Below are 72,089 nucleotides of genomic sequence, written 5' to 3'. Positions count from 1 at the left end.
GGCTGGTCAAATAATTAAAAGACAGGTTAGCAGGAGAAAATAATACCAAGTTTAATAACATGTATACATGGGAGAAACCAGGGAAGCTGAGTTTCTCAACAAAATGGCAGAGATTCTCATCTAAATACTATGGTTCAGCTAAAGACAAAGGAGGATGTTGGAGGTGGGGGGAGTCAGTTATGGGAGATTACCAGAAAAGCACAGTAAACAAGAGTAAGGTTATTATGCAGATTTAATGCCTCACCTTCCACATTGATAAGTTTCTAGAGATGAGGTCATCCCCCCTCTTCCCAGCACAGAGAGGGAGATAGCTTTACAAATGGAGATTTCCCTTACAAATGTAAATGTTTGTCTGGCAACTCTTTGCAGGGCCACCTAGAGAATGTGACCTGGGAGAGACAGAATTTTTGATAAGATGGGCTTGTTGGTGCCTTTCCTATGGTAACATCTATTTTACATTATATTACAGCCATCATATGGTAGTAACTCCTTCCTGAAACAGATATTTTGTGTTAAATTCTTTAGGCATTTTGGTGGAGGTCAAATGTCTGTCAGAGAAAATAATCAAGGTAAAGAGACATATTTCAGGGTGGCAGAGTTTGATCTCCCACAGGAGCCTACTGGAATAGACTCCAGAGAATGATGCTGGTTCCTGGACCAGAGCCGTGGCGGTAGAAGGACTATAAGTCAGAAGATTCCTGATAAATATAAGGAAAACCGGCAGGATATTTTGTGGCAGTGAGTGTGGCCTGTGAGCAAAAGGGCAGAGCGAAGGACAATCAAGATTTCCCTTTGGCTGAATATCTGGAGGAGTTGAGATGGGGAAACTGGTAAGGAGAGCAGGTTTCAAGGAGAGATTAGGAGCTGGAGTTTGGACGTGCTGTTTCTGAGATCCCAGAGTAGAGGTGATCTATAGGCAGCTGGCATGGCCAGTCTTGAGTTGGGTAGATGGGAGCTGTCTCAGTGATGTCCACATGGTGGCAGCCTAAGTCCTGGATGAGGGCCAAGCCTGGATCTCAAGTTTAGGAGGGAAAATCTTAACACTTTTCTTTGAGGTAGGCCCTGAGATGAAGGAGAAGTGGACTGGGGCTGGAGGACAGGGCAGAGTGGCTGCGATTTTCTGAGGCTGCTGCAGAAAGGAGGGTCCTGTGGTTCCAGGACTTTCTGGGGGGTCAGAGAGGAGGGAGTAAAGAATGAGCCCTGCCTGGGATGGGGATGGAGATGGAGGTGTGAGGTGGTGCAGATTCTCTGCTCTGAGGACTAGGCAGACTGTCCACTCCCTGTGGAGCCAGAGAAAGGTCAGCCAGGCTGGTGGAGCAGCCCAGGCCCAGTCAAGGTCATAGATGCCTCAGCTCTCCCAGGAAAGTACAAGTTTAAAACTTACAGCTTTAACAGGTTAAATACATGCAAGCAAGTACAGTTATGAATCCCTTAAGATTGGACTACACTCTGAGAAGTGGGAGGTTGGTGAATTTGTTCTGTACACAACATAGAATGTACATACACAAACCTAGATTCTATAGCCTACTACACAGCTAGGATCTATGGTACTAATCTTTGGGACCACCACACTATGTGATCCTTCATCGATCAAAATTTTGTTATGTGGGGCATCAATCCAGTAAACTGGGATCTTTACATAGACCTCCTAAAACCCTTGGAATTTCTTGGGTATTAATAGTGGTTGTTTGTTATTCATAACTAGCTCATTCTATCACACAGGAGTTTATTATAGTGAGATGACTTAGGGTGGCTCCCCTAGGTAGCCTCAGGATGGGTCTGGTCACCAGAAAGACAAAGTGCTTAGAAGTTTGAACTTTCAGCCCCACCTTGAGCCTCCCAAAGATGGGAGGGGAGCTGGAGCTTAGGGATATAAACTTGAGCAGTGAGATTCAGGGAGCTTTCAGGTTAGTGAACACATTGAAATGGTGGAAGTGCTGGGAGGGTGGATCATACTGAAAGGGCATGGAAACTCTGCTGCCCTCACCCCACACCTTGCCCTAGACAGCTCCCCATTTGGCTATTCTCAAGTTGTATCTTTTATAAGAAACCAGTACATGTAAGTGAAGTGTTTTCCTGAGATCTGTGAGTTATTCTACCAAATTACTGAAAGTGAGGAGGCGTCAATAGGAAACCTTGAATTTTTAGTCAAGGTGGACAGAAATACTGGTAACCTGGGGGATTGGGGACTTGCAACTGGCTTCTGCAGGGAAGACAGTTTTGTGGGACTGAGCCTTTAAACCTGTGGATTCTGGTGAGAATAGGATTGAATTGTAGGACACCCACTTATTGTTAGAGAGTTATCCAATTATCTGTAATTGGAGTTGGGAAAGACACCACAAACTTGGTGTCAGAAAGACAGTCACAGAAACCTCAGAGTATTGATTAAATTTGACATTCACGTAAATACTTCAAAGACATGTAAGAAACACCTAATTTTCAAAACCACCTACAGAAATGTTAATCCGCTGGTCACATGCCAAAGGGATATGTGAAGTCCACATCGATGCTCTGAGGTTTTACAGATGAAGACACTGAGGTTGAGGGAGGTTGAGTCTTTGTCCAAGGCCATTCAGCCGTTAGGAACTAGCTCTGAGGACTGAGGATCTGAGGTTAGGTGTCAGCCTGAGACCACCCTTCTCCAGGGCAAGGAAGGAAGGGAACAGCTCAGCCTTTACCACCATGCATGATCACCTTTATCTCACATCCTCCCTCTTCCACAGGTTCCCATGGTAGCAGCAGCATTTATGGAGCCTTTACAGGTAAGTACAAGAGGTCCCAGTACCTCACTGGCCCTGGTCCCTACCCCTGTGGTCCTTGCACACAGATATAGGAAATAGTGTTTTCTTGGGACTCTCTGCCCTTAGTTCTGGACCCTTGGGTCAAATCATGCACAGGGTCCTTAATCAAGGTCAGAAGTTGTACAGAAGCATTCCCATTTTTCCAATTAATAAGGTTAAATGATGAAAGTTTTCCTGGGCAAAGGAACCAGTGTGTCCACATGCGTGGAGATGAGAATGAATTGGGAGTGTTCAGGGAACTGCAGGACTCCATTCCATCTGCTGGCTACATAGATTTAGGGGTAAGAGCTACTCCTGGAATGGCAGCATGAGTAGCTGTGTACCTCTGCTGAAGTGCGGGGTCCACAGACTGTTTGGAGCAGAGAATGGAATTGATCTGACTCAGGTCTAAACAGGCTACTCTGTCTGCAGAGTGGAGGACAGATTGTGGGGGTGAGCATAGAGGCAGGGAGACCCTGGGGAGGCTACAGTCCTGGTGAGTGTTGATGGTGGCTGTATCACAGCCATGGCTCTGTAGTTGGAGAAGAGGTTGGTTTGTCAATTTGTTTTGTAAGTAGGGATGATTTTTTGCTGTACAGGGTGAGAGGGAATCTAGCATGACCCCAAGATGTTGGTTTTAGGTGAAAGTGTAGACGTGTCATTGCTGAGATGGAAAGTGGATACTAGGAGTAATTAACAGAAATACTCTCAGGAGTTAGGTTTTTTCCTTGTTGAGTCTGAGATACTGTAGGGACCTCTGAGTGGAACACATCTGGAGTTCAGGGAAAAGCATCAATTTAAAGATACCAATCAGAGGGTGGCTGTCATGTGGACTGTGTCATATTGAAGGGAGGCACTCCCTAGGTTATGGTGGAAATGACATAACGGGAAGGATCAGAGAGTAGTCTCCAAGGACTGGCTCACTTGCTTGGGCAACTGGCTAGGAGTGGCTGTCATCACTAAGATGGATGAGGAAGTACAGTGGCCATGAGTGTGTGTGTGTGTGGTGTGGGAACATGTTTTAGGTGGAGGTCTGGGTGGCGGCACAGGATTCCTAGTGGGTGGGTAAGAGATTTCTTGAGAGACATAAGCAATAATGGAGGTCACATGACACTGAGCTGAGGCCCAGTGGGTTTTTCCTCTTCCACAGGTTCAGAGTTGTGTGATAACTCCTGGTGGAGCCTGAAGAGTGTCAGACTGGGTAACAGATTAGCTTCAGGAAGGATGAAGTCAGCTGGGAGATTCTTGGGCTGTGGTGGGAGAGGTGGGGCTGGGCTTTGAGTGAGAGGGGGTGTAGAGAGGAAGGATGTGACTGGTGTAGGGACAACACACGCAACACTAAAGAAGATGAGAGCTTAGGCTGTCTGACTTCCACACAAGGTCTGGGTGGCTGACGTTGGAACAAGGCCAGGACCAGGTGGGAGGTCTTCACAGAAGTGCTGGACCTCCACTGGCAGTGGGGTCCATCAGAGGCCTGGGGCAGCCCTGGATCCTGGTTGCATTTCGTAAGCACTGCCTGAGTGCTACATGCCGAGTGGCATGTGGGGAAGCCAGTGAGATGCCTAAGGCATGGACAGAGGTGGCAGTGGTGTTGTAGGTGTAGTGGTCATGGTCTGGCATGTGAGAGATGAGTGATCCCATAGTGCTGAGCAGATGGAGAGGGAGTGTGATGGGGTACTCAGGGTCCTTGTACTCAGGGTTTAAGCCAGGAGACTAGGCCTAAGTGTTGTTGTATGTGGCATGATCTGTGCAATCCCAGGACAATTTACTGTGAGGACAGTGGTTGGGACTCTCTTTGTCAGTTCCAGAACATAGATGAGACTGCCTCTCCCCCTGTCTGTTCTTCCTGATGGTTGGAGGGGGTCAGTGGGACATGAAGAGAGAGCAAGTACCAGTGGCATGAGGACTTGGCATCTTCTCTGAGGTAGGGAGCTGGGGAGGAGGGCCATGACCTGCTTAGGTCCTGGTTAGAAAGGCTCATGAACTCTTCTGCCCCCATCGTGACAGGGCCATGTGACCTTTGAGGATGTGGCTGTGCGCTTCTCCCAAGAGGAGTGGGGTCTCCTTGATGATGCCCAGAGATGCCTGTACCAAGATGTGATGTTGGAGAACTGGTCACTTACAGCCTCCCTGGGTAAGGACTATTGCTCCCACACCATGGCCCTATACTGGGCTCTGCTTTTCTCCTTTTTCCAGGCTGTCTTCAATTTTCTAAGACATGGACCATAGACATTGCTTCCTTCCTTGGTGCCCTGGCATAGGCACTGTGTGTGTTCAGCTCTAGCACCTTGTGTGCTGAAGCCTTTCACTCAAGGGATTCATCTCAGAGTCCTGTCACTTGCTCAACAGATCGCAGTTTGCTTTGCCATTCTTCCTATATGGACTGTTCTGATCCGTGGAAGATCTCTCTCACAGGATCTGGCCACTTCTTTTTTGTCTGCTGCCTGTCATAGGAATTACAGATACTTACTGGTCAGTAGTTTGTGGGCAACACTAGATTGCTTTTGTAAGACTTTCCTTCAGGTTCTTCTAGTAATAGATTTCTCTCCTGTGGTCTGTCATGGGTAGGGTCACTATGGGCCAGTGTTGTCTACTTAAGTGCCATATTTTCTCCTTAGCACTTTGATCTGCTAGGTCTCACTTAGTCAACCAACTTGAGCTGAGGGGTGGAGGCCAGCCATGGGTGCCTGATGGGTTAGACACATCTATGGCCATAGGAAGGGGGGTTAATGGGACCCTGAGTCTGGTGAGTAGCAGGAGAAAGGCATGCTGTCATGGATGAGTTCTAATCATACCAGGCAACTGTCCTTTGCTCACTACTATTTTAGTGCAAGGCTGATGGCTGTACCTCATTTCTGTCTTTCTTCCTCATCCTTCACATCTTGCCCACATATTTGTGCTGTGACCACTGACTTCTGGTTGTCCCCTACCTCTGTGCCCTTCACATCTCTCCTGTTCTTCCCCCTCTGTAGTGTTCTCCAACATTTGTCCACAATGAATTGTGTCAGGATAGATGCACATATACTTAAGTAATTCTTATCTTCAGCTACCTCTTAGCTATTATGTTTTCCAGGGGTGGGACACACATTCTACACAGCACTCACCTGTCCCCAGCAGAGAAGTTCCTCCTGAGAACCAGGGGCAGAGGAGTGAATTGTAAAAGGCCTCTCGTCCTAGCACAGCACTGTACCCTGTTTTCTTGCTGCTTGTGAGAGCTCCTCCTTTCTGTGACCATCAGAAGCCTAGTACAGCAGATTATCCTTTCCTCCACCTGGATCCCTGACCCTAAAAACAAACCCATAGACTCATTCATGGTTGTGTTATACACACATTGTAATAGATTATCCTGTTCCACCAAAGTCTACATCCACTTCTTCAGCATTTTTGTGCTTTCAGGTTGTTGGTATGGAGTGAAACCTGAGGAGGCCTCTTCTGAGCAATGTGCTTCTGTGGAAAGAGTGTCGCAGACCAGGACTCCAAAGGCAGTCCCATCTATCTCAAAGACTCATTCCTGCAATATGTGTGTCTTGGTGGAGAAAGACATTTTGTACCTGGCTGAGCACCAAGGAGTGCAACCTGGGCCAAAACCATACACTACTGGGGCTCGGAGGAAATTGTTCTCATTCAGTTCATACCTACACCAGCAGCAGAAGCAGCACAGTGGAGAGAAATGCATCAGAAGGGAGGAGGAGAACAAGTCCCCCTATGTGGACAGCTGCAAAATCCTTGTGTCAGACAGTAGCTTCACATGTGGAGAGGTTGAAAAGAATTTCTTGGGTAACCTGGCCTTTCTCCAGCATAAGGCCACCCAGAGTGGAAAGCAACCACATAGAAGCAGGGAGAACAGGGAGGCCTCTCACACTCAGCAAGGGCATTACAAATGCAGTGAATGTGGGCAGGACTTCAAGGAAAATGTTAAATTCATGGAGCACCAGAGAGTTCACACTGTAGAAAAACCTTATGAATGCAGTGAATGTGGGAAAGCCTTCACACGCAAACATAGTCTTGTTGAGCACCAGAGAATCCACACTGGAGAAAAGCCTTATGCGTGTAGCAAATGTGGAAGGTTATTTTCACGCTGGTCCACCCTAATTATACATCAGAAAGTTCACACTGGAGAAAGGCCTTATGTGTGCAGTGAATGTAGGAAAGCCTTCACCCGCAAACACCATCTTGTTGTACACCAGAGAGTACACACTGGAGAAAAGCCTTATGAGTGTAATGCATGTGGGACATCATTTACAGTCAGTTCTGACCTCATTAAGCACCAGAAACTTCACACTAGAGAAAGGCCTTGTGAGTGCAGTCAATGTGGAAAGTCCTTCACCTGCAAAAAAATGCTTCTTGAGCACCAGAGAATCCACACGGAAGAAAAGCCTTATGAGTGTAACAAATGTGGGAGGTTGTTTACACGCAGCTGGCAACTCTTTAAACACCAGAAAGTTCACACTGGAGAAAGGCCTCATCAGTGCAGTGAATGTGGGAAAGCCTTCATCCACAAAGATCATCTTCTTGAGCACCAGAGAATCCACACTGGAGAAAAGCCTTATGAGTGTAATGAATGTGGGAAATCCTTTAGACACAGTTCTAGTCTTGTTTATCACTGGAAAGTTCACACTGGAGAAAGACCTTATGAGTGCAGTGGATGTTGGAAATCCTTCATCAAGAAAAGTCAACTTTTCAAGCATCAGAGAATCCACACTGGAGAAAAGGATTATGCACGTAACAAATATGGAAGGTTGTTTTCATGCCACTCCAGCTTCATTAAAAACCAGAAAGTTCATACTGGAGAAAGACCTTATGTGTGCAGTGGATGTGGGAAGGCCTTCACCCGCAAACAAAATCTTATTCGGCACCAGACAATCCACGCTGGAGAAAGGCCTTATGAGTGCAGTGAATGTGGGAAGACCTTCATCCTGAAAGGGAAATTTCTTGAGCACCAGAGAATACACACTGGACAAAAACCCTGTGAATGTGATGAGTGTGGGAAAACCTTGAGCTGCAAGGATAAACTTGTTCAGCACCAAAAACTCCACACTTAGGAAAGGCATTATAAGTGCAGTGAATTTAAAAGGACTTCATCTACAAAAGAAATCTTTTAGAGCACCAGAGAATGCACAATGGAGAAAAGCCTTATTTGTGCAACAAATGTGGGGAAACTTTCAGTGAAAAATTTTACCTCGTCACTCACCAGAAAGTTCATACTAGAGAAAGTCCTTAGCCATTTTCTGGGTGTGCTAGCACCTTGTTTAACATAACAACACACCAGAGGGTAGACTTTTTATGGAATTGAAAAGCCAGCAGTTGAACATTGTACTTCTGAGGATTCTCAGTTCATTATTAGTACCAGATACTTGTGATTCTTTCTTCAACTAAGTTGACTTTCTAAACTGCTGAGCACCTGTGGCACAAGGCATCTCATCACTACCATGTGGCATTTCCCCACAATGTCCATCAGTCACCCCAGTGTGCTCAGGGAATGTAGACCTCTATGCTGTCCAAACCCTGAAGGGAATTGTGGGTAATGTGAATCTCTTGGGAGTCCTTATTCCATCTTAGTGAACTGCTTAAGGCATAGACAACACCCAGCTTTGCTCATAGGAGCAGTCTGAGTTCTAGTGGTGGATTGTAGAATTTTCCCTTCTCTGTGGATATTGTTTCCTGTGATTCTCATGATGGATTTACACCTACTCCATGTGACCCGACAAGGAAACTGCCTACCTCACTGTGGACTGATGTGTGCACTCATAAACACATGATCGTTTAAGCCACTTTTGATTTTGGAATTATGTGCACTTTGTGGAACGTTCAGGACAGAATTATGGTTGGAAGTTTGAAAGGGTGAACAGCTTTAGTGAGGCCCAGTGTCATGTTGAGGGCACATTATGAGTCAGAAAATAGTTTTTTGTGCCATTTTGGGAGGTGTGGGGAGTAAGGAACCCCACCTGGGGTGGAGATGGAGGTGTGAGGTGGTGTAGATTCTCTGCTCTGAGGACTGGGAAGACTGTCCATTCCCTGTGGAGCCAGAGAAAGGTCAGCCAGGCTGGTGGAGCAGCCCAGGCCCAGTTAGGTCACAGATGTCTTAGTGCTCCCGAGAAAGTACAAGTTTAAATGTTCTCATTTTAACATTTTAAATTCATGCAAGCAAGTACAGTCATTCACCCCTTATCCAGGATCACATAGTAAGAGTGAAAATTAAAAGAATGAAAGTACAAAGAGCTTTTAAAGCAGTACCTGGAAATTCCTTAAAATTGTCATTGCTGTTAGTGTGATAATATAAAGCTATGTGGGTGGTTATAAGTAGGAAAGCATTTTGTGGATTATTAGCTTGCAGTCTATGTTTCCTGGAAGGCTCTTTACAAGTCCAAGAGAAAACACAGCATAGAGAACAAAATCTCCATCCCAAGTAAAAGATGGAAGAAAATCTTACTTTGGGAAGCAACAAGATCATATCCTACACAGGCCTCCTGGAAATATGGAGGTTCTTTTATAAGGTGAAGTCACAGACAAGCAGGATGAACTCATATCAGGTCAACTGCTTCTATACAGGCTGATTCCATTTCCTGTTGGATACTTGAGTTCCTAGCATTAGGAATAACACTGAGTGGGAGAGAAATGAATTTGCCAGGCTTGGTAAGGACCTTCAGGACCACAGAGAAGTGGTTTTCATTGAGCTGAGCCAGGGATACGTTGCCAGATGTCTCATTGTCAAGAAGACCCCAAATTACAGTCATTAGTTGTGAAGTGTTGCTATACAAGAGTGTTAGAAAGGATCCTGTAGTCTAAAGCACAGTAGAGTGTCAGACATGCTGAGTTTTGCCCTCCTCCCCCAGACATCCCCCCTCTGACCCCTTCCCTTCTCAAGGACCCAGCACTGGTGTCTAGGCAGTGCGATAGTTCCCAAACCCATGAGCCAATGCACCTTGTTGCCTAGATTTCCCTGCTTTATCCCTTCACAGTTCATGATCCTACTGTCCTTTTTCCAGATACAAAGCTTAACTCACCCACATGGGTGATATACTTGGCTGTTGGTGGCCAAAGACAGGTATTGATAGAAGAGATGTCAACTCTTAAGTCTGTTCACCTCCAACCCCCTCCCACAATTGACTCCATTCCTTTCATGTAACCTCTCATTTCTCTGATCTTTCTCTTGACACTTTCACCTGTGGACTGAGCACTGGGTGACTCTCACAGCTTTGATGTGACTTGTGAGGAAAGGGAAACTTGTCTAAAGGGGAGAGAGGAGGAAGAAAGACTCAGGCCTGCAGTAACTTCCTTAGTAGAAACTGTTGGGCATGGAAGCACTGGCCCCAGCGGCAGAGTTCCTGTGTGATCTGTGGATCCTGATTAGTGAATTCCACAAGGGGAATTCAGAGAAAGAATTTGATCAGCAGGAGGTCAAGCAGAGGGGACTTGCACAATATTTGTAAATAAATTACAATCTTGTTGGAAGAATCTTTATCAATTATAGACAGTGTTCCCTCTTTGGATTGAGGAGATGGGGAGGGAGGGGTGGGGTGGGGTGTCAGTGTGTTACCTTATACATATGTTCAGGAACACATACGTTGCATTATACTAGAAGTGACTCTATTGAGTTTTCTCCAGGATATATTCTTAAGGGAAAAGGCTTAGTCTAGAACAGTACACAAAGTGGCTATATTTCTTTGAAGCAAATAGAAAAATTTAAATAAAGGAATAGAATGTTAAGAGGGTAGAGGGACAGAAATGAAAGTTTATGAAATTTTCTTGTATTATATCTTCAACTTTAACAAATTTATGTATTTTACATATTTTTTAAATGATGTCAAACCAAAATGAAATCTAAAAATCCATAAAAGAAATGCAAAATGAAAGTGACCTTTATTTTGTGTTTCTCTTTTGTCCTATCCAGACAAAGAAAAAAACCCTTGTGATGCCTTTAAAACCCAGAGGGATACACATGAACGCATGCACACCCATGCACCCAACTGAATAAAAGTAGTGAAGTAAGAATAATAGTGAATTATTATTGTTAAGATAAAATTAGTGAAAAGTGAAAAAGAGCAGTTAATATTATCACTGTCATGCAAAATGTTACCATTGGAGAAAATTGAGTAATGTGTAGATGGGATCTCTCTGTGTTATTGCTGACAACTGCATGTGAATTACCAATTATCTTTATAAAAATGTCAATTAAAAAAACCCAACGGATATATACAGGGCGGAAATACCTGCAAAGATATCTTAAAAGTCCTGTCCACAATCATTTCTTTGCAACATCCATTGGTATTGATAGGTTGAAAGAATATAAAGCTATGTATTTTAATTTGGCAAAATTACACCCAAATTAGGTAATTTTAAGGAAAAATAGAAGCAAAATTTTAAACAACATATGAGGATCAGAAGTAAATAATAGAAATTAGAGCCCAAGATAATATTCATGCAGATATTATTACAACACAGGTATCTTATTTAACATGATTCCATTCTAAATGATAATATTTCTAACATTTCTCACGTAATTATAAAAATAAATAAAAACTAAAGGAGTAGTTTGAGTATGTGCCTTCCTCCCCTAGACATCCCCTGTCTGACCTTTTCCCTTCTCAAGGACCCAGCACTGGTGTCTAGGCAGCACGATAATGCCCAAAACCATGAGCCAATGCACCAAAAAAAAGTAAACCTTTTATTTACTTACTCAAATAAATAAAAACAAAAGAAGAATGAAGATAATGGTTACTAAGGAAAGCTTTATGCTGAAAATGGGAAAAAGAAAAAGCAGCACAAAACAAGAAGCATAATAAACAAATACACTCATATGTATATGCATATATTCTTCCTGGTAAATATAACAAATTTCTGGGAAAATTATTTATTTTATGGTATTAACTTATTTGGAGGTAGAAGTAGAGGTATCTCAACATTTCACAATTAGAACTAAGTAACACACTGGATCTAAAACAAGGAATGGAGTATATGTTTATAATTTGGGGGTGGGGAAATCATCACAGTACATGGTCTAAAGCAATGGCATGTTTAAATAATGAAGTAAGATTAGTACATATTATATTTAAACAAAATTAAACAAAAAGATTAATAAGATAAAATGTATAAGAGGAAGCTATCAATGATAACCTAAATAATGCTACTAGTTACAATATTCAAACCAAAAAGAAATGATGACAATGGATATAAACAGGCAGTACCCAACAGACTCATTCATACTCTTATAAAATGTCTTTGTCTCACAAGTGATCATAAAAATACCAATGAAATTCAAAAGGATGTTCTTTTATTTTCAACTCTAACATATATCAATTTGCCAAAATATTATTATGGATCATACTTCTCTGATACAAAATTTCATTTTTAATTCCTATCAGAAGCCATAATTAATCAAATATAATTTAAGAATTGTACTTCAGGAAGATGGTGAAGTAGGAGGACTCTGAGCTCACCTCCCACAGACTCAACAAATTTACAACTACTCTTGGAACAATTACCCCTGAGAGAGAACTGAAAACTGGGTGAAAAGAACCCCCACAACAAAGGACAGAGCTGATTTAGGTGGAAGAGGCAGAAATTCCTTTCTGGAGAGGAAAAACACCATGTTTTAGCTGCAGCACTTTGTCAAGGAGCAATCTTAAAGTACCAAGATTTTCCTGGAGGAGTGAGGTATCTGAGTGGCAGAGCTTAGCCACGATACGAAGCTTTTGGACTCAGCACAGCTGAAATGAGTGTCATAATATCTGGCTTTGCTGGCAATTAACAACAATGGGGAATACCCCCAGAAAAGTTATGAGACATAATGGGAAAGAAAACCCTGCTGTTACAGGGCCCATGCACAAATTCACCCATCTCAGAAAGCAACCTAAAATCACCAGTGAAAATGTGCACAGTCCTGTGGTGAAAAAACACTCACTCGATAGGCTTTGGGCACATCTCCACGAGAGGTGAGACCTCCCCAGGCTGGGACCACCTCCCCAGGGACTGAGACATTCATGGCAGCCATTGTTGTGACCTAGTACAAGCATGCTGACACAGACACTGGCAGATGCCATTGCAGTTTTTCCCCTGGCCTGTTAGCACAGGGGTCTGCCCCACCCACTAGAGCACCAATTTAATCCAGTTCAGCCAGGGCAGGCAGCCCACCCTATGGACTGGCCCCATCCAACAGCAAGCCCTCAGGCAACTTGTGGGCCCACATAAGTGGGGTGTGTGAGACCCCTGCGGTGGGGTGAGTGGTTCTGCCTCTTCGAGGTAGGGTGTGTGTGAGGGGCAGGATTGTGTTAGCAGAGTGTGTGGAACTTGTGCAACAGGGTGACTGGGTCTGCTTCACTGGGTCAGGGTGTGCGCATGGGGCAGGACTGTTTTGATGGGGTGTGTGGGCCTGAGGGTGGTGGGGCTTCTCAGCTGAAGCATACTTGTGATTCTGAAATAGCCGCCTAGAGGATTGGCCCCACCTTCTTTTCTTTTTTTGTGAGGAAGATTAGCCCTGAGCTAACATCTGTTGCCAATCTTCCTCTTTTTGCTGAGGAAGACTGGCCCTGGGCTAACATCCGTGCCCATCTTCCTCTACTTTATATGGGACAGCGCCACAGCATGGCTTAACAAGTGATGCATCAGTCCGTGCCCAGGATCTGATAGGCTTTGGGCACATCTGTGGCAACCTGTGAACCCCAGGCTGCCAAAGCAGAGGGCGGAAACTTAACCACTACACCACCGGGCCAGCCCCTGGACCCACCTTCTAACGCCTGAAACAATTATGTGCTGCCATGTCTGGGGATGGCCCCACCCAGCTGCATTCCTGAAAGAGCTGACAACAGCTTGTGGGCCAGGGATCTACAGCAATTGTAAACCCCTGAGCCTAGCAACCAGCCTCATTGGGGGCCTAATCACTTAACAGAAAAACTGCAGCAAGAATGTGCAATTAGACCTTGTGGCCACATGTGCTGGGGCTTCCTATGCTCAATAAAGTGACTGAAGGGACTATAGCAGCCACACGCAGCTGACCATTGCAACCAGCCAGCCAGGAGGACCGCCCAGGCTCCCTAGGCACCTGCAGCATGAGCAACTCTGTCACAATAGACAGACACATGTAGCCCACACAGAGGACACTCCTAGAACATTTGGAACTGGTGATGAGAGGGAGGCACTCTGCTGGTCCTCATAAGGCATCTCTACATAAGGCCACCTCTATAAGATCGAGCTATGTAGCTGATCTTTCTAGTATATGGATATATGCACAGAGAAAGAGGCAAAATGAGGAAACAAAGGAATATGTTCCAAATAAGGGAACAGGACAAATCCTCTGAAAAAAAACCAAATGAAACAGAGATAAACAATCTACCTGATAAAGAGTACAAACTAATAGTCATAAAGATGCTCACTGATCTTGAGAGAAAGATAGATGAATTCAGTAAGAACTTCAACAAAGAATTGGAAAATATAAAAAAAAGAACTAATCAGAAATGAAGAATATAATAATAGATATAAAAAATTCACTAGAGGGACTCAATAGCAGAGTACATGATACAGAAGAACGGATCAGTGAGCTGGACGAAAGACTAGAGGAAATCACCTAAGCTGAACAGATAAAAGAGAAAATAATTAAAAAGAACAAGGACAGGATGATTAGGCACGTGTGTGGTGATGGATTGTAATTAGTCTTTGGGTGGTGAACACGATGTAATGTATGCAGAAATAGAAGTATAATGATGTACATCTGAAATTTATACAATGTTATAAACCAATGTTACTGAAATTTAAAAAAAATGGAGGACAGTCTAATGGACCTCTGGGACAGCATCAAGTGCACTAATATCTATATTATAGGTGTCCCAGAAGGAGAAGAGAGAGACAAAGGGGCAGAGAATCTATTTGAAGAAGTAATAGCTGAAAACTTTCCTAAATCTAAGAAAGGAAACAGACATCCAGTTACAGGAAGCACAGAGAGCACCAAACAAGATAAATCTGAAGAAACCCACATCAAGACATATTTTAATTAAAATATCAAGAATTAAAGAGAGAATCCTAAAAGCTGAAAGAGAAAGGCAACAAACTACATACAAAGGAAACCCCACAAGGCTATCAACTGACTTCTCAACAGAAACCTTATAGGCTAGAAGGGATTGGCACAATATATTTAAAGTGCTGAAAGGAAAAAGCCAACAGCCAAGAATACTCAACTCAACAAGGTTATCATTCAGAATGAAAACAGAGATAAAGAGTTTTCCAGACAAGGAAAAGCTAAAGGAGTTTATCACCAATACACTAGTCTGACAAGAAATGCTAAAGGGACTTATTTAAGTGGAAAAGAAAAGACCACAAACAGGAATAATAACATTATCAAAAAACCCCCAAACAAACAATAAAGTCATTGGTAAAGACAAATATACAGTAAAGGTAGGAGATCAACCACCTATGAAGCTAATATGAAGGTCACAAGACAAAAGTACTAAAATTATCTATTTCCAAGATAAGCAAGTAATGGATACACATGCACAAAAAAGACACTAAATATGATATCAAAAACATAAAAAGTGGGAGGCGGGGAGTAAAAAAGTAGAGCTTTTAGCAAGAGGTCAAACTTAAAAGATCATCAACTTAACATAGTTTGCTATATACGTAGGTTATTATATATGAACCTCATGGTTATCACAAACCAGAAACCTAAAATAAATACACAAAAAATTAAGAGAAAGGAGCCCAAACATAATACTAAAGAAAGCCATCAAACCACAAGGGAAGAGAGCGAGAGAAAAAGAGAAACAGAGCAGAAATACTGAAACACCCAGAAAAAAATGTAACAGAATGGCAATAAGTACCTACTTATCAATAGCTACTTTAAATGTCAATGGACTAAATGCTTCATTCAAAAGACATAGGGTAGTTGATTGGATAAAAAAAGATCCATATATATGCTGCATAAAAGAGACACATTTCAGACCTAAAGACACTCACAAACTGAAAGTGAAAGGAGGGAAAAAGATACTCCATGCAAATGGCAATGAAAAGAAAGCTGGGGTAGCAGTACTTATATCAGACAAAATAGATGATAAACAAAATCTGAAACAAGAGACAAGGGCACTACATAATGACAAAGGGAACAACCCAATAAGAGGATATAACACTTGTAAATATTTACGCACCCAACATAGGAGCACCTAAATATATAAAACAATTATTAACAGACATAAAGGGTGAAATAGACAGTAACACAATAATAGTAAGGGACACTAACACTCCACTTACACCAATGGATAAGTCATCCAAAGAGAAGATCAACAAGGAAACATTGGTCTTAAATGACACATGAGACCAGATGGACTTAGATATACAAAGAACATTCCATCCAAAAACCGCAGAATACACATTCTTTTTGTGTGTTTGTTTTGTGTGTGTGTGTGTGTGGAGTGTCTTCATCAAGCTAGCACCCCAGGAGAGCAGATAGTGAGGGAAGAATGAGAAGCCCCTGGGATCAGGCAGCTGAAAGATAGATCCCCTCTCTGGAACCATGTAGCTCTCAGAGAGAGAAAAGGGAGCAGCAGCCCTCTATGGGAAAACAGTCACTCTCCAAGTTTTCTCACAGCCTGTGGGAAATTCTCATATGGAGGGGACTGAACTGTTGCAGGGGTGCCTCCATCAAGCTAGCACCCCAGGAGAGCAGATATCAAGGGAAGTATGAGAAGCCCCTGGGATCACATATGTGAAAGAAAGACCCCTCGCCCCGCCTGGAGCACCAGCACAGCCAGTTGGCCAGATCACCCACAGATTGCAGTGGGATCTGAATACATAGCTCTTGACCCCAAGCCAGTGGTGGCATGTGGATGCTGCAACCAGAAATCTTCAGAAACAGGAAAAATAAACCCATGTCCTCAAGTACTATGCAAAAATATATTAAAAGTCCAGACCAGAAGAAAAAAGACAAGCACCCAGAAACCAGTCCTGAGGGCACAGAAATTTATCACCTAAATGACAGAGAATTAAAAATAGCTAGCATATAAAAGCTCAATGAATTACAAGAAAACACAGATAGACAATTCAATGAAATCAGGAACTTCTTCACAAAAGAGATTGAAACTATAAAAAAAACCAATCAGAAATGTTGGAGTTGAAAAACACAATGGAGGAGATAAAGAAAAATCTGGACTCTTTATAGAACAGAGCTGACAACACGGAGGAAAGAATTAGCATTGTTATTTTGTGTGTGTGTGAGGAAGATTAGCCCTGAGCTAACATCCATTGCCAATCCTACTCTTTTTGCTGAGGAAGATTGGCCTGGGGCTAATGTGCCCATCTTTCTCTACTTTATATGGGACACTGCCACAGCATGGCTTGACAAGCAGTGCATCAGTGCACACCTCGGATTCAAAACTGTGAACCCCAGGCCACCGAAGTGAGCATGCACACTTAACAACTACGCCACCAGGAGGACCCCAAGAATTAGCATTATTGAGGATAGGAATGCTGAAATGCTCCCGATGGAGGAGGAGAGAGAAGTAAGGCTAAAAAGAAATGAATAAATTCTCCGAGAAATATCCGACTCAATTAGGAAATGCAACATAAGGACTATAGGTATTCCGGGGGGAGAAGAAAGGGAAAAAGGAGCAGAGAGCTTGCTCAAAGAAATAATAGCTGAGAACTTCCCTAACCCAGGGAAGGAGCTGGAAATACAAGTGAATGAAGTCAATAGATCTCAACATAAAAAGACCCTCTCCAAGGCATATAGTAGTGAAGTTGGCAAAAGTCAATGACAAGGGGAGACATTAAGGGCAGCAATACAGAAAATAAATAAATAATGTACAAAAGAATCCCAATCAGATGCTGAGCTGATTTCTTGGCAGAAACTCTACAGGCTAGGAGAGGGTGGAATGATATATTCAAAATTCTGAAAGATAAATCTTTCAGCCAAGAATACTCTATCCAGTGAAAATATCCTTCAGGTATGATGGAGAAATAATAACTATCCTTGATAAACAAAAGCTAAGGGAATTCATTGCCACAAGACCCTCACTACAAGAAATGCTCAAGAAAGCCCTCATGCTTGAGGGGAAAAAAAAAGAGAAAGGGGATACAAAGCTTCAAGCAAGGAGAAAAATAGGTAGACAAAATCAGAAAAATTGCAGCTTTCTATCAGAATAGGTTAGCAAACACTTAATTATAATGTCAAAGATTAAGGGAAGGAAAACACCAAAAATAAATATAACCTCATCACTTTAAACACAAGCTCACAACACAAGATGGAATAAATTCTGACAATAACTTAGAAGGGGAAGAGGGAAGGGATGGAATCAACTTAGTCTAAGGAAATGAGACCATCAGAAAATGGAATATGTCATCTATGAGATTTTTTATACAAACCTCGTGGTAACCACTAAACAAATAACAGATACCTACGATAAATAAGGAGAAAGCTAAGAAAACCGTCATACAGAACTATCAAACTGAATTGGTAGTCTGAAACACATGGGACAAGAAACAAGGCAAATGGAAAAGAACCAGAAAATGAGTAATAAAATAGAAACATTAAGCCCTCATATATCCATACTCACTCTAAATGTAAATGGATTGAATTCTCCAATCAAAAGACACAGAGTGGTGGGATGGATTAAAAAACAAGACCCAACAGTATGCTGCCTCCAGGAAACACATCTCAGCTCTAAAGACAAACATGGGCTCAGACTGAAAGTATGGAAGACAGTACTCCAAGCTAAGGGTGAAAAAAAGAAAGCCGGTATTCCCATACTTATATAAGACAAAGCTGATTTGAAGATAAAACAGGTAATGAGAGACAAAGAGGGACAATATATAATGATAAAAAGGACACTCTGCCAAGGAGACGTATCACTTATAAATATATATGCACCTAACACAGGAGTACCAAAGTACATAAAACAACTATTAACAAACCTAAAAGGAGATATTAACAAAAACACAATAATAGTAGGGGATCTTAACACCCCACTTACATCAATAGATAGATCATCCAGACAGAGAATCAATAAGGAAATAGTGGACTTAAAAGAAAAACTAGACCAGATGGACTTAATAGATATATATAGAGCACTCCATCCAAACACAGCAGATTACAAATTCTTCTCAAGCATACGTGGAATATTCTCAAGGATAGACCATATATTGGGAAAGAAAGCAACCCTCTATAAATTTAAGAAGACTGAAATAATAACAAGCATCTTCTTCAACCATAATGCTGTGAAACTGGAAATAAATAACAAGAAAAATACTGGGAAAGTGACAAAGACATGGAGACTAAACAACATGCTACTGAACAACCAATGGATTATTGAAGAAATTAATGGAGAAATCAAAAAATATCTGGAGACAAATGAAAATGAAAATACACCATACAAACTCATAGGATGCAGCTAAAGCAATCCTGAGAGGGAAACTCATAGAAATACAGCCCACCTTAACAAACAAGACAAATCCCAAATAACCAACCTTAAACTACTCCTAACAGAATTAGAAAAAGAAAAACAAACAAAGCCCAAAGTCAGCAGAAGGAGGGAAATAATAAAAATTAGAGCAGAAATAAATGAAATTGAAACAAACATACAAAAAACCAGTAGAAAGGATCAATGAAACTGAGAGCTGGTTCTTTGAGAAGATAAATAAAATTGACAAACCCTTAGCCAGACTCACTAAGAAAAAAAGAGAGAAGTCTCAAATAAATAAAATTAGAAATTACGATGGACACCACAGAAATACGAAGGATCCTAAGAGAATACTATGAAAAACTATAAACCAACAAACTGGATAACCTAGAAGAAATGGATAAATTCTTAGACTCATACAACCTCCCAAAACTGAATCAAGAAGAAACAGAGAATCTAAACAGACCAACCACAGGTAAAAAGAATGAAACAGTAATCAAAAATCTCCCCAAAAATAAAAGTCGAGGACCAGATGGCTTCTCTGGAGAATTCTACCGAACATTCACAGAAGACCTAATACCTATCCTTCTCAAACTATTCCAAATAATAGAGGAAGGTGGAACACTTCCTAACACATTCTACAGGGCCAATGTCACCCTGATACAAGAGCCAGACAAGGACAATGCAAAGAAGGAAAATTACAGGCCAATATTGCTGATGAACATAGATGCAAAAATCCTCTACAAAATATTGGCAAACTGAATACAGCAATACATTAAAAAGATCATACAACATGGTCAAGTGGGATTTATACCAGGGACACAGGGATGGTTCAACAAATGCAAATCAATCAATGTGGCACACCACATTAACAAAACAAGGAATAAAAACCACATGATCATCTTAATTGATGCAGAGAAGGCATTTGACAAGATCCAACATCCATTTATGATAAAAAGTCTCAACAAAATGGGTATAGAAGGAAAGTATCTCAACATAATACAGGCCATAGATGACAAATCCACAGCCAACATCATACGTGACAGTGAAAAACTGAAAGGCATTCCTCTGAGAACAGGAACAAGACAAGGGTGTCCACTCTCACCACTCTTATTCATCACAGTACTGGAGGTTTTGGCCAGAGCAATTAGGCAAGAAAAAGGAATAAAATGAATCCAAATACACAATGAAGAAGTGAACCTCTTGCTGTTTGCAGATGACATGATTTTATATATAGAAAACCCTAAAGAATCTATTGGAAAACTATTAGAAATAATCAACAACTACAGCAGAGTTGCAGAGTACAAAATTAACTTAGAAAAATCAGTTGCCTTTCTATACTCTAGTAACAAACTAACAGAAAAAGAACTCAAGAAGACAATCCCATTTACAATTGCAACAAATAGAATAAAATATCTAGGAATATATTTAACCCAGGAGCTGAAAGACTTATACAATGAGAACTGTAAGACACTATTGAACAAAATCGATGATGACATAAAGAAGTGGAAAGATATCCCATGCACATGGATTGGAAGAATAAACACAGTTAAAATATTCATACTACCTAAAGCAATCTACAGATTCAATGCAATCCCAATCAAATCCCAAGGACATTCTTCACAGAAATAGAACAAAGATTATTAAAATTCATATGGGGCAACAAAAGACCCTGAATAGCCAGAGCAATCCTGAGAAAAAAGAACAAAGCTGGAGGCATCACAATCCCCGACTTCAAAATATACTACAAAGCTATAATAATTAAATCAGCATGGTACTTGTACAAAAACAGACACACAGATCAATGGAACAGACTTGAAATCCCAGAAATAAAACCACACAGCTACGGACAGCTAATGTTTGACAAAGGAGTTAAGAACCTACAATGGAGAAAGGAAAGTCTCTTCAATAAATGGTGCTGGGAAAACTGGAGAGCCACATGCAAAAGAATGAAAGTAGACCATATTCTTTAGCCATACACAAAGGTAACTGAAAACAGATCAAAGACGTGAAAGTAAGACCTGAAACTATAAAACTCCTGGAAGAAAATATAGGCAGTACACTCTTTGACATTGGTCATAGAGGGATCTTTTTGAGATCCATGTCTAAATGGACAAGGGAAACAAAAGAAAAAATAAACAAGTGGGACTTCATCAGACTAAAACGCCTCTGCAAGGCAAATGAAACCAGGATCAAAATGAAAAGACAACCCACCAGTTGGGAGAAAGTACTTGCAAAGCATCTATCCAAGGAGGGGTTAATCTCCATAATATATAAAGAACTCACACAACTGAAAAACAAAAAAAACCAAACAACTCGATCAAAAAATGGGCAGAGGATATGAACATCTTTCCAAGGAAGATATACAGATGGCCAATAGGCACACAAAAAGATGTTCAACATGACTAATCATGGCAGAAATGCAAATCAAAACTACACTAAGATATCACCTTACACCCTTGGCTATAATCACCAAGACAAAAAACAACAAATGTTAGAGAGGTTGTGGGGAAAAGGAAACCCTCATTCACTACTAGTGGGAATACAAACCGCTGCAGCCTCTATGGAAAATAGTATGTAGATTCCTCAGAAAATTAAAAATAGGTACACCTTATGATCCAGCTATCCCACTACTGGGTATCTATCCAAAGAAACTGAAATCAACAATGCAAAGAAGCTTATACACCCCTATGTTCATTTCAACATTATGCATTATAGCCAAGAAGTGGAAGCAACCTAAGTGTCCCTTGACTGATGATTAGATAAAGAAGATGTGGTATATATATACAATGGATTACCACTCAGCCATAAACAAAGACAAAATCATCCCATTTGCAACAACATGGATGGATCTGGAGGGTATTATGTTAAGTGAAATAAGCTAGACAGAGAAAGACAAACACTGCATGATTTCACTCATATGTGGAAGATAAACTAACACAGGGACAGAGAGAACAGTTTGGTGGTTACTGGGGCAAGGGGTTTGGGAGGTGGACATAAGGGGTGAAGGGATGCATTTGTATGGTGACTGACAAACAATAATGTACAACTAAAAATTCACAATGTTATAAACTATTATGACATCAATAAAAAAATACAGGGCAATTACTTAGTAATGTTTCCCTCAGTTGATGTGTCACGAGGTATCTTCCTGATTAATTAAGTTTGTGCACTTTGGTGGTGAGGAAACCACAGGGGTGTTGCTGTGTCCTCTGTGCATTGTATCAGGAGGCACATGGTGTCTACTTTCCTATCATTGGTGATGGTAACTTGGTTCACTCTGTTATGGTGATATCTCTCTCATCTCCCTACACTAAAGTTACTATTTTTCCTGTGTAATTATAAGTTATTAGAGGAAGGATTCTTTGAAAGTGTACAAAAATCCTTTTCCTCACTGTTTTGTATCCTTTTATGAGATGGTCATTCAGGTGTGGCCACAAGAGGGGACAGAGGAGAGGTTCAGGAAAATGAAGTTTATTATACAGGTTCTAGAAACAGGAGGTGTGCCATGAGGGGCCATACAGGAAAGACACCAAGGCTGTCAGGATGCAGAAGAGAGGATCAAGGGAAGGTTTAGGGCACCACTTTATTGTGGTTTCTCAGGGGAAGACAAGGCGGGGCAGGGTGAACAGCTTAGGGTTGGCTGGTTTGAATAATTTTGATGGGCCTTGGGCTTTCTAGGTGGCCCCTAGTTGCTTGGTATCTGCCTGTTTCAGCTGCCAGCATTCCAGGCTGTTGTTCTTGAGCCACCTCTCCTTCCATCTGGAGAAGCGTATGCACCAGCCCTCAGGTCAGCACAAGTTCTCTTCCCCATCTTTGTTCCCTAGTGTGCTGTCTTACTATCTGAGGAATTTCCTTTATCCATTTTTCTAAGGCTGTATTACCTGTCCAAGCTGCTTACCATCTGTAAACAGGGTTGAATAGTGTCTTCCAAAAAAGATTATGTCCAACTCTTAATCCCAGGTTATGGTAATGTGACTTGTTTGACAATAGAGTCTTTGCAGACGTAGTTTAATTAAAGACGTTGGGATGAGATTATCTTGTATTTAGGCCCTAAGCCCAATGACTGATGTCCTTATACGAGAAAGGAGAGAGAGATTCAACACACTCAGAGGCACAAAGGCAAAGGCCATATGGAGATGTGTGCAGAGATTGAAGTGATGCATCTACAAGCTAAGGGATACCCAGGATTTCTGGCAACCACGAGAAGCTAGGAGAAAGGCATGGAACAGATTCTCCCTCAGAGCATCCAGAAGCTGCCAACACCTTGATTTCAGACTTCTGAGCTCCTGAATTTGAGAGAACAAATTTCTGTTGCTTTGAGCCACTTAGTTTGTGGTAATTCGCTAGGGCAGCCCTAAGAAAGATAATACATCACCCTTGCTCTTCTTCCTGGAACACACACACCTTCTGCATGGTCAGTGTGGCTAATAAATATTTTTCCTCAATGTCTCTATCTTCAGTAAAGACAAATTCTATTGTGACAACAATATTGGATGGACCTTGAGGGTATTATGCTAAATGAAATAAGTCAGAGGAAGAAAGTCAAATACCATATGATCTCACTCATAAGTAGAAGATAAAAACAACAACAAACAAACATATAGAGACAGAGATTGGATTGGTGGCTACCAGAGGGGAAAGGGGGAGGGAGGAGGGCAAAGTGGGTGATTCGCACATGTGTATTGTGATGGATGGTAATTAGTCTTTGGGTGGTGAACATGATGTAATCTACACAGAAATTGAAATATAATGATGTACACCTGAAATTTATATAATGTTATAAATCAATGTTACCTCAATAAAAATAAAAGACAAATTCTGGTCATCTCAGGATGGCTACACATGTGTCAATTTCACACAGGGATCTTTTAGAGCATTTTGGCCAATGATAGTTTGGCCAACACACCTGTTTTTGCCCTAGAGTGCTTATTGCTGAGGTAATATTTGAATACATTTTATGGACTCCAAAATGTTCAATGTCCCTAGGATGTTATATGGATAGTCGTCATCTCTGATTCTACTTTAGTTTCTGTATGCCACTGAACTTCTCAAAGGTACACACAGCAGACACTTGGGCTATTTTTAGCGAGCATAAGCGCCCACATAGCCTCCTGGAAACTGACACTACTTGGGGAGTATTGTTCTCCTTGGTTATTGTCCTCTATCCACAACGTGGACTCTAACAATTAGGGCTCATGATACTATCAGACACCAGACACACAGAGGATATTTTATATCCAGTGTATCCAGGCAGGTTTTTCAATGGCTCCTCACATTTGTTATAAGCTCTGCAGTGATCTATGGCTCTGTTGCTGCGTGTGGTTAGGAGGCAACTGTTCCTGCATGTTGCCTCTCTAAAGGGCTTCTCTGAAATACATGTAGCCAGTAAAAGGGGTATTAAAAACTAAACACTATTAGAATTATTTCAAATTTTAATCTGTTAACATCAGAGGCATATGATATATATTAATCCAGGTTGTATGCTTCTTAAAAACATTGAGATCAATCCTGGACTTTCAGCTTCAAGCAGTTGAGAAAGTTTCTTCAGACAAATAGTTTCTCTATTCCAGTCATCTGTAAATAAAGCGAAGGTATAGTATCATCCTCTGGCTCTCGGCCTCTCATGAGGCACCACGTTAATGTTAGCTCTTTTCATTTTTGTAGATTTTTCATGTCATCCCTTTCCAAATAATTTCAGTAAGAGAATTCCTCATTCAGATATTACCCTCATTACAATAACACATTTGGGTAAGGGTGAGGCAACATTGTTTTCATCCATTGATTCCTACTTTGAGCCATGATTTCACCTGCAAGCCTTCTAGAGTTCCTTTACCATGTATCTTATCATATGGCCTTTTTAACTTTTTGTTAAGACTTTATTTTTTAAAAGCAGTTTTAGGTTCACAGAAAAATTGAGAGGAGGGTAGAGATTTCCCATATACCTCCTGTCCCTGTACATGCACAGCCTCCCCCATTATCAATATCTGCCAACAGAGTGGTACATTTGTTAAAATTGATGAATCTGCATTGACATATCTTCATCACTAAAAGTCCAGAGTTCACAACTGGGTTCACTGTTAGTGTTGTAGATTCATTGGATTTGGACAAATGTATAATGAGATGTATCCACCACCATTACTATCATACACAGTATTTTCCCTGCCCTAAATAACATCTGTACTCTGCTTATTCATTTCTCCCCCCAACCTCTCAACCCTGAACCCTTTGGTAGCCACTGATCTTTTTACGATCTTCATAGTTTTACCTTTACCAGAATGTCATATTGGTGGAATCATACAGCATATAGCCTTTTCAGATTGGCTTCTTTCACTTTGATATGCTTTTAAGATTCTCCATGTCCTTTCATGGTTTGGCAGCTCATTTATTTTAACATTGAATAATATTCCTTGGTCTGGGTGTACCACAGTTTATTTATCCATTCACCTATTGAAGGACATCTTTGTTGCTTCCAGGTTTTGGCAATTATGAATAAATCTGCTAAAAACATCCATGTGCTTTTTTTTAGTGTGGACATAGGTTATCAACTCCTTTGGGTAAATACCAAGGAGCATGATTACTGGATTGTATGATGACAGTATGTTTAGTTTAGTAAGAAACTCTCAAACTATCTTCCAAAGTGGCTGTACCATTTTGCTTTCCCATCAGTAATATATGAAAGTTCCTGTTGCTCCACATCCTCACGAGCATTTGGAGTTGTCAGTGTTCTGGATTTTGGCCGTTCTAATAGGTATATAGTGGTATCTCGTGTTGTTTTAATTTGCATTTCCGTGCTGACATATGATGTGGAACAGCTTTTCATATGCTTATTTGCCATCTGTCTATCTTCTTTGGAGAGGTATCTGTTAAGGTCTTTGGCCCATTTTTTTAACCAGACCCTTGAACTTTTCATTAGCTAATGTTACTGCAAAAAATTGTGGTTCTCTTGCCCAGTGCACATAAACAAGCCAATTATTATTATTATTGTGTGTGTGTGTGTGTGTGTGTGTGAGCATGAGGAAGATCAGCGCTGAGCTAACATCCATGCTAATCCTCCTCTTTTTTTTTGCTGAGGAAGACCGGCTCTGAGCTAACATCTATTGCCAATCCTCCTCCTTTTTATCCCCAAAGCCCCAGTAGATAGTTGTATGTCACAGTTGCACATCCTTCTAGTTGCTGTATGTGGGACGCGGCCTCAGCATGGCCGGAGAAGTGGTGCGTCGGTGTGTGCCCGGGATCCGAACCCGGGGTGCCAGTAGTGGAGCGCACGCACTTAACCACTAAGCCACGGGGCCGGCCCGAAACAAGCCAATTAATTATGTCATCAGCCTTTGGGAAACGAGATCAAGTTTATTCTGCAAGATCGATCTGCAGGGAGACAGAGGGCGTGTGCCCTCAGGTGTGTCTCTCTGATTCAGGATTTGGGGCAAAATTCAAAAGATTAGGGAGAACAGGCTGGCATTCAGAATTGCTGGCAGTATAGGTTTTGATTGGTGGGCTTCGAGCACTTATGGTAATGTTTTAAACATTTCTGACAGGGTTCTAAACATTTATGATGATGTTCTAAACTTTTATGATAGGGTTCTAAATATTTATGATGAGGCGGGGAAGGAATTTTAACACTGGATCTTCCTGAATGAGGGACCTCTTGCTTCTGATAAGAGTCTGACTTTTAAGTTCCAGTCATGCCCTGGTCCTTTGGTTCTATGGGGAGGAGAATCTTTGGTTCATTCAGATCAAGATTTCTTCTGTGCATGCTCTGGCTACATGACTTTGCAAATTATCTGAAAGGCAATTCTTAATCACTCTGTTGATAAGAGATGGGTTCTCTGATAAGAACTGGTCCTGGAGGGCCCATGGTTACAGTGGTTTGATTATGGCAATATGCTGAACATCAGTGTTCTTGATTACCAATAAAGTTTCTTCACTACTCATAGGCCATTTTACCCATAAAAATGAAAAGCCAGTAGTGATTGGTTGAAATGGCAATGTACCTCTGTGGTATAATAAAAATCTGTGTTTGCTCTTTGTCTCCAGTTCTTGGCACAGAGGTGCTAAAGCCTTTGCAATTTTCTGAGTGAGAGGAATGTGTCTTGTTATTCATGTGATTCCTGTTATTCATTCCTTTAGAGGAAACCTGAATTTACACAAGGAGGTGACTTAGGGTGAGACCCCTAGATTAGAGAGTTGGACATTCATCCACACCCCAGACCTCCAGGGAGGGGATATAGGGCTGGAGACAGGGTATAGAAACTCTTAAATAAATTTCTAGTTGGTGAACACATTCACATGATGGAGAGTTGGCTGATCTGGAAAGCGTATAGAAGCTCTCCCCCTGCCCAACTGCCCCCTCCTTGCCCTGTGCATCACTTCCGTTTGGCTGTTCCTTAGTTGTATCTTTTATATTACTCCAGTGAACATAAGTAAAGTATTTTCCTGAGTTCTCTCAGTCATTCTAGTGATTATTGAACCTGAGGGGGTCGTCATGGGAACCTCCAGATTGTAGCCAAATCAGACACAAGTACAGGGGCCCTCGAGACCTGGTGCTTAGCACTGGCTTCTGAAGTGAGGGCAGTTGTGGGACTGAGCTCTTAAACCTGAGGGGTCTGTAGCTAAATCTAGGTACTTAGTACCAGAATAGGATCGAATTGTAGGACAAAGGATTGCTATCAGGGAATTAGGACGGAAAAAGACATTGCCTAATTTGCCAAGGTTTAGCTGCTCCTTTACATTTGTGTGCGTGAATTCGTTCAGCCCCATGGTGGTGAATTTTGTTTCTCTCCCTTCTTAAGGCTGGGGCATAGCACGCGTCAGGGACTTTGTGCTAAGCCTGATGAAATGTGTTCCTAGGGGCACAGAGCCCCTTCAGCCTCCAGGAAGTCATCCTAACACGGAGCCCTCAGCTACTCTGAGGAGAGAAATCAGATTTTGTTTTTTGAAATCGATTGGGATCTAAAGCCTGAAATAAATATTCATACTTTACATGGAAGAAAAAAAAGAAAGAAAGAAAGAAAAAGACATTGCCTATTCGGTGTCAGAGAAAGAATCAGAGAAACCTCTAAGAATTTTATTAAATATCAAGTTCATTTAAAGCCTTAAAAGGCAAGCAAGAAACACCCAAGTTTTCAAAACGCTTTTACAGAAATGTTAATGCTGTGGTCAGTAGTAGCTGATTCTTAGCATTGGACATGCGCTAATGCATTTGACACCCACAACAGCACTGTGTGTTCCCTTTTTACGGGTGAACACACTGAGTCTCAGGGAGGGTGAGTCTTTGTCCAAGGCCACAGAGCTGGCAAGAGGTAGGGCTGGGGATTTACAAGCTGAAGTTATATGTCAGCCTGAGATCACTCCTCTCAAGGGGAAGGCGGGGAGGGAACAGCTCAGTCTTACAACCCCAACATGATCACCTCTATCTCACAACCTCCCTCTTCCTACAGGTACCAGGGCAGTGAAAGCATTTATAGACCTTTCACAGGTACGTGGACAAATTTCCATAACCTCAGTGGTCCTGATCCCCACAGTAATGATCCTGACACACTGGTATAGGAGATGGCAGTGTCTAGTGCCTCTTTGCCCTTAGTTCTGGGGCCCTGGGGTCACCTCAAGCCCACGGTCTTTAAGGTCATATGTTATAAGGAGGTGTTCCCGTTTCTGCAAGCAGTAGGATGAGTGTTGGTTTGCAAACCAGCCCCTGTACGTGGAGGGGAAGAGGAGAGTGAAGAAAGAGGCAGACCACTCCAGATTGGTTAGGTGGTAGGTTTAATAAGCAAGGGACCTTACTTCAGAGACTTGTCTCGGGCAGCCTCAAAACGAATGTATGTCACCAAAGAAGTGCAAATGGTAAATAAGCCAATTAAAGTGTGCTTGTCATCATTAATTAACATTGTATATACAAGTTAAAGCCACAATGAGAAACCATACACACTCCTTTGAATGACTAAAATGTAAAGACTGACAACACCAAGTTGATGAAGACAACAAGCAGCTTCGGGCCGGCCCGTGGCTTAGCGGTTAAGTGCGCGCGCTCCGCTGCTGGCGGCCCGGGTTCGGATCCCGGGTGCGCAGGACACACGCTTCTCCGGCCATGCTGGGGCTTCGTCCCACATACAGCAACTAGAAGAATGTGCAACTATGACAGACAACTATCTACTGGGGCTTTGGGGGAAAAAATAAAATAAAATTATTAAAAAAAAAAGAAGCAGCTGCAACTCGCCCGTATTTCTCCTGGGAATACAAAATGATAAACCACTGTAGAAAATCCTGTTGTCATTTCTTATCTTGCTCTACATACGCATACCATATGACACAGTAAACTCACTCGTAGATACATCGTTAAGAACAATTAAATCCTGTCACAGAAATACTTGTATGCAAATAGGCACAGCAACAGCAGCTTTATTAATAAAAGCCAAAAAACTGTCTTGTTTGTGATTTTACTCTTTTGTTCTTCATGTATGAAAATATCTAAACTAGGCCCACGATGGAGTAGCTCATGCTAAGCCCCACGTCAGCCAACTGAAACCTAACCAAATTTCTATTTCTAGTTAAGTACCTGGCTCTCCCCAAGTGGAAACCTAAGGCCAGCCAATCAGACATGCCTACTTTAGTTTTTCACAGTCTAGTTCCAGATTTGCCTTTTGCCCCATGTGAGGAAAGTAACCCTGCTCTAACCAATCAGCTATTGCCTAGTGTAACTTCCTTGTTCTCATATTGTTGTGTGTGTGATCTTTGCCTTCTGTACAGGTTTTGGAGCTCCTTTCTATTTTCTAGACTTGATGCTTCCTGCTTCCTGAATCATTAAATAAAAGCCAACTAGATCCAAAAATTAAGTATCCGTGAAATTTTCTTTTGACACACGTGTATCAACTTCTTTTCATTTTTGTAGAGTATTCTATGGTAGGAATAAATACATTCAATTTTACATTCTTTTCTTGAAAGTTTTGTTTGTGTGTTTGCTTGCTGCTTTGTCCGTGATTTTGGCAGTTATAACCCTGCTACTAAGACACACCTGCCAGGTATTCTGATTTGGGCGCTGGGTCATGTGGTGCATAGGAAGAATTGTTTTCCACAAAGAAGCATAGGTTTAAATTTACTGTATAATACCAAATTATTCACCAAAATAATGTTAATAGACACCCCATGATAGTTTATGAAAGTTAGTTATTTCTTCAGTGTTACCAACATTTGGTAATGTCAGACTTCCAGAGTCCCACCAATCTGTTTGGTTTCTTTCTTTCTTTTTTTTTTTTTTGGTGAGGAAGATTCGCCTTGAGCTAACATCCGTTGGCAATCTTCTTCTTTTTTCACTTGAGGAAGATTAGCCCTGAGCTAACATGTGCACCAGTCTTCCTCTGTTTTGTACGTGTGATGCCTCCACAGCATGGCTGATAAGCGGAGTAGGTCTGGACTAGATCTGAACCAGCAAATCCAGGCCGCCAAAGTGGAGCTCCCAGAACTTCAACCACTCAGCCACTGGGCTGGCCCCACCACCAATCTGTTTTGTTTTAATTTGCATTTTTCTGATTTCCAATAATTGGAATTTTAATTGCTGTTTGCCTTTTGTAATTTTAATCTGAGGTGATAGGCAAGAGTTTTGCAGTCTCTGTTTGTCAATTTTTCTCTTCGTTATTTGTAAGACATTAAATTTATTTATTATTTATATATTAACCCTCTAAAAATTATAGATGGCACAATGTCTTTCCACATGTGTTCTTGTCATTACAATGTTTATGATTTGTTTTTGGTAATAGAAGCCTGTTATATTCATATAGTTTGTGTACATTTTGTGATAATTTTATATTCAGTTTGCAAACTCCTGCTCTATCATTCACAAATACATTGTCTTCCATGATCTTTTAAGAGGTATATATATTTTATTCCCACTTAAGCCTGAACAATTTTTTTTTCTTTAAAGCATCCATTTCCCAGTATTCTGTAGTACCGCCAGAGCTCAGCCTTGAAGGAAGAATGTAAATATGAGAGTGCCTCTTTATAAACTTTATAGTTTATTCTGCTAGGTTTCAACTTAAATTCTATGCCAGGATGCCAATTACACATTGTTATCTTATTGTAAATTTATGATGTCTTTTTCTCTCTTTTAAAAAACTTATTCCAACCTTGTACATTAAAATAATTTTTGTGTCTTCTATGCTCATTGCTTTATGACATTTACAAATAGCTTCTCAAATTCCAAAACAATATTGGGAATTTTACACTTATAACTATTATTACCAGCACCTCACCTCACTCCCACACAAAAGTAGTATTTTAGCACAATCTCTTGGTGGTGTTGCAAGGCATGCGGAGTTAATAGTGTCAACGATGGATTTATGGATTTATTATCTAATTTTATGTATTTATGTTTAGCCACTAAGGAAGCTAACCAAGATACTTTGTTGAATACAATTTACATTTTTATTCCAAAATATTATTGACTTGATTTTTCTTACTTGAACATTCCTCCAAGAATTTCACCTCTGTAGTCTTTATATAGAAATAAAACAGAGAGGGCCGGCCTCGTTGCTTAGCGGTTAAGTGCGCGCGCCCTGTTGCTGGCTGCCCTGGTTCGGATCCCGGGAGTGCAGCGATGCCCGGCTTCTCAGGCCATGCTGAGGCCGAGTCCCAAATACAGCAACTAGAAGGATGTGCAACTATGACATACAACTATCTACTGGGGCTTTGGAGGAAAAATAAATAAATAAAGTTTAAAAAAATAAAACAGAGAAAAACAAAAATTAAGGACTGAAGCAAGTGTCACTCTTTTAAACCTCTGACTGCACTGTCTGTATTCCTGCAACATCGTTTATGTTGAGAAATACGAGTTAAATCCGATTTCAAAAAAAGTTAAATATGTAGACTTTTTGACTCTACTTTGACATGTCTAGTTTGTCCTTTGCCACAGAGTCCCTTGGCTCATTAATGCCCAGGATGTTAGTAGAAAGCCTGGTCTGAGGGTCGATCTGTTGGGTGATAGGAACTACATTACCCAGAAGACTGAGCACACAGCGCTCTTGCTGCTCTGCACCAATGAAAGCCCACACTTGGGGCATTTCCGTGAGTCCGACATAGGACGGGGCGGGACTTCCGGCATCTTCCTGGAGGCGGTCCTTTCGCGGCTTTTGAGGTTGTCTACCGGAGCGGAGGCTGCTGGTCGCTAGGTTGTGCCGAGGTAACAGGAGCCGGAAAGAGCGAGAAGAGGTGTTGTCCCCACGGCACAGGAGGAGATCTGAGATTTGGTGTGAGCGCGGCCCGGGTGACCTCCTCCTGGGACCTCCGGCCCGGGTGTCCGCCGTTATCACACGCGTCTCCCGGCAGCCTGGCGCCCAGAGGGTCCTACAGCGACAAACGCGCTAAAGGACCCGGCCCAGGTGACCGTTGCGTTCCCCAGATCCTGACCCAAATCGTAAAGCCGCCGATGAGGGCCTGCTGCTCAGGTCGCTGCAGTTCAGGCCCCCGTCTCCAGAACAGTGGGGGTTCAGGGGTGGGGTCCCCATTTCTGAGAGCCAGGGTGATGAAGTGTGGAAGAGTGTGAAAGGCCGTGGGAGCAGCGCGTGCAAAGCCTTGGAGGTGCGCCTGAGCCGGGAGCATCCGGGAAACCTGGGGTCCGACTTCTGTGTGCAGGAAACAGAGAGTGTGAGGAGTCGTCTCTCTGCATGGCAGCCTGAGCAGCTGGGCCGTCAGTCTGAGGATTCTGGGAGGGTTGTGAATAAAAGAGGAAGACGATCTCTAAGTTAGAGTTTTTACAGTATTTCAAAGGCTGCTCGGGGGAGACAGGGTGGGGGAGGGGTGACGAGGGTGGAGGCTGGGAGACCTGTAAGGAGCTTTCTGGAATAGACTCCGAAGAATGATGCTGGTTTGTGGACCAGAGCAGTGGCGGTAGAAGGACTGTAAGCCAGAAGATTCCTGGTAAATATAAAGAAAACCGGCAGGATTTCCTGTTGTAGCCAGTGTGGCTTTGAGCAAAAGGGCAGAGTGAAGGACAATCAAGTTTTCCTTTTGGCTGAACATATAGAAGAGTTGAGATAGGGAAACTGGTGAGGGGAGCAGGTTTCAGGCAGAGATTAGGAGCTGGAGTTTGGACGTGCTGTTTCTGAGATCCCAAAGTAGAGGTGATCTGTAGGCTGGCATGTCCAGTCGGAGTCCGGGTTGGGGGAGCTGGCTCAGTGATGACAGCCTGAGTCCTGGACCAGAGCCAAGCAAGAATCTCAAATTTAGGAGGGAAAATCTTAACGCGTTTCTTTGAGATAGGCCCTGGGATGAAGGAAGAGAGGACTGGGGCTCGAGGACAGGGCAGAGTGGCTGGGTCTGAGACTGGCAGAAGGGAGGGTCCTGTGGTTCCAGGGCTTTCTGCAGGAGGGGAAGGGCAGGTGTAAGGAGTTATGAGCCCTGCCTGGGATGGAGATGGAGTTTGAGGTGGTGCAGATTCTCTGCTCTGAGGAATGGGTGGATCGTCCACTCCCTGTGGAGCCAGAGAAAGGTCAGCCAGGCTGGTGGAGCAGCCTAGGCCCAGTCAAGGTCACAGATGCCTCAGCTCTCCCAGGAAAGTACAAGTTTAAAACTTTTCGCTTTAACAGGTTTTAAATTTATGGAAACAAGTACAGTCATGCATCCCTTAAGGTTGGACTACCTTCTGAGAAATTCATCATTGATTTTTTTCTTGTGCAAACATCCTAGAATGTACTTACACAAAGCTAGATGGTATCGCCTACTACACACCTGGGCTCCATGATACTAATCTTTGGGACCACCACAATGTATGCTGTCCTTCACTGACCAAAACTTTGTTATGTGAGGCATGACTCCAGTAATTCACTGAAATGACAACTTACACTTGTGGTGTAATATTATCTATATGTGTATGTGTTTGTATTTGGGTTCTGTCATGGGGTCTTGACATAGACCTTCTAACACCCTGGGATTTCTTGGGTATTAATAGTGCTTGTTTGTTATTTGTAACTAGCTCATTTTATCACATGGACGTTTATTATAATGAAGTGACTTAGGGTGGTTCCCCTAGGTAGCCTCAGGATAGGTCTGGTCACCAGAAAGACAAAGTGATTAGAAGTTGAAACTTGCAGGCTCACCCTGAGCCTCCCAAAGATGGGAGGGGAGCTGGAGCTTAGGGATATAAACTTGAGCAGTGAGATTCAGGGAGCTTTTAGGTTAGTGAACACATTGAAATGGTGGAAGTGCTGGGAGGGTGGATCATACTGAAAGGGCATGGAAACTCTGCTGCCCTCACCCCACACCTTGCCCTAGACAGCTCCCATTTGGCTGTTCCTAAGTTGTATCCTTTATAATAAAGCAGTACAGGTAAGTGAAGCGTTTTCCCAAGTTCTGCGAATCATTCTACCAAACTATTGAAACTGAGGAGGGATCAAAGGGAAACCTTGAATTTTTAGCCAAGGTGGACAGAAATACTGGTAGCCTGGGGATCGGGGACTTGCAACTGGCTTCTGCAGGGAAGACAGTCTTGTGGGACTGAGCCCTCAAACCTGTGGATTCTGGTGAGAATAGGATTCAATTGTAGTACATCCAGTTGTTAAAGAATCAGATGATTGGAGTTGGTAAAGACACCATAAATTTGGTGCCACAAAGACAGTCACAGAAACCTCAGGGTATTGATCAAATTTGACATTCGCATAAAGACTTAAAAAACATGTAAGAAACACCTAATTTTCAAAACCTTTTATAGAAATGTTAATCCTGTGGTCAGATGCCTAAGGGATGTGTGCAGTCTGCATCGATGCTCTGAGCTAGGCACCATAAGTGTTGCCGTTTTACAGATGAGGACACTGAGTCTCAGGGAGGTTGATTAATTCTCCAAGGCCATTCAGCTATTAAGTGCTAGCTCTGAGGACTGAGATCTGAGGTTAGATGTCAGCTTGAGGTCACCCTTCTCCAGGGCAAGGAAGGAAGGGAACAGGTCAGCCTTTACCACCCACCATGATCACCTTTTCTCACATCCTCCCTCTTCCACAGGTTCCCATGGTAGCAGCAGCATTTATGGACCCTTCACAGGTAAGTAGAAGATGTCCCAGTACCTCACTGACCCTCATCCCTATCCCCATGGTCCAGGCACACGAATTAGGAGACGGTGATGTCTTGGGACTCTCTGCCCTTAGTTCTGGGTCCTGGGGTCACCTCAGGCACAGGGTCCTTTTTTTTTTTTTTTTTTTTCTGTGAGGAAGATCAGCCCTGAGCTAACATCCATGCTAATCCTCCTCTTTTTGCTGAGGAAGACTGGCTCTGAGCTAACATCTATTGCCAGTCCTCCTTTTTTTTCCCCAAAGCCCCAGTAGATAGTTGTATGTCATAGTTGCACATCCTTCTAGTTGCTGTATGTGGGATGTGGCCTCTGCATGGCCGGAGAAGTGGTGTGTAGGTGCGTGCCTGGGATCTGAACCCAGATCACTTAGCGTGCACTTAACCGCTAAGCCCTGGGGCCAGCCCAGGCACAGGGTCCTTAATCAAGGTCAGAGTTGTACTGAGGGCTCTCCATTTCTCCTGTTAGTAAGGTGAAATAATGAAAGATTTCCTGGGCACAGGAACTGGTGTGTCCACATGCTTGGAGATGAGAATGAGTTGGGAGTGTTCAGGGAACTGCAGGACTCCAGCCACCTGCTAGGAACAGAGATTGAAGGGCAAGAGTCAGTCCTGGAGGGGCAGAATGAGGAGCTGGAGCTCTACTGAGGGTGGTGGGTCCCTGGACTTGGAGCAGAGGATGGAAGTGATCTGACTGAGGTCTAAACAGGCTACTCTGCCTGAGAAGTGTAGGACAGATTGTGGGGGTGAGCGTGGAGGCAGGGAGACCCTGGGGAGGCTACAGTCCTGGTGAGTGTTGATAGTGGCTGTATCACAGCTGTGGCTCTGTAGTTAGAGAAGAGGTTAGTTTCTCAATCTGTTTTGTAATTAAGGGTGATTTTTTTGCTGTACAATGTGTGAGAGAGAATCTGGCACGAGCCTAAGATGTGTGGCTTTAGGTGAAAGTGTGGTTGTGCCATTGCTGAGATGGAAAGCCAATAGTAGGAATAATTAACAGAAGTACTCTCAGGAGTTAGGTTTTTGCCTTGTTGAGTCTGAGATACTATTAGGACCTCTGAGTGGAAACATCTAGTGGACATCTAGAAACACACCTCTGGAGTTTGGGGAAGGGCTTCAATTTGAAGTAACCATCAGCAAGTGGCTGGCATGTGCACTATGTCATATTGAAGAGGGGCACTCCTTAGGTCATGGTGGCAATGCCATTATGGGGGAAGGATAGGGAGAGTATTCTCCAAGGATTGGCTCACTTGCTTTGGCACCTGGATAGGAGTGGCTGTCATCATGAAGACAGATGAGAAAGTACAGTGGCCATGAGTGTGTGTGTGGTGTGGGCGCAGACTTTAGGTGGACGTCCAGGTGGTGGCACAGGATTCCTAGTGTGTAGATAAGAGATTTATTAAGAAACATAGCAATAATAGAGGTCAGTTGACACTGAGGTAAGGCCTGGTGCTTTTCTCCCCTCCATAGTCTCAGAGTTTTTTGATAACTCCTGGTGGTGCCTGGAGAGTGTCAGACTGGATGACAGATTAGCTCAATGGTGAATGAGGTCACCTGGGAGAGTCTCTTGGGCTGTGGTGGGAGAGGTGAGACTGGGCTTTGAGTGAGAGGAGGTGTAGAGAGGAAAGGTGACTGTGTAGAGACAACACATGCAACACTAAAGAGGACGAGGGCTTAGGCTGTCTGACTTCCACACAAGGTCTGGGTGGCTGAGGTTGGAACAAGGCCAGGGCTAGGTGGGGAGGACTTAAAAGCAGTGCTGGGACCTCCACTGGCAGTGGGGTCCATCAGAGGCCTGGGGTAGCCCTGGATCTTGTTACCTTTGGCAAGCATTGCCTGGTTGCCATGTGCTGAGTGGCATGTGGGGAAGCCAGTGAGATGTGTAAGGCGTGGACAGAGGTGGCAGTGGTGTTCTAGGTGTAGTGGTTGGGGTCTGGCATGTGAGAGAGGAGTGATCCCATAGTGCTGAGCAGATGGAGAGGGAGTGTGAGGAGGTACTCAGGGTCCTTGTACTCAAGGTTTAAGCCAGAAGGCTGAGCCTAAGTGTCACTTTTTGTGGCATGATCTGCGCTATCCCAGGACAGTTGACTGTGAGGACAGTGGTTGGGACTCTCTTTGCCAGTGCCAGATCATAGATGAGACTGCCTCTCCCCCTGTCTGTTCTTCCTGATGGTTGGAGGCAGGGGTCAGTGGGACATGAAGAGAGAGCAAGTACCAGTGGCACCAGGACTCGGTATCTTCTCTGAGTTCAGGATTTGGAGAGGAGGGCCATGACCTGGGAGTCCTGGTTTAAGAGGCTGCTTATGATCTCCTCTACCCTCATCATGACAGGGCCATGTGACTTTTGAGGATGTGGCTGTGTTCTTCTCCCAAGAGGAGTGGGGTCTCCTTGATGATGCTCAGAGATGCCTGTACCGAGATGTAATGCTGGAGAACTGGTCACTTATAGCCTCCCTGGGTAAGGACCCTCGCTCCCACACTATTGCCCTATACTCGGCTCTGCTCTTCTCCTTTTTCCAGGGCTCACTCCAATTTTTCCAAACCTGGACCATGGACACTGATTCCTTCCCTGGTTTTCTGGCATAGACTCTGTATGTATTCAGCCCTAACAACCTTCTTCCCTAAAGCCATTCACACAAAGGGTTGGTCTCAGAGTCTTGTGACTTGCCTGACCAATGCCAGTTTGTTTTGCCACTCTTGCTGTATTGACTGTTGGATCTGTGGAAGATCTCTCTCACAGGATCTGCCCCCCTTTTTTGTGCACTGCCTGTCTCAGCAGTTACACCCATTTGCTGGTCAGTATTTGTGGACAACACTAGATTATTTTTGCAAGATTTTCCTCCAGGTTCTTCTAGTAATGGATTCTTTCCTGTGGTCTCTTGTGTGTTGGGTCACTCTGGGCCGGTGTCGTCCACTTAACTATCCTATTTTCTCCTTAGGACTCTGATCTACTAGGTCCCATTTAGTTGTCCAACTTGAGCTGAGGGGTGGAGGACAGCCCTGGGTGCCTGAGGGGATAGACACCTGTCTGGCTATGGGCGGGGGGTGGGGGGGCGGGCAATGGGATCCTGGACCTAGTGAGTAGGAGCAGGAGGAAGGTGTGCTGTTGTGGATGAGTTCTAGTCATATCAGACAAGTGTCCTTTGCTTGCTACTGTTCTAGTGCAAGGCTGATGGCTGTACCTCATTTCTGTCTTTCCTCCCCATCCTTGATATTTTGCCCACATTTTTATTTCTATTGTGACTTTTGACCCCTAGTTGTCCCCTTCCTCTGTGTCCTTTACATCTCTCCTGTTCCTCTCCCTCTGGTGTGTTCTCCAACATTTGTCTACACTGAATGTGTCAGGACAGGTAAACATAGACTTAAATAATCCTTGACCTCCAGGTACCCAGTTGCAATTACCTTTTGCTGGGGTGGGACATACATTCTACACAGCACTCGCCTGTCCTCTGCAGACGAGGTCCTGTTGAGAACCATGGGCAGAGGAGTAAGGTGTATCAGGCCTCTCCTCCCAGCATAGCACCATACCCTGTTTTCTTGCTGGATGTGAGACCTCCCCCTCTCTGTGACCATCAGAAGCCAGTACTGCAGATCCAGGTACTCCACCTGATCCTGACTCCGTTGTCCTGAAAACAAACCCATGGAGTCATTCATGCTTGCGTCTTACACACATTGTAATGGGCTGTCCTGTTCCACCAACGTCTACAGGCACTTCATCAGCATTTTTGTGCTTTCAGGTTGTTGGCATGGAGTAAAAGCTGAGGAGGCCCCTTCTGAGGAAGGTACTTCTGTGGAAAGAGTGTCACAAACCAAGACTCCAAAGGCAGTCCCTTCTGTCTCGAAGACTCATTCCTGCGATATGTGTGTCCTGGTGGAGCAAGACGTTTTGTACCTGGCTGAGCACCAATGCGTGCAACCTAGGCTGAAAGCATACACTTTTGGGGTTTGTAGAGAACCATTCTCATTCAGTTCATACCTATACCAGCAGCAGAAGCAGCACAGTGGAGAGAAATGCATCAGGAGGGAGGAGAACAGGCCGCCACCTGTAGAGAGCTGCAAAATCCTTGTGTCAGACAATATCATCACATGTGGAGAGCTTGAGAAGGATTTCTTGGGTAACTTGGACTTTCTCCAGCAGGACACCCAGAGTGGAAAGCAACCACCTAGAAGCAGGGAGAGCAGGGAGGCCTCTCACACTCAGCAAGGGAATTACAAATGCAGTGAATGTGGGCAAGACTTCACTGAAAAGATTAAATTCATGGAACACCAGAGAGTTCACACTAGAGAGAGGCCTTATGAGTGCAGTGAATGTGGGAAAGCCTTCGCCCGGAAACACCATCTCATTGGGCACCAGAGAATCCACACTGGAGAAAGGCCTTATGAATGTAACGAATGTGGGAGGTTGTTTACAGGTAGCTCTGACCTCATTAAGCACCAGAGAGTCCACACTGGAGAAAGGCCTTATGAGTGCAGTCACTGCAGAAGGTCATTCATGTACAAAAAGATACTCATTGAGCACCAGAGAATCCACACTGGAGAAAAGCCTTATGAGTGTGGGAAATGTGGAAGGTTGTTTTCACACAGGTCTACCTTCGTTATACATCAGAAAGTTCACACTGGAGAAAGGCCTTATGAGTGCAGTCAATGCAGAAAGTCCTTCATGTACAAAAAAATACTTATTGAGCACCAGAGAATCCATACTGGAGAAAAGCCTTATGAGTGTGGCAAGTGTGGAAGGTTGTTTTCACACAGGTCTGTCTTCATCGTACATCAGAGAATCCATACTGGAGCAAAGCCTTATGAGTGCAGTGAATGTGGCAAAGCCTTCAACCGGAAAGATTATCTTCCTGAGCACCAGAGAATCCACACTGGAGAAAAGCCTTATGAGTGTAATGAATGTGGGAGGTTGTTTACACGCAGCTCTGAGCGCATTAAGCATCAGAAACTCCACACTGGAGAAAGGCCTTGTCAGTGCAGTCAATGTGGAAAGTCCTTCACCTGCAAAAAAATACTTCTTGAGCACCAGAGAATCCACACTGGAGAAAATCTCTATGAGTGTAGCAAATGTGGAAGATTGTTTTCACACAGGTCTGCCTTCATTATACATCAGAAAGTTCACACTGGAGAAAGGCCTTATGAGTGCAGTGAATGTGGGAAAGCCTTCATCCACAAATATCGTTTTGTTGAGCACCAGAGAATCCACACTGGAGAAAAGCCTTATGAGTGTAACGAATGTGGGAGATGGTTTACACGCAGCACTGCCCTCAAAAACCACCAGAAAGTTCACACTGGATAAGGACATTATGAGTGTAGTCAATGGGGAAAGTCCTTCACCTACAAAAAAATACTTTTCATTCACTGGAGAATCCACACTGCAGGAAAGCCTTATGAGTGTAATGGATGTGGCAAGTTGTTTAGACTCAGCTGTCACCTCTTTAAGCACCAGAAAGGTCACACTGGAGAGAGGCATTGTCAGTGCTGTGAATGTAGGAAAGCCTTCATCCAGAAGCATCATCTTGAGTACCGGAGCCTCCACACTGGAGAAAAACCTTATGAATGTAATGAATGTGGAAAGCCTTCAGCTGCAAGAATAGACTTGGAAGTCCACACTTAAGAAACATGTTATAAATGCAGTGAGTGTGTAAAGATCTTTGTCTACAAAGAAAATCTTTTACAGCACCAGAGAATTCACACAGGAGAATGAGCTTATGAGTGTAATGAATGGGAGAAAACCTTCAGTCACGAGGATGGACTTGTTCAGCACCAAAAAGTCCACACTGAGGAGAACCCTTATTTGTACAGCAAATGTGCAGAAACTTTCAGTGAAAGATTTCCTCTCATCGCCCACCAGAATGTTCATACTAGAAAGAATCCTTAGCCGTTATCTGAATATGCTATCACCTAGTTTAACATAAAAACACACCAGAGTGTAGGCTTTATATGGGATTGATCAGTCAGAATTTGAAACTTATACTTCTGAGGATCCCCAATTCACTGTCAGTACCAGATGCTTGTGAATTTTTCTGTAACTACATTGACTTTTTAAACTGCAGAGCACCTGTGGCAGAAGGTAGCTCATCACTACCATGTCTCCTGTCCCCATAGTGTCCATCAGTCACCCCAGGAGGCGGAGTCAAGATGGCGGTGTAGGCAGACTCTGAACTCACCTCCTCCCATGGACACAGCCAATTTACAACTACTCGTGGAAAAATTACCCCTGAGACAGAACTGAAAACTGGATGAGAGGAACTCCTGCAACAACGGACAATCCTAACTGGGGTGGAAGAGGCAGAGACTCCCTTCCGGAGAGGAAAAACGCCGCCTTCACAAGCCGCCAGCTTCACGGCCGCCGGGAGCAGCTCACAGGTACGCAGCCTCCCTGGAGGCGTGGGGCCCTGAGCCGGGGAGCGCCCCCGCTGTGGGCATTTTGTGGACCCAGCACAATCGACACCAGTGGCATAATATCTGACCTTGCCTGCTACTAAAGCATTGGGGAGCACCCCCAGAAAACCCGGTTCACAAAGAAACTAAAACTGGCTCTTAAAGGGCCCGCGCACAAACTCACCCGTTCCAGAAAGCATCCTAAAATCACCAGAAAGAAAGGTGCACACTGCTTTGGTGATAAGAGACTCACCTAATAGGCCCTGAGTGCATCTCGGTGAGGGGTGAGACCTCTCCAGGGACTGGGACATTGGCGGCGGCCATTGTTGTGGCCTGGTGTGAGCGTGCTGACACAGACGCCATTGGAGTTTTCCCTGAGACCTGCTAGCCCAGGGTCTGCTCCACCCGCTAGAGCACCGATTTAATCCAGCTCAGCCAAGGCAGGCAGCCCACCCTAGAGACGGGCCCCACCTAACAACAAGCCCTCAGGCAACGTGTGGACCTGCATAGATTGGTGACTGGATTTTCTGCAGCCTGGCAACTGAGCTGACTTGAGCGGGGCAGGGTGTGCACAAGGAGCGGGTGGAGAGTGTGGGGTGGTGGCGGAGTGTGTGGGGCTCCCGCCGTGGAGAGACTGGGTCCGCTTGGGGAGGTCGGGCGCCACACGGGCAGGACTGTGTTGACTGTGTGTGTGGACCTCTGGGCGGCAGGGCTTGTCAGCTGCAGAAGACTTGTGCTTCTCAAAGACCCACATAGGAGGTTTGCCCCACCTTCCAAAGCCTGAAACAATTGGGTGCTCCTGTGCCTGAGGCCAGCCCCACCCAGCTGCAATCCTCAGAGAGCTGACAAGAGACCTAATAGGCTAGAGGTTTACAGCAATTCTAAGGCCCTGAGCCTAACAACCTGCCACACTGGGGGCCTACTCACTTAAAAGAAATACTGCAACACAAATGTGGTATTAGAACTTGCAGCCAACTGTGCTGGGGCTCCCCACACCTGATAAAGAGACTGAAGGGCCCACAACAACTACAAGCAGCTGAGCATTACAACAGCTGGCCAGGAGCATAACTCAGCCTCCCTGGGCGCCTATAGGGAGAGCTAACAGGCCACAATAGAAGGACACACGTAGCCCACATAGGGGCCACCCCTGGAACATTGAGAACTGAGGGAAGCACACTGGAAGCCTCCTAAGGCATCACTTACATAAGGTCACCTATCCAAGAGCAGGACACGTAGCTGACCTACCTAATACGTAGACACAAGCACAGGGAAAGAGGCAAAATGAGGAGGCAAAAGAATACATTCCAAGTAAGGGAACAGGACAAAACCCCAGAAAAGGAACTAAGTGAAACAGAAATGAGCAACCTGCCTGACAGAGAGTTCAAACTAAGAGTGTTAAGGATGCTCACTGATCTGGGGAGAAGAATAGATGAACTCAGTGAGAATGTCAACAAACAAATGGAACATATAAAAAAGAACCAATCAGAAATGAAGAATACAATACTGGAAATGAAAAACTCATTAGAGGGACTCAAAAGCAGAGTAGAGGATACAGAAGAACAGATCAGTGAGCTGGAAGAAAGACTAGAAGAAATTACCCAAGGTGAACAGGTAAAAGAGAAAAGAATTAAAAAGAGTGAGGACAGTCTAAGGGACCTCTGGGACAACATCAAGCGCACTAACATCCGTGTTATAGGTGTCCCGGAAGGAGAAGAGCGAGACAAGGGGGCAGAGAATCTATTTCAAGAAATAATAGATGAAAACTTCCCTAACCTAAGGAAGGAAACAGACATCCAGGTACAGGAGGCACAGAGAGCCCCAAATAAGATAAACCCAAAGAGGCCCACACCAAGACACATCATAATCAAAATGTCCAGAATTAAAGATAAAGAGAGAATCCTAAAAGCCGCAAGAGAATGTCAAGTTACATACAAAGGAAACCCCATAAGGCTATCAGCTGACTTCTCAGCAGAAACCTTACAGGCTAGAAGAGAATGGCACGATATAAAGTGCTAAAAGGAAAAAACTTACAGCCAAGAATACTCTACCCAGCAAGGTTATCGTTCAAAATGGAAGGAGAGATCAAAATTTTCCCAGATAAGCAAAAATTAAAGGAGTTTGTCACCAAGAAACCAGTGTTACAAGAAATGTTAAAGGGACTGATTTAAGGGGAAAAGAGAAGACCACAAATAGGAAAAATTATCTATTTCCACGATTAGAACGTAATGGATACAAATGCACAAAAAAGAGGTTAGATATGATATCAAAAACATAAAAGGAGGGAGGAGGGTAGTTAAAGAGTACAGCTTTCAGACAGAGGTCAAACTAAAGTGACCATCAATTCTGTATAGAAGAAGTAAGGAACAGAGAAGGACTACTTAAACACTGAGGAAAAAAAAATAAAAAGTTAAAAATGGCAGTAAGTACATACTTATCAATAGCTACTTTAAACGTCAATGGACTAAATGCCCCAATTAAAAGGCATAGGGTGGCTGACTGGATAAAAAAACAAGACCCATATATATGCTGCATACAAGAGACACACTTCAGACCTAAAGACACTCACAAACTGAAAGTGAAGGGATGGAAAAAGATACTCCACGCAAATGGCAATGAAAAGAAAGCTGGGGTAGCAGTACTCATATCAGACAAAATAGACTTTAAAACAAAAACTGTAAAAAGAGACAAAGAAGGGCATTACATAATGATCAAGGGAACAATCCAACAAGAGGATATAACACTTGTAAATATCTACGCACCCAATGTAGGTGCACCTAAATATATAAAGCAATTGTTAACAAACATTAAAAGAGAAATAGACAGTAACACAATAATAGTAGGGGACTTGAACACTCCACTTACACCAATGGATAGATCATCCAAACAGAAGATCAATAAGGAAACATTGGCCTTAAACGACACACTAGAACAGATGGACCTAGTAGATATATACAGAGCATTCCATCCAAAAACCGAGGAATACACGTTCTTTTCAAATGCACATGGAACATTCTCCAAGATTGATCACATATTAGGCCACAAAACAAGTCTCCATAAATTTAAGAAGATTGAAATAATACCAAGCATCTTTTCTGACCACAACGGTATGAAACTAGAAATCAACAATAGGAAGAAAATCAGAAAAGCCACAAATACATGGAGATTAAACAAAATGCTACTGAACAACGACTGGGTTAACGAAGAAATCAAAGAAGAAATCAAAAAATACCTGGAGACAAATGAAAATGAAAATACGACATGCCAGAATTTATGGGATACAGCAAAAGCGGTTCTAAGAGGGAAGTTTATAGCGATACAGGCCTATCTCAACAAACAAGAAAAATCTCAAATAAACAATCTAAAAATGCACCTAAAGGAACTGGAAAAAGAAGAACAAACAAAGCCCAAAATCAGTCACCCCAGTATACTCAGGGAATGTAGACCTCTGTGCTCTCCAAACCCTGAAGGGAATTGTGGGTAAAGTGAGCCTCTTGGGAGTCCTCATTCCATCTTGCTGAACTGTTAAAGACATAGAAAAGACCAAGCTTTGCTCAAGGAGCAGTCTGGGTTCTACTGGTGGATTGCAGAGGTTTCTCTTCATGGATGTTGTTTCCTGTGATTCTCATGATGGATTTACACCTACTCCATGTGACCCAACAAGGAAACTGCCCCCCTCACTGTGGACTAATGTATGCCCTGATAAACATGGGATTGTCTAAGCCACTTTTGATTTTGGAGTTAGGTAGACTGTGTGGAAAGTTTAGGACAGAATTGTGGTTGGCAGTTGTGAAACGGTGGTGAACAGCTTTAGTGAGGCCCAATGTCATGTTAAGGGCACAGTATGAGTCAGAAAATAATTTTTAGTGCCATTTTGGCTTCATTTGCATTTCTTCCCAAGGCCTCATAGGAAAGACTGCAGGGCTTTGTGATCCTAATGGTGTGTGTGTGTGTCAGGTCTTTTTGTTGATCCAGAAGCCTCCCTGAGAAGGGGCACTTGTGAAACCTTCAGTGTGGAGAGCTGCATGAATTGTTTGCTTTCTTCCCAGTGATTCCCCATATTTCCTGGCAGTGTTGATGGGAAGCTATTTCCCAGGTCTTTGTGGAGCTATGTGCAGTGAAGGAGAGAATATGGTAGGCATGTGTCACCAGTTGGAAGACCTACTGGGGCCAGGTGAGAACAATAATTGTTCCAGAGACCTAGGTGTGAGAAATAGGGAGTGGAGAAGATGCAGCAAACCACAGGGAATACGCCACTTCTCAAGGTGCATCCATAGATGTTTGTGTGTCTGTGGCTTCATGTTATGAGGATGTGTAAAACTTCTCAGGACTTCCATGTCTATGTTTCTTCTGTGGCTACAGTATTTTTCAGTGTGAATATTCTAAAGACTTTGTGAACTCCCTTTGCCTTTCTGGGCTGTTCTCCAAATGATACCTGCACACACACAAAAGCAGCGTGTGAGAGAAGATAGATCTTATAGTCTAGAAAAGTGATTTTTTGAGCTACCAGAGTTCCTGCTGACTCAGATGGATATTATCTTCGTGAGTTGGTAGATTTGGTGCCAGTGGAAGGACTGCCTTTCCCAGCTTATGAGGAAATGAGCCCTCATCTTATAAGTCAATATTATGTTGGCAAAAACTATGGTTTCCGCCCAAAAAGAGGGGCTGATGGATTTTTTTGTGTGTATGGAATCGTCAGCTTTTTTTTTTTTTTGGTGAGGAAGATCAGCCCTGAGCTAACATCCATGCTAATCCTCCTCTTTTTGCTGAGGAAGACCAGCTCTGAGCTAACATCCACTGCCAATCCTCCTCCTCTTTTTCCCCAAAGCCCCAGTAGATAGTTGTATGTCATAGTTGCACATCCTTCTAGTTGCTGTATGTGGGCCTCGGCCTCAGCATGGCTGGAGAGGCGGCGCGTCGGTGCGCACCCGGGATCCGAACCCGGGCCGCCAGTAGCGGAGCACATGCACTTAACCACTAAGCCATGGGGCCGGCCCAAGGAATCATAAGTTTTAAAACAGGATTGGTCTATAATGTTCATATGCAAAACTACACATAGTAAGTGTATGGTGATAAATTTTTGACATCTGTATATACCCTTCTAACTGTTGCCATAATCATGATAATGGGCGTATCCATTACAGTGAACTTACCTACTGGCTCCCCATAATCCCTCTAGCTTGCTCTCCCAACCCTTCATCCCTATGAAATCATTGATTTCCTTTCTATGTTAGAATGTTACATAAGTGGAGACATAAAGCATTTACTCTTTTGGTGTGGTTTCTTGCAGAGAGCACAATTATTTGAGATTTATCTATGTTGCCTATATGAATAGGTTACTCTCTTTGCTAAGTTGTATGGATATACCACATAATGTTTATACATTCATCTGTTACTGTGTATATGGTTTGTAGTTTTTAGCTATTAAAATAAAGCTGCAGTGAACATCTATATATATATTGTTATATAGACAAATGCTTTTCCTCACTTTAGTTAATATCCAGCAGCACAGTTTCTGGGTCATAGAGTATGTGAATGTTTAGCTTCTTAAGAGACAGTCAAGCTTTTCTAATGTGGTGGGGTTTTCTTTTCTTTCTTTTAAGATTTTCGGCAGAAGATCCAGAACCAGAGTTCCAGTTCTTTTACATCATTTCCAACACTTGGTATGGTCAAGCTTTGTCATTTTAGTGATCTGATAAGTGTATAGTGGTGTCTTCTGATTTTAATTTGTATTTCCCTAATGACACAATGTTGAAATTTCTGTTCATATGATTTGTCATCTTAATTACTGAGGTTTGATATTTCTTCATAGATTCTTGTTAAAAATCTCCATTAGAAATATTTGGCAATATATTCTTCCAGTCTTGATCTTGTTTTTCAGTTGCTTTTCCAATAAAAGTTCTTAATGTTAATAGTCTTATTTGTCCATTTATTGTTTTACTGATTATTCTTTTGTTGTTGTATATAAGAAATGTTTGCCAAATCTCAACACATAATTTTTCCTCTGTGTCCCTCTGTAACTGTTACAGTTTAAGTTTTTTTTTGTTTTTTTAAATGATCTATTTTCAGTTAATTCTTAGAAGTTCTTTTTTTTTAATATGGATACCAATTGCTGCAGTGATATGGGTGTAAAATATTATTCCTTCTTCCCTGAATTGTTTTTGTATCTTTATTGAAGGTCAATCATTTATATATATCTTCATTTCTAGACTTTCTCTTCTGTTGCACTTATGTATTTTATTTATGCCAATACTTTTTATGTGTTAACATAATTTGTTTTTATAACACAGTCCTTTGTCACTTAACAATGGGGATATATTCTGAGGAATTTGTCTTTAGGGAATTTTGTTGTTATGTGAACATCATAGAGTGTACTTACACAAACCTAGATGGTACAGCCTGCAATACATCTAGGCTGTATGGTACTAATCTTGTGGGACCACCATCGTACATGCAGTCCGTCATTGACTGAAATGTCATTATGTGGCACATGACTCTTGAAATCAAGGTCATGTGCTCTTCCAACTTCCTTCTTTTTCAAAATTGTTTGTCCGTTTTTGGTACTTTGCCTTTCCAAAACCAGTTTTAGAATTCACTTATCAATTTCTACATCACAAAAAAGCCTAATAGGATTTTGTTTGAGATTGCATTGAATCTGTAATTTAGAGAGAAATAGTGGCCCAGTCCATGAACATGATATATCTCCTTTTATTTAGATCTCATTTAGTTTTTGTTAGCAATGTATTTTAGTGTTCTGTTTACAGGTCTCAGGTATCATACATTTCCAAGTATTTTTTACGTCTGATAATATTGTAAATGGTAATTTTAAAAAAATGAATTTTCCAATTCAGTGCTATTACATTGAAAGAGATACCAAATTAAGGACAGAAGGTATTCTCTCTAATCTTATAAATAACATCTACAAAGCAACTGTTACAAATACTATAACTTAAGATCCATTATTAAAATATTCCCATGAGATGAAAACAAAAGACAGACAGCTGCTTATTGCTCTCTTAATATTATCCTGGAGTTCCAATTTCGTTAAATAAGGTAAGATAATGAATATGTAATAATTGGAAAGGAAGGAATAAACCATGTAAAATATTCCTCGATTGCAGTCTTCACTATGAGTCCAAATATGCACACCCAATTTACTGCCTCAATGCAGCCCAACGTCCTTGTTCATCACCTGTGCTCTGCTCTTCTTTCTTATGACCCATCACCGTCCATTACACTATGCAGCTAAATATCATAGATGAACTGCTTATTATCTTTTCCATCATCTACAGAGTCAGATCCAGGAGGGAAATTTCTGTTTACATTTTGTGCACTGATATATTCCATATTCCTAGTAACATGCCTGAAACACCTAAGGTACATAATCAGTGATTTAAAATAGTGAACTAAGTAACAACACAGATTTAACATTCATTTGCATGACTCTGGATACACTTTCTAACTTTACTCACACTATCTTTTCTTCAGTTTCCCTACCCTCAATGCTCTCAGGAATGGGAAGAAACCATATTTTGCAAAGACCCTTTGATTGACTAAAACGCTCCAAGAGGCATTTGATTGTCTTCCTTCTCTCATTTATTAGATCTCAGATTCCCTTTCTCACATTCCATTAGGATTCTGATTGTTTCTTTCAAAAGCAAGTTTTCCCCCATCAGTTTCTGCCATTTCTGATAGACATCTCATTAAGCTCTTTTCATAGTTTTCAGTGGTTTACACAATCTCAAGTATTTTCCAGAGATAATCTCCAGTCCCCATGCAGACACTGTCACTGCACTTACAGGTGAAATGACAATCACTTCCCGGGAAGGAGATGAAATCATGGAGCCCAAACCTTTATTTCCGGCCCCTCTGTCCCCTTTGCACAATTTCAGTGATGCTGCCATGGCAGTCCCTGTCCTGGGAGCAAATTCAAATTTAGCAAGTAGCTCTTCTCTCCAGGTATCAGGTTCTTAGAAAGCATTTATCTCAGGAAACCCAGGATTAACTATTCTTAACATAAATTTGGCTTCCTGAGGTTGGGACCAAAAAAACACAATGCTTAGACAGAAAGATAGATAAATGCAAACACATACAAACAAGAGAGATTTTGCTGAGGAAATAAGAGGCATCTTGTCAACCTGCTTCAGGAAGTGCCTGACATCACCCCTGTCTCCCCAGTTACATTGTTTGGAAACTTCTCTCACTTGCCTCTCGCTGAATGCACTGACCAAAACAGTTCACTCTAAAGGCTTCAAGATACAGGCAGGTTGTGGGGAATAAGATAATGAAGGTTTGCTCCCACTGTGTCTATGTATCGGTGGATGGTGTGTGTATGTGCATATCGTTGTGTGTGTGTGTTTATGTGTTTTGTTTTGAGCAGGGCCATGTTGTGCTAAATGGAATCATTAGTAATGTGACTCTAAATTTCTATCATCAGTGGAAAGCTGTTAACAGTCTCTCTCATTTAGACCATTCAAAGGCTTGTGTATCAGTTATAAAATGTAAATCTTATGTAAAGGTGAACATGACAAAAATATTGTGAGGTATGGAAAATGGAATAATTAGGACTTAAATAGCAAAATACAAATGCTACCCTCACATTTAAGCAGATTTTAAAAGTGCCTGGATGTTCTCATTCTCATACTAATCGACACTGTCTCTACCCTCCAAGGACCTCTGCTTCCATTCTTGTATCTATAAAAATGGATCCATTCTTTATATATTATCTATGTATCTATCACCTCTTTGCTTTAGTGTGGTTTCACCTCAACCATATGTCCCATTTATAAGATAATCTTTCTCAAACAGAAAATAAAAATTCAGACCAGACACCCTGTTAGAAGAATGGGTCCACCCTCCACTGTCTAAGAACACGAGGCATTTAATTTAGACCCTTCCTACGTCTCCACAGAACTGCTACAATCAGGGGAAATTATGAGTCATTATTTCCTGTGAATCACTGGAGATCTTTAGGGGCTGGAGTGGTCTGTAACCTCAGCAATGTCATGATTGTCAGGCTCTGGGTCTATGCAAACTTGCAACTTCCCACGGTAAATTCTATTGACGTGTTTCTGTGATTTCACTTTACCTTGTGATTCCTCTTGACGATGTTTCCTGGTTCTTTCCTTTATCCCTTGTCTTACTTTGCTACATTGTTCTAGTTTTGTAAACTGTCTTCCTTACTCTAGTGAGTTCCTATTTTTTTTTCCACTTCAACCTTAAGTAGTATTGTAAAAACTATAATGCTTTCTGTGACTATTTTGAAAGAACCCATGTGTGTAGAAAGTTAAATGGAATAATGAAACAGATACACTACTCCCCTCCTCCATCCCAAAGTCCCCAACCCAGGGAAGGAACACTGTTCACAGTTGGTGAGGGTCCCTCCAGACGGATATTCTTCTACTGATGAATATTTGAAACATCTCTGAGAACACTCCTTTGCTTGACCTCATGCTCGGTGAATTCCTTCTGTGCATTCTCTTGTCAAACGTCCTGATCTGTGTCCATGAAACACACATGATCACAGCCAGTGGGATCAGTGCTTCCACCAGCCAGGACTCATGTCCCCACAGGTTGATGTATGTTTATCAAGATTCAGTTTTCTTCCACGAAACTTTAATGACTTGAATTACATAATCTATTTATCATGATGAGAACAACTAAAATAAGATTTCAAAAACATGTAGATATTCTCTAAATCCAAAATTAACTACTCTGAGAAAGAAAACAACTTTAGATTCTAAAAAAGAATGTTATTGGGGTAAATGGGGTGATTCAAACTAAAATAGTTTAAAGAAAAATATGATATAAGCCTATGCATAATCTGTGGTTAAATAAGGTCAAAATGTCTTTTAATTAAGGGCACCTTAATGAGCCCCAATTTCTAAATTGTATTTAATTATAGATGTGACAGGAGAGAAAAATATGAATTTTGTATCAGAGAATTATGAACCATAATGTATTTTGGCAAATTCATACATGTTAGGGTTGGAAACAATAGAGGAGTATTTTCAATTTCATTGGTAATTTCATGATCATTTGTGAGACAAACACATTTGATAAGCATGTGAATGTGTCTGTTAAGTACCATTTGTTCATATACATTGCCACCATTAGTTTTTGGTAGGTTAGCAATTGAATTACTTTTTTTACACTGAGGTTATTGTTGATAGGTTTCTCTTCTATGTTCTATCTAGATAAAACTTGAAGGTTTAATTTTAATTTGTGTTTTTAATATAATTTCATTATGATGAAATAAAATGGCCTCTGCTTTGGACCATGTATAGTGATGATTTCCTCAATGCAAAGTTATGAAAATAATACTCCAAAATTTTTACTTAGAGATTTATCATTCTTTACATTTTCAGATCCAGTGTGTTACTTAGTTTTTATTATGAGGTCAAAAGTTACCTCTATTTTATTGAACTAATGGTACAAATATTTAAATATCATGTATTAAACAAATAATTTCTCAAGAAGTTGATAATTTCTATTTATCAGGAAACATATCCATATATATCTGTGTGTGATTTGTTTAGATGCTTTTTATTCTGTGCCATTGACTTTTCTCATTTGTTTCGTTTTCAGTATAAAGCAATAGTTATTATCAATTATCTTCATTTCCCTTGAGTTTTTAAAATTTATTTTCAAAATTTTGATATTTTGTAACACTTGGGAAATGTTAGAAATATTTCCAAAAATACGTATTAACAAAATATTTATATCGGAATCATGTTAAATAATATACTTATATTGTAAAATTATATTTACACATGTTATCTCAGCCTATAGTTTGTCTCTGCTATTGCTTATTTCTGATCATCATATTTTCATAGAGTTTTAAACTGTGCTTCTATTTTCCTTAAAATTACCTAGTTTTAGTGTTGTTTTTGTCAAAGTTGTTTCTTTTTTTTAATGTGTTCATACCAATGAATTTTGCCAAAACATGATTTGGAAAGGACTTTAAGATATCTTTGCAGGAATATTTGCATTGTACATATCCCTTGGAATTTCAATTGAAATATTTATTGTGAAAATCAACAATTCACAAGCAGTTTTAAGAATTAATACAGAGACATCCCGTGTATACTTTAGCCAGTTTCCCCAGTAGTAGCATTTTTAGGTGTATATTATAATATCACAACAATGACATTGGCATTGATTCTGTCTACTGATCTGCTTCAGACTCTCCTAGTTATGATTGAAATCGGTGTGTGTGTGTATGTGTGTGTGTGTGTGTCTGTGTATCCCTCTGGGTTTTTTTTTTTTTAATTTTTTGTTTATTGCAGTAACATTGGTTTATAACATTGTAAAAATTTCAGGTGTACATCATTATACTTCTATTTCTGCATAGATTACATCATGTTCACCACCAAAATACTAATTACAACCCATCACCACACACATGTACCGAATTATCCCTTTCACCCTCCTCCTTCCCCACTTCCCCTCTGGTAACCACCGATCCAATCTCTGTCTCTATGTGTTTGTTTATTGTTGTTATTAATGAAGGAAATCATACGGTATTTGACCTTCTCCCTCTGACTTATTTCACTCTGGGTTTTAAAGCCACTTTCCTTGTCTGGATAGGCCATCAGGCCAACACACAATCATTCTCACTTTTTCTTTCATTTTACTTTGATTTCATGGATTTTTAAGTTCCCTTTGGATTTAACATTGTTTAAACATTATGGAAAACACTTAAATTTGTACAAACTCAAAAGTATAACAAGAAAATTCCATAAACTTTCATTACTATCGCTCCAATCAGTTAATTCTCTGTCTCTATATTTATACCCTTCCACTTGACTCAGAAAAGAGCATATTTTGTACACTGTTCTGGACCATAGTTTTTACCTTGAGAATATATCCTGGAGAAAATTCCACAGAATTAGTTCTGCTGTCACGCAGTGTATATTTTCCAGAAAAGCAGTAAGCTATGCAAAAGCCAAAATATAAATCACAATTCTTATTGAGACCCTCAAAATGTCATCAGTAAAACATAAAAAGGAAGAAGGAAGCCTAATATATACAGTGGCACAGTTCTACACATGTTCAGAGTTTGAGAAACACATCAATACTGTAGTAAATATGGCACCTGATCTTTAAAAGCCTGAAATTAGTTTGTGGAAGTGGGTGTCAGCACGATGGCAGCTTGCAAGTTACTGTGAAGTGGTGGAAGGAGGGTTGCCTAAAACTCACCCACCAGCAGTGAATGGGTTTGGCTTGTAACACATGGTGAACTGGGGTAGCGGGTAGTTGTTTGAGTTGTGTGCTGTGTGTTTTTTTCTATTCCTACGTGAGTTGTTTCAGCTGGGTGCAGTTTTCTGCATTCCAGTCTTTCTCGCAGAAGAAACACACATAACCAAAAGTAAAATTAGCTTTCTTCTCAAAGTGTGTCCTAATTTCTTAATTGTGTTGGAAAACATACTGGAACAACACTGACTGGATCCGTGTATGGAGATCTCCTTTCCTCATCGCCACAGCTGGAGAGCTCTGTTGTGCAACTGTGCCCTCACTCATTCACCCAGTTCCTTAGAGATGGCCACTGAGGTGATTTCTCACGCAGTTCTTCAGTGAATCGCCTTTGCACAAATATGCACATAGTGTTAATGTCCGCTTAAAGTGAGAAACTATGAGTTAGGAGAAGCACAGAAACGTACTTTATAGTGATGGTAAGATATTTATTTCTGCTTTTTTGCCTACTAATTCCACTGACTTTGAAAGAAATGAATACCCCTTATATATTGACGTAATGGATTCTGGCAAATTGGAATTGGGGATTATCTTCCTCATTCAGACTTCAGCTGGGATCCTCGGAAATGCATCCCTCCTTTGTCTTTATAATTTTACTCTGCTCACTAGACACAAGGTGAGACCCACAGACCTGATTCTCAACTAACTGGTCTTAGCCAATTCTTTGGTCCTTTTCTCCAAAGGGATACCTCAAACAATGGTGCTTTTGGATGGAAATATTTTCTGGATGATGCTGCGTGTAAACTTGTCTTTTATTACAGACTGAGCGCAGAGGTTTCCTTCAGCACTGTCTCCTCACTGGTGTCCAGGCCATCAAGCTCAACCCTAGTATTTGTAGGTGGATGGAGCTCAAGATTAGATCCCCCAAATTCACTGGCTTTTGCTGTTTCCTCTGCTGGATCCTACATCTCTTGATTAATTCATGTATTCCTATAATAACGAATGGTCCATTAAATAGCAAAAACCTCAGTGTGAAAAAAAATTATGGATACTGTTTCTGGACAATGCCAGAGAGATTATGCAGTCACATATTTTCCCCTGACTTTATTAGTTTGATCCTCATGGTTTGGGTCAGTAGCTCCATGGTCATTGTCCTGCACAGACACAGGGAGCAATTCCAATGCATTCACAACAACAGCCTCTCCCTCCGACCTTCCCACGAGGCCAGACCTCACACACCACCCTAGTCCTGGTAAGCTCCCTTGTTACCTTTTAGTCAGTCTATATCCTCTTGACAGTTTGGATGACACTGGTGCAAATCCAGGTTGGTGGATGGGTCACAGCTCTGCGCTCGTGGCCTCATGTTTCCAGCGTTCAGCCCCTTCGTGCTCATCGTCGGTGACGCTCGGCTCCCTCAGTTCAGCTTTTCCTGCAGGACACGGAGAAACTGTCTTCCTGTCGTTACACTGCCGTGAGTTTGTTCTCTTCCTGGCAGGCAGTCATTCATTTCAACATTTCTTAATATTTGGTTAACTATTACGTGCCAGGAATTTGTGATGCCATGGCAAATAAGGCCGGTAATGTTCCTGACCACATGCATCTTATAATAGAGCTAAAAATGAATGTAATGTTCTTAATTATACACAGATTGTTTAATCTAACCATGTTAGGTTGTTCAGTGGAGATGTTCAGGGGACTTTAAAATACTGTAAATAGAACAAAATTTCTAAGTTTAGGGAATTAGGAGACATCTGTCACTTTGAGCTTTTGAAGATACATGGAAGGATTTTTTAAAAATATATTTTTGAAACATAATTGGGTCCAGTTCTTTCTGACAGAAAGAAAATCACCTGGAAAGATCCTATGCAGCCTCACAGGATTGGGAAAAATTCTGTGTGTTTGGGTGTTGAGGGGCAAGGGGAGCAACAGATTATGAATCTAGAAAGAAAGGTGCTGGAGAGCTCTGGTTGAGTGCTTCTGACAGGCCCAGAAATCTGAATATTTGTTTTAAAAAAATGACAGGACAGTGAAGGGGTTCAAGCTGTGCATTAAAATGTCAGTGATCCTTATTTAAATTATTTATAAAGTATTTAATTCAAAATTTACTTGTTTAATACTAACACATTAACTATAATTTAAATTCTATATACTTAATATTAATTAGTCCTCAAAAATAATGCATTATCAATGTCTAATGCTCAGCTTTTAGTTTCTAACATTTACAAAAGATTTTCTTACTCATTTTCATGTAAAGGATGATTTTCAATAGAGAAAAGCTGTTTTTTAAAAGATTTAACTCTTTCCTTATAGTAAATTGATCATACTCTTGTTTACTTTTGGATTTTCCTTTTCTTTTTAATTGAGGAAGATTAGCCCTGAACTAACATCTGTTGCCAGTCTTCCTCTTTTTTTTTGCTTGAGGAAGATTAGCTCTGAGCTCAAATTTGTGCCAATCTTCCTGCACTTTATATGTGGTTGCCACCACGGCATGGCTGACAAGTGGTGTAGGTCCACACCTGGGATCTAAACCTGCGAATTTGGGCCAATGAAGTGGAGCACACCAAACTTAACCACTATGCCACGGGGCTCGCCCCTGGATTCTTCTTTAATCTGCAGTATCTGAAAATTCCTAGTATTTTTCTGCAAGTACTTTTTAATTATCTACATAACCTCTGTAATTATATTTCATATCTTGAAATGCCAATCGTTTTATTTATACCCAACTTGTCAGCCCTTAAATCTTGCTCATTTCCAATTTCGTCACATTTATTTTTATTTCCATATTTTACCTTCTTACAAAATTCATATACTCAAAATATTTCTTGAATTCAGTTTTTAAAGAACAGTCTGTAACACTGCCTTTCCTTCATGAAACTTTAATTTTCCTCAGCAGTAAAATAAAAAATCTGTTGGGTACTTCACACATTACTTTTTAAAAGTATAAATAAATATCTGCTTTAAATATTAGTCTGGTGGGATATTGATATTGACTTTTTTTATGACCTTTCTTTCATTTTTAATCCAACTTCCTCAAAGCCTAAGTTGATACTCAAGAAAGGATTCCACCTGTCTTGGTCACTTGGATTACAGCAATATTTTCTTTTGAATATTTAAAAAGCTACCTCAAGAGTCCCAAAACACTTCCAATGCCATAGCCTCCTGTGCATTTATGTAGTAACCAGAAAGCTTGAAGAGTTCAGTCTATCGTTGACATGTGTAATTACTTACACTGGACTCTGTAATGATGTAAATAGTCCCCATCATTTCCATCTAGTTAGTCTTTGCCATCCCTATAACATTTTATAGGCTTATTCTCTCCCAACCATAAATACCTCACTTCAGACCCTGAAATGAACTACTCTCTGGTATCCCCATATTGTGGTGCATGAGGCCACAACAAGCATTTCTGTGCTGTCTTGGCTGTCAGGCTCAGCTGCTGTCCAGCTCCAGGGATTCCTTTCTCAGCAGAGGAGTCAGGCAATGCCCTTCAGTTGGCCCATTCTCTGCCCTGCACCTCCTCTCCCCTGTACAGCATAAAGTAAAATCACTTCCTGACAAGACTGGAAGGATAGTTATACAAGAGTTCCAAAATTATGTTCTACTTTGGGGGCTGTTCTCCACAGACCATGATGGCTCATTGAAGGTAGGCGCCCACTGCCCAGTACACAGAGTGTGTCTCTCATATGAAGATGGAATCTTGGTCTATTTAGAGTGACTATTTAATCCAACATGCATGGTAAACAATTAAGGATTCCCAAGTGAAAATTTCATATGACTCATTTTCCATGTAAAGTCAATTATTTTGTCATCCTGCACCTTGAAACTATAACAGCCATGTTGCCACATCCTCAAGAAGGAAGTCAACTTGAAGAGACTCAAATGAGCAGGAGTTCAGTGTAGAGTCTGAAGCGTCACTGAAATGTAGGTCAGGCACAGGACTTTTTTTTTTTTTGGTTGAGGAAAAGTCACCCTGAACTAACATGCGTTGCCAATCTTCCTCTTCTTTTGCTTGAGGCAGATTAGCCCTGAGCTACCATCTGTGCCAATCTTCCTCTAGTCTGTATGTGGGTCACCAACACAGCATGGTCAACAAGGGGTGTAGGTCCAAACCCAGAATCTGAACCCACGAACCCTGGCCACTGAAGTGGAGCACGCCAAACTCAACCACCATGCCACGGGGCTGGCCCCACAGGACATTTTTTGAAGGCAAGAATTGCATTGTCTATCCATATTGTTAGGAGTCATATTTTACCAGGCCTATAGCCTAGACCACTTATGGGATATACAGTAATATACTGCAGTGTCTGTCAGCCTGAAGAGTTTCTGAAGAAAAAGAAGATTAAGAAGAAGGAGGAAGAAATGGAAGAGGGGAAGGAGAAGGAGGGTTAGGGGAGGGGGAGAAAAAACTACCAGATTCAAATGAGTACAAAATTAAAAAAAAGGGCAAACCTGGGGGCCGGCCCAGTGATGTAGCAGTTGTTTGCACACTGTGCTTCGGTGGCCCTGGTTTGGCAGGTTCAGATCCCGGGTGCGCACCAACGCACTGTTTGTCAAGTCATGCTGTGGCGGCATCCTATACAAAGTAGAGGAAGATGGGCACAGATGTTAGCTCAGGGCCGATCTTCCTCAGCAAAAAGAGGAAGATTGGCATTGGATGTTAGCTCAGGGCTAATTTTCCTCACCAAAAAAAAGTGGGGGTCGGCAAAACTGTGTTAGAAGTTAGAATGCTAGAGGTTGGAAATACTACATGTTAGAAAGCTTTGGTGGAATGACAGTGATGCTCACAAAAATGCTGGGATTCTGATGCTGTTCTTTTATTGATTGAAGTGCTGGCGTAAGAGATGTGTCGCCCCTGGGAACATCCACTGAGCTGTACAACTCTGATGTGCTCATTTTGCAGATCGCCGTGTGTGTCATACCAGTCTGCCACTTCGACCCTCCATGTTTGTTCTCCACTTCCATTCACAGATTCTCCTTTCTCTCTAAACCTGCTTCATGCTCTATGGCTCCCTCATGTTTAGCTGATGCCCTCATGTCCTTCTTCCTTCAGAAAGTGGAGTAAGGAGCATCTTCTCACTGTATACCCATCCCCTAGTTGAAATATGTTGCTGCAGGAGGACTCCCCTTCTCTCTCTTCTCTCATCATATAAGATGAGCTTTCTCTGTCCTCAAGGGCTAGTTCCCCACATGGGCTCTGGATCCTACCTTCTCTTGACATCTGAAGGGTTCTAGCCCTGCTGTTTCCACTTTCTCCTCCGTCATCTCTCCTGGGTTACTCCCATCAGCATACAAGTATGGTCTCACATCGACTCTTTTGAAAGAAAAACACTCTTGTCTCCACCACTTCCCGTAACTCCATTCCATTTCCTGATGCTCCCTGGCTCCTCTTCCCCTCTCACTGTTCATCCCAGGCAGGTCTGTATAGGTCCACAGAGACTACTCCTGTCAACATCACCACTGACTCCATTTTAGTCTAGTGGTTACTTCTGCATCCTCAGCTCAATTAATTCTCAGGAATTTTCAATAAAATTGGTCGATGTTTCCCATTCCAAACCTTCCATACTGTCCTTGATATTCCCTAAACTCCAGACTCATTTTTCCAACTTTTTACCTGACCTTCTAAATTGCCTCTCTGATATCTTTTTTTTTTAAAGATTTTATTTATTTATTTTTCCCCCAAAGCCCCAGTAGATAGTTGTCTGTCATAGTTGCACATCCTTCTAGTTGCTGTATGTGGGACGCAGCCTCAGCATGGCCGGAGAAGCGGTGCGTCGGTAAGTGCCCGGGACCCGAACCCGGGCCGCCAGCAGCGGAGCGCGCGCACTTAACCCCTAAGCCACGGGGCCGGCCCACCTCTCTGATATCTTAATGTACTCCAGATTGAGCAGTTTTCCCAATCTTTATCACAAACCTATCCTCTTTGTCATTTCTTTCTATCTCTATGAACAACACTATTAGCTTATCAGTCGATTTTTAGCCAAAAATGTAGCAATTTTCTATCCTTGATTCATCTCTTTTCCTGATCAGTTAAAATGTTTCAGCAAGTCTTCTTCTAAAAATTTATTCCAAATGCATCACAAACATAAAACCTAACATTACCCAACTTCTAGAAGATGACATGAAGGAAAATCTTTGTTACCACAGTTAAGCAAATACTTCTCAGATAAAACAACAAAAATGAAAAGTAACAGAAAAAAATGAGAAAATATATTTCCTCACAATTAACATCTTATTCTCTTCAAATGGCTCTGTACAGATAATGAAAAGGTGAGCCACAGACTGACTACGAGAAACACACACCCACCATATGACCCAGCAATAAGATTCCTGGGTATTTACTCAAGTGGAATAAAAACCTGTACTCACACAATTTTTATAGTGACTTTATTAATAGTCTCCAAAATCTGAAAACAAAGTTCAAATGAACATCATCTGGGGAATCTAGGCCACATCCCCATGGTGGAATACTACCCAGCAATGGAAAGAATAAACCACTGATACACACAACAACATGGATGAACCACAAATGCATTACGCTAAGTGAAAGGAGCTAGCCTCGATGGCTGTGGGCTGTTTGATCTCACTTATGTGACTCTCTGGAAAAGTAAGTCTCCAAAATTTTAAACACAGAGATCACATACAGTTTCCAGAGTCCATGGATAAGAAGTGGTACAGAGGATCCCAGAAGTTTTTGGTGTGATCAGACTATTCAATGTACTGATTTTGGTAGTAATTATATAACTGTATATGCTGTCAAAACCCACAGAACAATACAAAGAAAAGGGTATATTTTTACAATATATAAATTATAACTCAATTAAAAATGAAAAAAGTCAACTAAATGGCTATTGTTAATTTAAACAAGGTAGTCATGAAAGAACATTCTAGTAATGGTATTTGGCCAGTGACTTGAAGAGAATGGACAACAAGCATACTCTGTAGGAGAAAAGTTCATAGAGTTGGACCAAGACATGGTCATGTGTGTCTTTTAAACCTATTGTAAGAACTGAGGTTTTACTTTGTAAAAAGGAATGCACTGAAAGGCTTGGAAAGGCATGTGACATGATTTTACTTGGGAAAGATTGGAGTCATTGTGGCTGCTGTTGAAAGATTAGACCCCAGGAGAACAAGGAAAAAAGTAAGGAGATCATTTAGACACAACTACAAGAAATCAAGTGTGAAGTGATGGCAGCTGGATCTATGTTATTAGCATATTCAGTTGGGAGATACAGATTTTTTTGTCCTTTCAAAGGAGCACACACTTTGATCATGAATGCTGTGAGGGACAAGAGAGAAAGTGGTCAAGGGTGACCTCCAGGTTGGTGTTCTGAGGAACTAGAATGATGGAGCTGCCACAAACCAAGATAGTGACTACTGGGGACAGTAGATCCAATCCAGCTGGACATGCTGAGTAAGTGGATAGATGTATGGGTCACTTCCTGAAGGAAGTGTCCTCTGCAGATGTAAACCTTGGAGTCATAAAGACAGAATATCATCAGACCTGAGACTGGTTGAGGTTCCCCTGGGTAGTGAGTGTAGATGGAAAAGAGGTGAGATCAGAGATCTGAGCATGTGGCTCACGAATGTGCTCCTCATATTCCTCCTCTCCCACCCCCCATGCCCTGTTCTGGCTACTTGGCCTCCTTCCTGTTCTTCCACCTCACCAGGCTTTTCCTCACCTCATCTTTTTGGCAATTTCTCTACGTTCTGGTTGGACTATTTTCACCTGGCTCTCTACATGAGTGGTTCTTCCTAATTTTTCCAGTCTCAACTTAGTTATCACCTGCACAAAGTAGTTATTCCTACCCAGAATGTTGTATTCACACCCAGGTGCACTTTCCCCGCTTCTTTCAATTTAAACATTTACCCAGCTCCTTCCTCAATTCAACTTCCATTCCTTTCTACTCTTCCCCCTTCTCTCCCTTATTAGGTTTATTGATACAATTAGAACAACAGGAGAATAGGAAGCACAAATTTTTTTAGTAGGTCACAGGGTTTAGGATTGAGTTGTGCCACTACCATATCAACAGAGGTGCGATTTCCACCCCTTGACTCCTGGGCATTCTAATGTACCATATAATTTAGTGTTTCTTCTTTCATTTTTCCTGTCTGTTTTCCTTGAACATAGTTTAAGCCCAATGAGGACAGGAGTCTTTGTCTCTCTTGTTTCCTGAATTGTCCCATATACCAACAACAGCGGCTGAAACCCAGTAGGAGCTCATTGAACATTTGTTAGAACATGGAATAAACATGAGACCATGGATTCCCTGACCACTTTTTACTATTCTGGCTTGTCTAAATATCCCTTTCAGGTCTCCCTGCAAGCTAACATTGCTCAATATATTCATGAAGAACTAATTTAATTTTGAACACAAAACTTTCTGAGTAGCCAGAGTTTCAACATAGTCACTGTGCTGAGCTTAATCCTTCCCACACTTCAGTCTCTCCTGCCCAAACTTCTCTGAGATTGGAACTTTGTTAACCCTTCACTGATGTTTCCCAAGAACTATTCCTGCCACCATCTTTGAATAATTACTTTCTCTTTATTAGTAACATTTAGTAATTGTCATTTCACAACTATTTTTCTGAGATAATCTCAATTTCCCATGCAGACACTGTCCCTGCAATAAGAGTAGGAATGATAATTACTTCCCATCAAAGAGATGAGATCTTGATGTCCCAAAACTTTATCTTGGATTTTAGATGTCCCTTTTGTACACCTGCTCCAATTGTAAATATTTAAGACACTGTCCTGTCCCAAAGTCGCATTCGGTAAGTGGTTCTTACAGACAGTTGTCAGATTCATGAAAGGAAATGAATATCTCAGGATATGGAGTAAAAAAATTATATAGTTAACAGTCTTGTGCACTGGGTTGGACACAATCACTGACGCCTTCCAACAAAAGATATTTTCAGAGAGAACAAGAGATAGTGTCTCACACTGTACACCTGCTTCAGAGTGGTCAAAATATATCTGTCTTCTATTGTCATTGCCATGACCCTATCTGGAGAATTTTCTCTCCTGTCCCTGACACAAAATTCTGAAACTAACAAAACTGTCTCTAATGCTTCAGGGTATACGCATTTGAAAAATAAAAACATAATGTGTATTAGCTTCCATCTACAGAGTGGACGCATTTTGTACTCAATGACTCTATGGACTGACGTGCTTTTGGATCTGTAGCGTTTGGGGGCATCTGAAATAATATTTTTAGACTTTGGAAGCAAGCTGACCTTCATAGGGTCAGAAATAACATGTCTCTAAACACTTTGCTGATCAGTCACGACAACGCACCCAGAAATATGGGTGCAGGCCTTTAAGAAAGAGGGAGCCCCTGCCCTGCCTTTGGATGCTTGGGATGCCATTTCCCAGCGACCCTCGTGGTGTCCCTTGACTTCCGCCCAGGAGGTAGGAGAGGGGCCCACTTTGCTGAGCCTACGGAGCTGTGGGAACTACGGTACCCAGCCTGCGACGCCCCGCGCGGAGGAGCTGAGCCAATAAGAGCCCAAGAGAGGGGCGCTTCCCACTGGGAAGCGTCACACTGGGCGGGACTTCCGGCGTTGTTGTCGCCGCGGTCCTTTTGGCCGCTCGCTGGTGGGTTTACCTCCGGCTCTGGAGCGCTGGGTCGGGGCTGAGGTGACGGGACCGAGGAGGCGCGAGGGAGGCGCTGTCCTCGCTGCACAGGGCGTGTCTGAGGCTCGGCGACGCCGCCTGGAGGACCCGCGCCAGGGCTGGGACAGGGACCGCTGTCCCCGCGTCCCCTCCTCTCTCGCCGCTCCCGGCCCCGCTCCGCCCCCGGAGTCCGATGGCGGCGGCCGCGCGGAGGGAGCCGGCTCAGGTCAGTGCTCGTGCTCCGCGCCCTCCCCGCCCTCAGCCCAGCCCAGCCCTAGAGCCCCGAGTGCGGGCGCCGCTCACGGGCCTGCAGCCCAGGCCCCGGTGTCCGGGACGGGGAGGCGCTCGTGGGGCCTGTTGTTGAGAGCCGGGGTGACGGGTGTGGGAGAGGGTCCCAGGGGAGGGCCCGCGGGGGAGAGGCGTGGAGGGCGACTGAGCCGGGAGGAGTCGGGGACCTGGGGTCCGCGTTCTGTGTGGAGTAAACAGAGTGTGATGGGGAGTCTCGACTGGACTGGCAGGTTGAGGAGATGTGTCTTCATTCTGAGGACCCCGGGAGTCATGGAGGGTTTTGAAGCGAAGAAGGACACAATCTGAGTTAAGGTGTTAGTTGTTTCCCAAAGATTGTTCAGAGGAAGAACAGACTGGCAGGGGGTTGAGGAGGACAGTGAGACACAGGGAGGTTGAGTTCTTGTGCAAGGTCACACAGCTGGTTAGTCATCACTGAGGCACCTCAGAGATTAGAGTGTCAGTGGAGGTCACGTGGCTCCAGGACTAGGCAAGGATACAGGGGAGCCCTGAGCCCAAGGAGCCCGCAGTGGTCGCATCCGTCTATGGCCCGCCTCTTCCCACAGGTTCCTATGGCTCAAGAAGTGCTTATGAAGCCAACACAGGTGAGTGGAGGCTCAAGTGAGTGAATCTCAAGTTCCTTACTGGTCCTGACCCCACCCATATGGTCTCTGGGACTTCCTGGGGGAGTCCTGGGTCTTCCTGGGACTCTGCCTGCCATTTTCCCAGCTTTTGGACCTAGAGGACCCTGGAGAAACCCCAAGCCCAGGGTCCTGAGCCCAGCCAGAGGGTTATACAGAGGCGTTCTTGCTTCTGGCATCCAGTGGAAAGAGATGTGGAAAGTTATCCCAGGAACAGGTACCACTGTGTGTAAATGCTTGGAGGTGTGGTTTAGCTGAGAATGTCCAGGGACCTGCAGGTTTCTTTTCTTTCTCATGGGAACAGGGGAGCAGGAGGCAGGAGTGGACTGGCTTCCATTGTGGTCAGGTGTCTATTCTGGAGGTGATGGGAGGTTTGGTGAAGAGTAGTGAGGTGATCTTACCAACTTAACAGGCTCCATCTGGCTGCACCATGGAGAAGAGACTGGGCTAAGGGAGGGGGAAGGATGACCAGGGAGGAAGCTGTTGAAATAGGCCAAGTGAGTGTTGATGGATGTAAATGGTGGCCGTATAGGTGGACGAAGCAGTTCAATTCTGGATTTATTTTTAAAAATTTTTTTAGAGGCCTGGATGCTGCTATAAGGATTCTTTTTTTTTTTTTTTTTTCAAATTAGGGTTAACCAGACACTCTGATAGTGGAGGATGAGGGAGAGAAAGGGAGGACTTAGGGATGACCCACAAGGTTTTTGGTCTTAACAGCTGGAAGGATGGAAACTCCATCAACTGAGATGGGATAGTCAACGGTAGGAACAATTTTCAGTGGAGATACCAGGAGGTTTGTTGTAGCCATGTTAAGAGTCTTAGATGTTTGAGAGACCACTGAGTAGAGGCATCAAGTGGGTGGTTAGATACACAAGTTGTGGAGGTTTCATGATGCAGCCATCCCAAAGGTTCTGGCTGCTGTGTTGACTGGGGTAGGCCTATGGGTCACATTTAGGAGGGGGATTCTTCAGATCACAGTGGTAATGCTGTTAGCAATCCAAGAAGATGGTGCTGGCCAAGAACTGAGCCTCTTGCTTGGGCACATGGTTAAAGGTAGAGGGTGTTGCATACACAGGTGAGGGAGAAAAGTGGCCTTGGGAAAGCTGTGGGCAAGAGGATGATCTAGTGGGTGGCCAAGCTTTCTAAGGGAAAAGTGGACATGAGAGGGATATGGGGGCATAGGAGTTATTGAGGCAAGATGACACTAAGGCTGGACCTGGTGCTTTTTTACCACTCTGTGGACTCACCAGGATTTTTTGGTGACCCTTGGGTGGGGTCTGAGATATTTCAGTCAGGCTGGTAGGTCATCTCTGTGGGAGTCATTAGGCCTGGGGTAGGGGACAATTGGGGCTGGGCTTTGAATGAGGTTTAGATGGAGAAGGAAAGCTTGTGACAGGTGAGGGGACAGGGCAGGCAGCACAGAAGTTGAAGAGGACCAGGGATATCTGGGTGTGCGTGTAGTTCTGGGGGGCTGAGTTTGAAGCAAAGAACAGCCAGCTTTCTCCCTGTGAAAGGGAGGTCTTCATAGCAGGATTTGCTATTTGCTTCATAGCAGGATTTGTCCCTGCCAGTGGGAGCCATTGGAGGTCTGGGTAATATTGAATCCTGTTTGAGTTTGCCAAGCAAGTCATGTGCCAAGTAACATGGGGCAAGTCTAGGGAGATGCCTATATTGTGGGCCATGTGGGTGGGTGGAGTGCACCTGTGGTCTCCAGAGATGTAAAGAGTTGTAGTCTAAAGAATGATGTGCATGTGGGAGAGTGTGTGAACTAATGCCCCCAAGGAGAGAAACCCTTGAAAAGAGACATGCAAAAGGCCTTATTTGTGAAGAGCTGCAGATTCCATGTGTTGGGGAAGTTCTTTTCCTGTGCAGGGTTGACAGGGACTTCCCAACCAGGTTGGGCCTTCACCAGGACCAGGCCATTCACAATGGGCAGAAACCACACAGTTGCACCACGTGTGGGAAAGCCGTTAATAGAGGGAAGAGTCATTCCAGTTGGTGTGAATGCAAGAAAGCATTTAGCGCAAGTACGCTCTTGTTCAGCACTAGAGTGTCTACACTGGAGAAAGGTCTTACAAGTGCAGTGAATGTGGGAAAGCCTACACTTGAAGATTTAACCTCTTTCAGCATCAGAAAGTGCACACTGGAGAATGGCCTTACAAATGCAATGAGTGTGGAAGATTCTTCACCCACACCTCTAGCTTCATTCAACACCAGGGGCATTCACACTGGGGCAAAGCCTTATGAATGCAGTGAATGTGGAAAATCCTTTGGCGACACCTGCAGCCTGATTCAGCATCATAGAGTTCACACTAGACAAAGTCCTTATGAGTGCAGGGATTGTGGGAAAATTTTGAGCCAAAGATCTGGCCTCATTCAACACCAGAGAGTTCACACTGGGGCAAGACCTTACGAGTGCAGGGTATGTGGGAAATCCGTTACCTGAAACTCTGACCTCATTCAACACAAAAGAGGTCACACTGGAGCAAGTCCTGATAAGTGCAGAGAATGTGAGGAATTCTTTAGGGATAACACCCAGTTTGCTCAACACCAAAAAGTTCACATCAGAGAAACGTCTCATGAGTGCAACAAATAGGAGGAGGTTTTCAGCTAAAGGTCTAATCTCATCTGACGCCAGAAAATTCACAACCACACAGGTAGTCTGTATATCTGCATCAAATGCAAGAAAGTCTTCAGTCAATGGTCTTCTCCAATTCAGCACCAGAAACTTCACAAGACAGATAGGCTTTAAGAGTGAAGTGAATGCCGGAAGGCCTTTAGCAAAAGGTGTAACCTCATTTGACACAAAAAAGTCCATGCTCTAGAAAGACCTCATGACTGCACTGAACGTGGGAAAGACTTCAGCCGAAGGTCTCACCTCATTGGGCACCAGCAAGTTCACACAAAGCAAAGCCATAGATGTGCAGGGAATGTTCAGTATAATGACGCTGGAGGAAAGCCTGTGTGAGGGAGATTTCTTCCTGAAGTTGAACTCATGCATCTGCGTATACACAGTGGGGAGATTCCCCTTAAGTTCCAGGTATGTGGGAAGCTTGCAGGAGCTGTATTGCACTTCCTAATCTGCTGGGGGCTGTTGCCAAAAGTACGTCACTGCGTTTCTGTGGCACAAGTCATGTCAGCTGTACTACCTGATAGGTCCCCATGGTGTGCCTCAGTCATACCACCATTCAGGGAAGATCTCTGGTTTCTCTAGAGAAAATGAGCGGCCTCAGACTTTAGCAGGACCTAGTTCCCTTCTCTCTACTGAGGGCACATACCTGACCCAGTTTTGTTCTAAAGGACCATATCCGGCTTCTGCTGGTGGCTTGCAGAGAAGGTTCACCTTCATGGATATTGTTGCTTTCATGTGACACTCGTGATGGATTTTTCCAGTCTCCATGTCACCAGTCTATGAACTGCCTGCCTCACCTTGCTATGGTTTGTGCAGTAATAAATGCCATGTTGTTGAAGCCACTGTTAACCTAGGGGGTTGTATTCACTGAGGGGTTGCTTTGAAAACATGATGAAGGGGTGAACAGCTTGCATGGGTGTTCCCAACTTTGCCTCAGAAGGGACAGTATGATGGCAGAGAATAGCTCTCCAGTATAGTTTGCATTGTTTCCCAAGGCTTCCAAGGAAAGACTGCAGGCTTTGTGCAACTAATTTGCAGCCTGGATGCCAGGATTTTTCTGTGGGCCCACAGGTCACATTGAGTAGAGGGCCCCTGTGTCGATCTCCAGTGCCTCTGGGACTGGTTCCTTGCTCACAGAGAATATCACGTAATGACCACATTTTTAAGGGGAATCTCTTCCCCAGATGCTACAAAGGAGCCCTGTGTCCTGATGTCCAGAATTCAGTAGAGTAGTGTCACTGGTTTTAAAACTACAGGGCCTAGGGTAAGCGTACTTGGTACAGAAACACTGGAATAACAGGGAGTGGTGGAGACTGCAGCAAACTAGAAGTGCATCCACAGCTGTTCCAGTGACTCTGGCTGTGTGAGTGGAGCATGTACCTCCAGGCCTTTATATGTTGAGTAGCTGGGGTCATTGGCAGAGGAAAATAAAGGTTTTGTGGATCCCTGTAGCTGCTCTGGGATGTTCACTTTAAGACCATTGCTGCACTTGCAGGAAAACAAGGATAGAGAGAAGGGAGATCTCAGTCCAGCGATGTGGCCTTTGTGACTAAGGTGGAAACAGCCTTCGTGAGTCACCAATATTTGCTATCACTGAGGCAAGGCCTCCCTCCCAAAGAACTAGGAGATGGTAGAGACAAGAGTGGGAGACCCATATTTTTATTTTGAACCATTATGTAAAGCTTTAAGGTATAATGACATGCACATATTTAAAGTATACAGTGTGGTAAGTCTTATACAGTATAATCCATGAGGCCATCATAACTGATACTAAACATACAAGTCCCCACCATCTTCACCTTGTACTTTTTAATTCTCTCTCTCCCTGCCCTCTCCTGCTATCTGGGCAAACTTGGATTTACTTTCCTTTACAATAGATTACATTTTCTAGAATGTTATATGATAGGTATCATAAAGTATTGACTCTCTTTCTTCTTTCTTTTATGCTGCATAATTATTTTGAGATTCATCAAAATAGTTCATTATTCTTATCAGTGAGTAGTATTGTGTTGTTTGGATGTACCACTATTTGTTGTTTCATTCCTCTTTTTGTGGACATTTGGGTTGTTTCCATTTTGGGGCTATTGCAAGTAAAGCTGCTATGAACATTCACGTATAAATCTTTATACAGATATCTTTCCTTTCTCATGTTAATTCCTCTGAGTGCAATGCTTGAGTCATAGGGTAGGTGAATATTTAGCTTTTTAAGAAACTGTCAAACTGATCTGAAATGGTTATTTCTTTTTATATTTCCTACCAACAGTGTATGAGAGTTTCACTACCTCCCTGGTTCCTGTGAGTTGTCGGGATTTCCACTTAACTCCTCCATCCTTAGGATCCATCTGCAGAATATAAAACCACTCAGATCCAGGCTTGAAGAGGCTCCTCAGCAACAGAGTCCCACCGCACATGTTGCCTGTCATCTGGCGCTTTTGGTTTGGTGTCGTCCTTTGTGACAGGCATAGCAGGGAGCTGACACTATGTTTGCTGACATTCTAAGTAATAATCTTTCTCAACCTGTTTGGGCTGTGGTTTCCTTACCAACCGAATGTGTGACAGATTGGCAAGCAAAACGTAGCAGCTGCTGCTACATAGACTATTAGACACCACACTCTTTCTTTACCATTCCTTTCTAGTGTGTCTTCATGCTAGTAAAGACATCACCTGTATGTGGGGAGATTGAGAGAATGATCAAGGAAAAGGTGCAAAACAAACAACTGTTAAATCTGGATAAAATTTACACAAGAATATCTTGTACTATTCTTTCAACTTTTCTGTAAGTTTGAAACTATATGAAAAGTCTAAAAATGCAAAATCAATATGTTTCACCACTTCATAGAAAATATGTATCATATATTCAACTCATAAAATGCATAAAATTGGATGCTAAATCACTCATTCTTTTTTTTTTTTTAACAAAGTACAGAATTAATTTTCCCTGAACATCTAAAAAGAATCTTCCAAAAAATTCTGCAACACATGCCATACATATGATCTGTTATTAAATGTTTCCACCAAGATCAGGGACAAAAGAAAAACTGGTATCTCCTCTGTCCTTCAACATTACTTCACATGGACTATTGAGTGTTATATGATGAGAAAATATATATACATACATGCATTAGAAAGGAATAAATAAAATGTCTTCTGCCACCTCTAAAATATGTGGTAGAATAGCATTGTCCCTGTCAGTCCTAATCTGCAGTCTGTTAACATTGTAACTCATCCCTGCTGCCATGTGTTTCCTCACCCATGTCTGGCTCTCTTCTCTTCTCCATAGAACCCATCACCTTCTGACATACTGTGTAACTTAACTTAGGTATGTTGTTAATTGATTGTTTCCTTCAACCAAAATGTAAGTTCTCTGTGCGGAAAATCATTTTTATGTTTTGTGCATGTGCATCTCATAGACCTATTAAAGCCTATAGACTGGACCCACATACAATAGGCAATAAATTATTTCTTGGAGCACTGAGTAAATGTCACCTTAACTTTCTTCTCCATTTGTACCACTCTGCTACTCCTCCTAATTTTACTCACTGCCCTCCCTTCAGGTTCAGTGCCCTGAATGCTCTCAAGAATGGGAAAGAATCCTATTTTGGAGACAAAAATCTTCAAGGTGATTAAGAATCCAGCAAAGCCATGTGCTCAGTTTCCTTCTCTCTCTCTAGATTTCAGTGTACTCTGCTGACCTGTACTAGACAGGGAACTCTCTCCCTGCCCAAGGGCAGGACCCGTATCTCAGTCACACAAGTGCCTCCCTGTCCACAGCGTGCCCACAGCACAGTGAATGTTCACGCAGATAAAGGATGGAGGTCTCAGGAGATCTGCCAATCACAGCAGCAAATATATAGTAGGTCCTCGCACTGAACACATAATTGAAGACTGTAAGGAAAGTGCTGGAAGTTAAGGGAACAAACCCTAGGGTTTCCTTCATTCAGTGGAAAACACATCACTCCTGCTTTGGGACAAACTGGAGCCCAGGGTCCAGGCATGGAAAGAAGAACCCTTTGATGAAAGCCAAGCTGTTTCTAGAGGCTAGGTTTCTCCAACTCTCTCTCTCTCTTTTTTTTTTATGAGGAAGATCAGCCCTGAGCTAACATCCATGCCAATCCTCCTCTTTTTGCTGAGGAAGACCGGCTCTGATCTAACATCTATTGCCAATCCTCCTCCTTTTCCCCAAAGCCCCAGTAGATAGCTGCATGTCATAGTTGCATACCCTTCTAGTTGCTGTATGTGGGACGCTGCCTCAACATGGCTGGAGAGGCGGTGCATCGGTGCGCGCCCAGGATCCCAACCCGGGCCTCCAGTAGCGGAGTGCACGCACTTAACTGCTAAGCCACAGGGCTGGCCCCACTCTCCAACTCTCTTGAACCCAGTGGCTCAGCGACAAGTACAGCTACAGCAACAATACATACCACCCTCCAGAGAGAGGGTGAAGGAGGGTGTGGTCTTCAAGAGTCAACTCTCTTTCCCAAAGAACAGAAAACTATGCACACTATCCTGAAAACAAAAAATAGTTATTAACTCATTGAGATGTGCAGTCATACTATGTGTACCACAAAAATGGCGAATGCCCACTCTGAAAATGTGAAGCTTGTGTATAGTCTTTTAAAAGGCTCTGAGGAAGTGAGGAAATGATAATTTTATATTTTTCTGTACAGTAAATTTTTTCACCTAACATTGATTATCTTCCATAGCTTGACAACTAGTCTGAAAGAAAATCCAACAGGATGCATTTCAAATGACCACATCCAATGCCAGCACCAAAAGAATAAGTCTATGGTGGCAAGTGTGTAACCCACACAAACCTGACACCCACATGTATACACCGGGATTCTCCTGCTAAAATCCCTGGCACTTTATTTTGTAAGAAAACTTCACACAAATGGGTCTAAGATCAATGAGAATCCTCCATGTTTGTTTTTCTGAGTTTATTATCAATTTATCTCAGCTGTGTGTTTCATTTTACTGGTTTTAGCTATAATTCAACCCCTAAAAAACTGCAAAGGGGACCTGGAAATACCCGGTCCTCCAAACAGGACTAAAGAACCTGAGAAACACCAGGAAGAGGAAAGAACTAGGACTCACCTAAAGCCACATGAGTACAAGATAATCACCATGCTGAGAAAAAAAAGAAAACAA

At 42.5% G+C, this 72,089-nt stretch overlaps 2 protein-coding genes, 1 long non-coding RNA gene and 1 pseudogene across 4 annotated transcripts in view; all 4 read left to right on the top strand.

Moving 5' to 3' along the window:
- LOC101407106 (uncharacterized) overlaps positions 1–7,879 on the top strand; it is an 8,644-nt gene extending 765 nt beyond the window's left edge. Inside the window, exons 1-4 of one of the 2 annotated variants that reach the window (XM_087420996.1) lie at positions 18–441; positions 2,724–2,762; positions 4,788–4,914; positions 6,177–7,879. In XM_087420996.1, coding sequence (XP_087277122.1) covers positions 439–441; positions 2,724–2,762; positions 4,788–4,914; positions 6,177–7,822 — 1,815 coding nt within the window. In that variant the 5' untranslated portion in view covers positions 18–438 and the 3' untranslated portion in view covers positions 7,823–7,879. Of the gene's footprint in view, positions 1–17; positions 442–2,723; positions 2,763–4,787; positions 4,915–6,176 lie in introns of those variants that run through there. The other variant, XM_087420995.1, reaches the window with a different exon arrangement.
- Positions 7,880–32,290: 24,411 nt separating this feature from the next.
- LOC106803324 (uncharacterized) lies at positions 32,291–42,208 on the top strand. Its single transcript, XM_087420997.1, has 3 exons — positions 32,291–32,526; positions 35,141–35,179; positions 38,938–42,208. Exon 3 carries the CDS (start codon positions 39,060–39,062, stop codon positions 40,494–40,496), a length of 1,437 nt encoding a protein of 478 aa, XP_087277123.1. The 5' UTR covers positions 32,291–32,526; positions 35,141–35,179; positions 38,938–39,059; the 3' UTR covers positions 40,497–42,208.
- Positions 42,209–54,332: 12,124 nt separating this feature from the next.
- Positions 54,333–55,248, top strand: LOC101407647 (vomeronasal type-1 receptor 1-like; annotated as a pseudogene).
- Positions 55,249–63,349: 8,101 nt separating this feature from the next.
- On the top strand, positions 63,350–69,863 carry LOC147912693 (uncharacterized). The gene is made up of 2 exons (XR_015549407.1): positions 63,350–64,276; positions 69,208–69,863. It is a non-coding gene; the product is annotated as an uncharacterized LOC147912693 (long non-coding RNA).
- The last annotated feature ends 2,226 nt before the right edge of the window (positions 69,864–72,089 follow it).

This window comes from Ceratotherium simum, chromosome 33 (assembly GCF_057802395.1).
Source record: "Ceratotherium simum simum isolate JZ-2026a chromosome 33, ASM5780239v1, whole genome shotgun sequence".
NCBI lineage: Eukaryota > Metazoa > Chordata > Mammalia > Perissodactyla > Rhinocerotidae > Ceratotherium > Ceratotherium simum.
This window is presented reverse-complemented; position numbering and strand designations above follow the sequence as displayed.

Excerpts from the sequence above, each read along its gene's own strand:
- LOC106803324 (XM_087420997.1), top strand. The coding sequence starts at position 39,060 with ATGTGTGTCCTGGTGGAGCAAGACGTTTTGTACCTGGCTGAGCACCAA.